Raw genomic sequence first — 72,089 nt, 5'->3', positions numbered from 1 at the left:
CGAATGTATTTCATATCTGTAGTATAAATGTTACTATTAAAGACATCAAATCTTTTGTTGCTCAATTTGATGGCCAAAACCACGAAAATGTCAGTAGTTGGGTCGAAAGTTTTGAAGATGCAGCTACCATTCTTCAGTTAAATGATTTACAAAAACTGATTTTTGCTAAACGTCTGATGACAGGCAAAGAAAAACTATTTGTTCTTAGTGAACCAAAGTTGAACTCATGGCAAATTTTTAAGAATGCTATTCTTGATGAATTCCGGTGCAGCTGCAAGTCGGCCGAACTGCATGAGTTTTTATCAAAACAAAAAATGAAGAGCAATGAATCATTTGATGAGTTTTTTTTAAATATGAAAAGAATTGCTAAAAATGGTCAAATTGAAGATGTTCCTTTAATGCGATATGTTATAGATGGTATACCAGGCTCCGCGTTTAAAAAATCTTGCTTTTATGGGTCACAAACATTAACTGATTTTAAGAACAAATTGAAGCTTTATCAACAGATATGTGATGATGAAGAAAAGTCGCGAACGTCAAAAACAAAATCTGAAAGTAAACAAAAAATTGAATCTAGGCATAAATATGACTCAAAAAATTCTGTTAACCAAACAAAGCGTAACGTAACCGATAGTCGAGGAACAATTCCTGAAATTAAACGCAATACAACCTGTTTCAACTGCGGTGAAAGCGGTCATATTTCCAAACAATGTGTTCATAAAGATAAGGGAGTCAAGTGTTTTAAATGTAAAGAATTTGGGCACCGAAGTTTCGAATGCTCAAATACGAATTCGAAACCAGAAGTATCAACCCTGAATATTGATGTAGTCTCGAAGTTGACCAAAGAAGTAAAAATTAATGATGTATATGTAACCGCGTTAATAGACACAGGAAGTCAAACTACTTTGTTACGTAGATCGACTTTTGATAAACTGAATATCGAAGGCCTCGTGCCCGTAAGTTCAACGCTGAGTGGGTTTGGTAAATGTCAAGTAAAACCTCTAGGTTTCTTTAAAGGTAATATTAAAATTAATGATTTCCAGTTTACTGTAGATACTTGTGTTGTAGACAACAATGTAATGACACATGAAGCCATTTTAGGCTTAAACGTAATATTAAGTGTAGAGAAAGTAAATATTGTATCTGTTTTACCTGTTGACCTAGCTAGTAACGAAGACGAAATAAACATTGCACCTAGTGTTCCAAACTACTTTAAAGAGACTGTTCAACAGTTAGTTTCGAACTATATGCCATGTAAGACCAAATCTACGGACATACAGTTAAAAATTTTCGTTAAAAATAACGAACCAGTATCGCATCAACCGCGTAGATTACCGTTTGCGGAAAAGAAAATTGTTGAAACCCAAATATCCGAGTGGCTAAAGTCAGGAATTTAGAACAGAGTTCTTCGGAATATTCCCGCCCATTGGTCATCGTTAAAAAGAAAGACGGGACACCAAGAGTTTGCGTTGATTATCGTCGTTTAAACAAAGTTGTCGTAAAGGATAGATTTCCCCTTCCCCTGATTGAGGATATCCTAGACCGCCTTCAAGAAGCACGTATTTTCAGCACTATTGATCTCAAAAATGGCTCTTTTCACGTGGACGTCGAAAAGGAAAGTCGGAGTACACATCATTTGTTACGCATGAAGGACAGTACCAGTTTTTTGAAAGTGCCGTTTGGACTCTGTAACTCACCAGCTGTATTCCAGAGATTCATAAATACCATTTTCCGACCGTTAGTTAACGATGGCATCGTTTTGCCGTACATGGACGATATCATCATTTTGTCCGCCTCATACGAAGAGGGAATCGAGAGGCTGAATCAAATTTTAAATCTAGCGTGTGAATACGGATTGGAAATAAATTTTAAAAAATCGCAATTCTTAAAGAAACGAATTGACTTTTTAGGTCATGTCATAGAAGAGGGTAAAATTTTCCCATCCACCTTGAAGACGCAAGCTATTATAAATTTCCCTGAACCATCTAATTTAAAACAGATCCAAAGTTTTCTTGGGCTGACAGGGTATTTCAGAAAATTTATTAATAAATACTCTATAATTGCCAAGCCACTTAGCGACCTGCTAAAAAAGGGTAATAAGTTCGAATTCGGTGAAGAACAAAAGATCGCATTCAATCGTTTGAAATCAGCGCTAGCTGAGAAGCCTGTACTTGCAATTTATAACCCTAATTATGAAACCGAACTACACACAGACGCTAGTATAGAAGAATATGGGGCGATTCTAATGCAGAAACCTCCAGGTGATAGCAGTTTTCACCCCACTTATTTTATGAGTAGGAAAACCTCTGATGCAGAGAAAAAGTACTCAAGTTACGAATTGGAGGTCCTAGCGATTGTGGAAGCACTGAAAATGTCCAATGTTTACCTTTTGGGAATTTCATTTAAGATAGTGACGGACTGTTCAGCATTTCAACGGACAATGGAAAAAAGAGATTTAGCGACGCGTGTTGCTCGTTGGACTCTGTTGTTACAGTGTAAGGATCTTAAGTTTTACTAACGTTTATTTTATTTTATTTCTTTACTACCACTTCTTATTTCCTACTTCCGGCCAGAATTATAAGCGTTGAGGTTTTTATGCAGAGTTTGTCTGGCGAACGCCAAGTATTTAAGTTGTGGCCTTTTGCCAAGCGAGAGAGAGGAAGCAGTGAGTCAACGCAGGCCGCTTACCTTAGAAGTTACGCAGTTGCTGTTTGCCTTCCAGGCCAGAGGTTTTAATCCTCTTGATAAATTAAACGTATTGTAGTGTTGTTCACAGTCTCTGTGCTATATACGCTTCCTGTTATTATAAGGCCAATCTTCCACGTGTATTATTCTAAAGTTAAATTAGAGTTTAGTTTTATTTTTATACTTTTACGTTAAACCCCAAGTGGCGGGTCAGTGTATTCCGAAGTACGGAAGTTATTGTATATAGAGAAAAATAAAGGGTTTTGTATACCCTTCGTCTGTATCCTGTCTACTTACCACAATTAGTGAACATAGCTTTAGTAAGCTCTCTGTTCCAAGTGAGGTCCTTGTATGTTCCCGAAGAAGGTTAGAAGGAACATTGACCCTGATAGTGGCGCCCAACGAAGAAGAATAACCATGGACGAGTTTCAAGAAGAACCTGTGCTGCCTTCAGAAACGGCTCAGAAACCAGAAATGCCAGCTGCCGCCCTGGAAGGATTTGGTTACATCGTCCAGACCATGCGCGCTTCGATGAAACCAGAAGCAACATTTAACGGAAACTCACCGGTAACCAGTTTTTGGAAAAATTGGATGACCACTTCATGCTCTACCCCGTGCACGAGTTTCAAAAAGTTACCTTAGCTACCAGCGATTTGAGGGGCCAAGTGCTTAACTGGTGCAAATGTATAGGCAGAAGTCTCTTGGGTCAAGGAGGAAGTCCCACCTATACTTACGAAAATTTCAAGACTGCCCTACTAAAAGCCTTCCCTGTTGTAAGGGATCGTGCGAAATTAGAAACGGAACTTTTCAGTATATATCAACAAAGAATCGAAAACCTCTCGAGCTTTATTTTAAGAAAATTTCACGTTTTCAAGCTCTTGTATGGAAACCGTCCGGATCCTGAAATAATTCAAGTGATTTTGCCGAGGTTACTGCCCCAAGTGCAAGACTTTATTGAATTAAGAAATCCGACTACACTGGAAAAGTTATTTGAGCTAGCAATCCAGTTTGAAAGTAGAAGAACGGCGGACGTCGAAAGAAGACGCCAATATTAACAGGGAAACCAATTTGGTACGCCAAGACTACAGCAAACTCAAGCATACGGCTACGGAGAAAAAGCGAATCGGTGGGCAAGGAAACCCGAGCATTCAAAAACAGCCGGCGAACGTCGACAGTTCAATAGCAACCCAGTAAAAATTCTCAAGGCCAGGGGAAAAAGAAGGAAAGCACGGAAATGAAAAATAATTTAAACTAAAACGGATTTCTGCTGACGAGAGGGTGCGGAAATCCGAAGGCCAAGAAAACCCCTCTTCCTACAAGTTAAATACAGTAATGGTGAAAAATTTGACTCTTCCGAAGATTGAAGTCTTGGTGAATAATATCCCAGCCACCGCACTCCTGGATACCGGCGCGCAGTGTTCCTGTGTGGCAGAAGAGTTTTTTAGGAAGTATTTTCGCAAATACCGCATATATAAAGCGGATAATACGACAGTGTTAGCGGCGCAAGGAGAAAAATGTAAGTGCGTAGGTATAGTACCTTTGTATATCCGTATCAAGGACGAACAAATAAAGGTGATGTTTTTTATAGTAAAGAATCTGCAAGCACATTTAATTTTAGGAATAGATTTTCTTTCAGAAGCCCAAGATACGCTGGATTTTAATGAAGCGTCCCTTAAGCTGACAATGAAACCAGTTCGTACTGAAAACGCTGAACCGCCGATGTTAAAACTTGACCACCTGCCTAATGACGAGCAAGACAGAATCCGACAAGTGGTAAGTGAATTTGCTTCGTTATTTAGTGATATTCCAGGATTTACTCAGGTTACGAACCATAGTATTCACACCGGACATGCAATGCCAGTTCGCCAAAAACCATACCGGTATGATAAGAATAAGGAAAAAATTATAGAATGGCATATTACCGATATGCTACGTAAAAAGATCATAACGCCCATCTCAAGTAGTTATGCTAGCCCGGTGGTTTTATGTAAGAAAAATAATGACTATCCTTTGGAGCATCCAAAAAGATGGAGATTCGCTATTGATTACCGTAAATTAAACTCCATAACTAAATATCCGGTATATCCGTTACCGATCATAGAAGAAATTTTAAGGAACATAAAATCAACCAAATTTATGACGACTTTAGACTTAACGACTGGTTATTTTCAAATAGGTCTGAGGCCTGAGGACGTGCCTAAGACTGCTTTTATAACCAAGTCTGGCACTTATGCATTTTTGCGTATGCCGTTTGGCCTTTCAGGGGCCCCGGCAACATTTCAGCGATGCATGGACATTGTGTTAAGACCTGTTCTTGGAAAGTCCACATTTATCTATTTAGACGATATCATTATTACTAGTGATAATCTCGACCAACATGTACAGGATTTAAGACAGGTGTTTTCTTTATTAAATGAGGCCGGTCTAAAAGTTAATGTCGAAAAGTGCAAATTTGCAGCCCCTGAATTAAAATATTTAGGTTACAAAATATCTCAAAAAGGGATCGAGACAGATGAATCAAAAATAATCGCTGTACAAAAGTATCCGACTCCAAACACGGCAAAGAAGCTCTCTTCTTTTCTAGGACTTTGTTCATATTATAGGTCCTTTATAAAAGATTTTGCGGCTATCGCTGAGCCATTCTTAAAATTAAAAAGGAAAAAGGCAAGATTCTCGTGGACGGCCGAAGCCAATAGTGCTTTCGAAAAATTAAAACAAGCATTAACGCAAGCCCTTGTGTTGAAATTTCCTGAAAAGGATGAGAAATTTAGAAATTTCAGCGGATGCTTCGGATTATGCGGTAGGAGCGGTACTTTCGCAAAATCAGCAGCCCGTGGCATTTTTTAGCCGAACTTTAAATCAAACACAAAGAAACTATTCCGCGACCGAGAGAGAGGCACTTGCAGTTCTGTTAGCAGTGCAAAAGTTCCGAGTCTATTTTGGAAAGGCGCCGATAACAGTATACTCTGATCATGCGGCGGTAACTAGATTGTACTCAGGGAAAAATTTATCCCCAAGGTTAATAAGATGGGCACTCAAGCTGCAAGAATATAATCTGGTAATCAAGCATACCCCTGGAAAGGAAAATATCGTAGCAGATGCCCTATCAAGGATTAAAATAGACGAACAAGGTAATACCGTAAAGATGGCAATGCTTACAGCATGTACAATAAATTCCCGAGAAACTGTAATAACCGAACTGGGTAAGGATCCTGAGTTTGGAAGCATTTATGAGTATTTAAAGTTTCCTGAAAATTTTAGCCACCAAGATATTGTGGCGATACGAAATAGGGCGACCCATTACGAACTGATAGATGGTCTATTATTTTATACAAAAAGTACGAATTCCAACAACGAATTTCGACCTGTTATCCCAGCTAGTCTTAGATTAAATATCCTGCAGGAGCTCCATGACAGCCCTTTAGCTTCTCATGCTGGTATTCGATGGAAAATTGTTCCCTTAAAACGAGCCTCCGCGAAATTAGTTACTGATTCTATTTTAAATAAATATATTTTAAAATACGGGGCGCCCCTAAAAGTTATATCGGATAATGGTCCTCAATTTGTAAGTAATATATTTGAAGACATGTGCCAAAAACTGGGCATATGTCATTTAAAAATGGTCCCGTATCGGCCGCAATCAAATATAGCGGAACGGGTCAATAGAAATATAGTGAAAATTATCCGTAGTTATGTTAAAAAGTTTCATAAAAGCTGGGATAACTATGTCAATGAATTTGCTTTCGCCCTTAGGACCGCAAAACATGATACAACGGGCAAAACTCCTGCTGAGTTATTTCTAGGCAGAAAGAATATAACACCGTTAGATAAATTATTTTATGTGCAACAAAGAGCCCCAGAATTTAAAATGGGTGATATTGAAAAACTAATAAAAGAAGCAAAAAAGAATACGGAAGTAGCACAAAGAAAACAGAAGCTCTATTATGATTTGAAACGACGGGGAGTAACTTATAAAGTAGGGGATGAAGTTTTAAAAATTCAGCATTCACTGTCTTCAGCACCAGAAGATAAAACTGCCAAATTTTTTCCACGATTTGAAGGACCATATGTTATAGAAAAAATAACTCACGCTGTAGCAGTGTTAAAAGCCAGAAATGGTGAAACCTGTTCCGCAAACATTGATCAAATCAAGCCCTTCTTCGATCGTAATAAAATGCAAATCTTTTCAGATCTTTTGCAGGATCCGGCACGGCAGACACCGCAGGTACAAGCTCCAGAGGTGGAAAAACGACAAGTACAAGGGCAGGCCAATAAGAGACAGAAGCAAGTGAAAAGAAAATTGCCCCGCGGAAAAATTGAAGGTAACAAGAAAAAGAAGCCGTTCCACCGTCCAGAAAAGAGAGTTCACGAACACCCCCAGAATGAAGAAGGGAGAAGGACGACGTATGTGAAGAGAACCAGGAGAAATGACGGCAACTATAACCCGGCTTTAAAACGGAAGATCTACTCATCCGACAGGACTCTCCGCAGCAAAAGTCGCCGAACTGCGGAAGGGCCATCAGCGGCGGAGGAAAAGTTACAAGGAAAATTTGAACGGCCAACAACGAGGTCCAAGCAGGAACACGACAGAAGTTCCCGGTTTCGCCAAGACTAGCTGCCATCAAACGGCCAAGACCACAAGCAGAGGAGAAAAAGAAGGTATTCAAGGGTGGCCGAACTGGTGAAAAAAGGAAGCTTCCAGAGGAAAGCACTGAAGGGCGAGCCCGTACAAGAAGGAGGATAAATCAAACTACTATCTGCAGTACCATTAAAGACTGGGCCCAGAAAAGGATGTCCGAATATTACAAAGATAAGTAAAATTTTATGTTACTTTGCAAACTTAAGTTAATCTTTCATTCTTACTGCAAGTGGCAGATTTCAAGAAGTTTTGCCTCATGCGAGGTCTACCTTTATCGCCAAAAGGGCGAGAAATGAGTTGTTACCGATTTTGGTATTATGTTTTTCAAGTACTCGCGCGTAAAACTAAAGTTGATGTATAATAGCGTTGTGTAAAGACTTAAATATTATAAAAATTTATTGTATAAATTTTATTTAAAACATTCTAGCAAGAGAGAAGTTTTAGTCTGAAAGACTTATAAATGTATTATTTCAATGTAGAAAGAATTGGCACTTGCTTTGAAAAGAATAGAAGTTAACAAGGTACTACTAATGTATGTTTTCAAATGTGTAAAATTAACAGCATGTTGATATGTTCTTATATACAATGTGAACTGTTATTTTAAATGTTAAGAAATACCGTGATATGGTAAAAGTGAAAGTAATGTTAAAAATTTGCTATTCGTGTGACTGTAAAGACTAAATCATGGCGAATATGTGTTAAAGGTTGAATGATGTAGTTAGGCTCTCTGACGCTACACTTTAGAGTTAGCCACTTTTAGAATAGTACCTCAGGGTTTAGAGTTGAAATTAGGGTGTGTTAAGAGGTCTCGTTATGTTGAATTTTAACACGTTAGTGTTTTGATTGTAGGAGGAAGTGTGGCACACGTAGACAGAAACACATTCGTGTTTGGTGTTCTTTTACAACACATGTCAGAGAGCACGGGGAGAGATAATTAAAATAGTCATGAATGAAATAAGAATGTTAAGAGAAGTATAATTGTATATGTTACTTGCCATTTCATTGTGTAACATTTCATTAAACTAGTTTTCCTTCCAGGTATCTGGAAGGAACCAGAATTGAATAAAAGCTCCTGTTTAGATGCAGTACAGATGAAAAAAAAATTTTGTATCCTGGGAGCTGCTATTGTAACAAATTTCTTTCTTTTAAATTTCTAGTTTCTAGCGAAGTATGTTTGTAACAGATTGACCTCGCGTTAGATTCTAGAGCTAAAAGTTTTCAACAAGGTCGTTTTAGACCTCAGTTTCAAACTAATTAACTCTGGCGGGAAGTATGTAAGGATCTTAAGTTTTACTAACGTTTATTTTATTTTAAATCTTTACTATTACTTCTTATTTTCTACTTCCGGCCAGAATTATAAGCGTTAAGGTTTTTATGCAAAGTTTGTCTGGCGAACGCCAAGTATTTAAGTTGTGGCTTTTTGCCAAGAGAGAGAGAGGAAGCAGTGAGTTCGAAGCAGGCCGCTTACCTTAGAAGTTACGCAGTTGCTGTTTGCCTTCCAGGCCAGAGGTTTTAATCCTCTTGATAAATTAAACGCATTGTAGTGTTCACAGTCTCTGTGCTACATACGCTTCCTGTTATTATAAGGCCAATCTTCCACGTGTATTATTCTAAAGTTAAATTAGAGTTTAGTTTTATTTTTATACTTTTACGTTAAACCCCAAGTGGCGGGTCAGTGTATTCCGAAGTACGGAAGTTATTGTATATAGAGAAAAATAAAGGGTTTTGTATATCCTTCGTCTGTATCCTGTCTACTTACCACAATTAGTGAACATAGCTTTAGTAAGCTCTCTGTTCCGAGTCAGGTCCTTGTATGTTCCCGAAGAAGGTTAGAAGGAACATTGACCCTGATAACAGGAATTCGATTATGTTATAGAGCATCGTAAAGGTGTTAGAATGCCACATATAGATGCTCTAAGTAGAGCTCCTGTAAACGTCTTATGTATTTCTGTTGAAAATATCTTACCTAAATTAAAACTTGCTCAAGAAAATGACACTGAAATAAAAACCATTAAGGAATTATTGAAAACCTCAAGTTATGAAAATTATTGTAATAGAAATGGCGTACTATACAAGTTTATTGACGGTAAAGAACTGATAGTCGTACCGGAAAGTATGCAGACTGAAATCATAAATGATGCTCACGAGAAAGGGCACACCGGTATCAAACATACAGAGAAACTCTTGGATGAATACTATTTTATTCCCAAACTTCGGCAGAAGATAGAAAACGTTATCGCGAATTGCGTTCATTGCATCTAAATAAATCGCAAAGCAGGGAAAAAGGAAGGATTTTTACATCCGCGATTCAAGGAGGACATTCCGTTGCATACCCATCATATCGATCACTTGGGTCCTCTGGAAAGTACCCATAAAAACTACAAGCACCTATTAGTAGAGGTCGACGCCTTTACTAAATTTACCTGGATTTATCCAACGATACGACATCAGCCGAGGTGATAGCGAAGTTAGATAATCAGAAGGCCATTTTTGGAAGCCCTTGTAAGATCATTTCTGATAGAGGAACGGCTTTCACATCCAGTGAATTTTCTGACTACTGTGCTAAAGAAGATATTAAACATCATCTAATCACCACAGGCCTGCCGAGAGCAAATGGACAAGTCGAACGAATCAACCAAGTCATTATATCAGTATTAGCGAAACTGTCCTTAAAAAAACCAACCGAATGGTATAAACACACACACGAAGTTCAGAGGACGCTTAACTCAACATATCAAAGAAGCATTAACACCACTCCGTTCGAATTACTCTTCGGTACTAAAATGAACAGTAAGGGCACCGATCAGCTTAAAGAGCTGATAGAAAGTGAGTTTCAATCTCAGTTCGAGTCTCAAAGAGAAGAATTACGAAAGCAAGCCAAGAGGCAAATTTTCCAAGACCAACAGGAAAATAAAAAGACATATAATGCCAAAAGAAGACAAGCACAGCCGTAGAAAGTTGGTGACTTAGTGGCAATCAAAAGGAGTCAATTCGGACCACACTTAAAATTAAGAGCGAAGTATTTCGGACCTCATAAGATCAAGAAAGTTAAGGGTGGTAACACCTATGACGTAATAAAGGAAGGATGCCATGAGGGGCCCATGTGCACTACCACATGTGCCGAATTCCTCAAGAAATGGACGGCACCTTAAAATTTTCCACGAACACTTATTTCTGTTATTGTATATTCTTGCTTGTTGCTTTTTTTTTTGCCGTGTCCTGGAGGGCCAGTCCACCCTCGGATGGCCGAAATGTAGTGCCGATCGCTTGGAGCTGTGATGAAAACCAGATGCCGTGACGTCATTCTCTCTACGAGCTCCGAAGGCGCCAAGCAAAAATTGGGGGAATTACCGTTTTGAGATGATAGACGATTGACGTGGGAGGAGAGAGACGCTGCTTCTGTTCAAAAAGAACTTTGACGAATCATTACTTGTTTAATTCTCTTAAATGTTAAATTTATGTAATAATCGTTTGTCTAATTAAAATGTCTTTCGTTAATTAATTTGTTCATCGTTTAAAATCCCCACACATATATATATATAATAATAAAAGCACAGGAAATGAAAAGCCGGAGCAGTGTCGATGCGTGATTAGACCCATATTGAAGAAGATTTTGATTGCGTAGTATGCGAGTAATCAAACTTGGTAACATCTAAAGAACTTGGCAGTCGAAGCAGTTTTAATTCCATTTTTATTTCCAATTGATATTTGTGGCCACAATCACTTGGCACTCTAGTCGTGCCTTCCACAGAAGATTTACATTTTTGATATTGTTGGGATAGAAAGCAAGCCAGCGAAATCACATCTTAGCACAGTAGCGAGCAAAAGCTGAAGTGCATAGTTATGAAAGATGGAAGCACGCGAAGAGAAATGTTTTGGTTTGCAATTTGGTGATTGGTCGAGAGGGATCTGCATTATGGGTTAAGTAAGATCTCATGATTAATTTGAATGACGCAGTTTAGACTTAAGCGCTATTTTTAGGACAGATAGAGGAAGTTCTCAAATGAAATAGAAAATAATGGAAGTTATAGTGAATTAAGTTTAGAAGTTTGCTTTCATATTTTTTATCTTACATATCCCCCCTTCAAAAAGAAAAAGGCGTAGCGACAGTGAAGCCTTTTTAAAGAGAAAGAGTTAAAGCACTAGCAAATGTAAAGAAAAAAAACAAAACACATAAGTCATCAAATTTTTCTTCTGTAAAGTATAATTTGTAAAGATCAATTTTTTTAAAAATAAATTTTTAATTTTTAGAGTCCTATTGAATTTTTCAGCATTTCGGTCCAAAAGTCTTTTTGTTTGAGAGTTCACATAATCATAATTCTTCAAGGAAGGTTCTGGTTATTACAGAATATCAAAAATAAACTTTTACATAATCATTACGTATAATTAAATGCACATAAATATTTATGATACTTATTTCCATACTGATAAATTATAATTTAACATCATAAATATAATAGGAGTAACATTTTCAGAAATTATGGTTTCACCTTTATTACCTTTCCTTTACAGTTCCTGATTTTACCAAACACAAACATATCCATCAATAGGGCTGTCCTCTTGAGCTAACCAGTGTGTTCTAGGCACTGGTGGCCCAGGGTGCCTAGACAGTTACTTGAAAAGGCCTCCGTTCCTTGCATTAAGGTAACTGGCCTTTGAGAACTGCACTAATACATTCCATAATAAAATAATAATAATAATAATATAAAAAAATTACACACACACTCATAAAATGAGAGCTTCCAACATTATCTTACTTGAAGAGGGTGAAGGGAACAACTGTACAGAGGTAATTACAGACCTCTGTTGAAGGAACCAGTACACCCTCATCATACTATACTTAACACACAACCCATAAATTTTAACATGCATTTACCATAACTTCATATTACATATCTGTAATAATTTCATTTATTTTTAACACCAACTTCATTTTTAGAATAGTTATAAAATTCGTATTCAAAATTCTCAACAAAATTTCAAAAACATAAAAACTAATCTTAATATCCTTCCCTATGAATAATTTAAATAGCTTAAATTTCGTTACTTAATTTGCTCACACATAATTATGAAAAATTAGAAAAATTAATGAACAAGAATTCCAGATTTTCTCAAAACAAATTGCAGAAATTTTAACCAAAGTTGAAATGAAAACTATAGAATTCGCAGCACATTAAATAATTTAGTTCCTGAGCTAGGTTCATACGAATGTAATAATTTTTGAGCTGTTGAAAAAGCGAAAGTGCAAATAATTTTCTGTCGCACATACTTGCAAACACTAACTCGGATCGACCTTGAACCCGCTGTAATGCTGAATTCCTAAACGGTAATTCACTGATGATTTCCTTTTCACTAGGCATTCGAACTTCTCAATTTATCGAGATAGTACTTTCAATCTGTAAACACTACGCGTGATTATTTTTTTGAAGCACTTGCAAAACACCACAGTAGAAGAATGATCTGTTATTTTTTAAACACTGAAAAAACAAACTTAATGATTCACTTCTTTCACATTATCTTGGATTTATCACAAAACGATGATTTGAAGAGCTGAATTAAATTTTCCATTGAGGTTTCAGGCTGCAGGAAACTATCCTGCCGACTTAATTGTCATAATAAAAGCAAAGGAAAGAAGACGGAGCAGTGTCGATGCGTGATTAGACCCATATTGAAGAAGATTTTGATTGCATAGTATGCTAGTAATCAAACTTGGTAACATCTAAAGAACTTGGCAGTCGAAGCAGTTTTAATTCCATTTTTATTTCCAATTGATATTTGTGGCCACAATCACTTGGCACTCTAGTCGTGCCTTCCACAGAAGATTTACATTTTTGATATTGTTGGGTTAGAAAGCAAGCCAGCGAAATCACATCTTAGCACAGTAGCGAGCAAAAGCTGAAGTGCATAGTTATGAAAGATGGAAGCACGCGAAGAGAAAAGTTTTGGTTTGCAATTTGGTGATTGGTCGAGAGGGATCTGCATTATGGGTTAAGTAAGATCGCATGATTAATTTGAATGACGCAGTTTAGACTTAAGCGCTATTTTTAGGACAGATAGAGGAAGTTCTCAAATGAAATAGAAAATAATGGAAGTTATAGTGAATTAAGTTTAGAAGTTTGCTTTCATATTTTTTATCTTACATAAAAGATAGAGGAAGTTTTTTTAAAATTCTCTTTTAAACATTTTCCCGATTATGACCTTTAATACCTGATTTAGACTTAAACCCTAACTATGACAAGTTATTTTCCCGACTATGACAAATTATTCTCCCGATCTTGACCTTTTATATCTTTCACATAATTTGAATTATTTTGTAGCAAAAATTGTCTCCTTATTGTAGGATAATATTTGTTTCTACTTTACAACATTATAAAAAAGACTTTAACTTGATTATACAAGTTATCTGTCTTATAATTTTGATTTTATATGATCTTTTATTTTTCTAAAACCACTTTGAGGTAATGTACAATGCCAAAAACCAGTTACCTTCTATTAGGCAACGGAGGTTTTTCGATATTTGTACCTAGCACCCCCCAACCATCAGCAAGTAATCACGCTGATCTGTTGGCGAGGACATGCCATAGTTTTAAAGTCAAAGTGTTCATTTTCTAGTGTATAATTGTATTATTTATATTGAATTGTTTTTTGAATAAGTATAATATTTTGTATTGAAGTGTAAAACATGTCAATCTTTACGATGAGAGTAAAAAATGTATCATATTTGTGAACTATCAACATGCATCATATTTGTGGACTATCTGGCATTTAGAGATTTTACCAGATATTTTCATTCTATTCGAACTCTTTTTATGAAAAGGACTTTCAAAGAACAAAACGGACATTTTTAACAAAATTGAGGACTTTTGTAATTATAACTTATTTATTTATCAGTATTCCATATTTATCATGTTATAGTCTTAAAATTAGTCATATATTGTATATTTATTTATAACTCATTGTTTTAATGTTCAAAATTTCATATGCTATAAAGTCAAAATTTTATATGAGAAAGTCATGAACTATGATAGGCCATAGTTAAAGCTTGTACGCTATGTTCTGGATGTTTTCATGTCTTTTCTCATACTTTTGCTTCACTCCTGTACTAATGCTTTTCTCACCCCGGCCTCTCTTTTTGACGGGGGGGGGATGTAAAATATTAAAAAAAAATAAATAAAATAAAAAAAAAGAAATAAAAAAAATAATACAATGGCTTTGCTCTTTGCGAAACAGCAACTTTTAATTACTTTTCTGCAATTCAGGATCGTCCCCTAACCCAGTACCTGCTAGAACATTCACGCCTATTACATAACCTCCTCATATAAATGCTGCGTCATAAGTTTTCTACATTTTTCTAGAAGCTACTCTGTTACATAACCATTCATATAAATGCTGCGTCATAAGTTCTCCTAGACAGATGCCTTCTCGCCTTCGTCCTGCTAACGCTTCCGCTATGCTCCTCTTTCTTTGTTAGAACGTTATGACGTATTAAAGTTTAAAGTCAGTCGTATCTAATAGTTTATAACGTTGCGCGCCTCCAACTTGCACGCAACCAAGAGGTGACTGTGAAAGCTTGTATAAAAGATAGAGCCTTGTGAAGGGTTTAAGTCCCTTTTTATTCAACGTAATAAATTACAATTGCGTCCTCTTGACGCTTACAGACTGTGCCAACTTGGCAGTCAAATAAAAATAATAACCTGAAAAGAAAGTAAAGACAAGATTCTAACTACGAAGCTCTCTAAAATAACTAACTCACCGCGTTTTACAATACCGCTGCTAATTCAGCAGACTTGAAGCTCACTGGAACGATTACCACTACTTCCCGCCAAGCACATAGGCCGCAACGCGGGGTTCTTCAATTCTCGCTAACTACCTCCGCGCTCGCTAAGTAAGAATATTACACACCGAACTTGTTTCCTTCCTATTTAAATCAGAATACTTCCGCTGATAATTTGAATCCTTGCGCGTTCTACTCAAATTTACATATTCTGGCATTGGCAGTTCCAGGGGAAAGTAAGGCTTGACAGGAAAGATAGTTTAAACTTAAAATAAATGTTAGTTAAAATAAATATAAACCCTACAAGTTCAATTACTGAATAAGTTATTTGATTAACTTGTAGGGTTTATATTTATTTTAACTAACATTTATTTTAAGTTTAAACTATCTTTCCTGTCAAGCCTTACTTTCCCCTGGAACTGCCAATGCCAGAATATGTAAATTTGAGTAGAACGCGCAAGGATTCAAATTATCAGCGGAAGTAGTATGATTTAAATAGAAGGAAACGAGTTCGGTGAGAGAGTGATTCTTACTTAGCGAGCGCGGAGGTAGTTATCAAGAATTGAAGAACCCCGCGTTGCGGCCTATGTGCTTGGCGGGAAGTAGTGGCAATTGTTCCAGTGAGCTTCAAGTGTGCTGAATTAGCTGCGGTATTTGTAAAACGCGGTGAGTTAGTTATTTTAGAGAGCCTCGTAGTTAGAATATTGTCTTTACTTTCTTTTCAGGTTTTTATTTTTATTTGACTGCCTAGTGGGCACAGTCTGTAAGCGTCAAGAGGACGCCATTGTAATTTATTACGTTGAATAAAAAGGGACTTAAACCCTTTACAAGACTCTGTGGTTTATACAAGCTTTCACAGTCACCTCTTGGTTGCGTGCTAGTTAGAGGCGCGCAACGTTATATTGGTGCCCGAACACTTATCGAACTGAAATGGCCGAAAATTGGATGGAAGCCGCTGGACAACACCAAGAAATGACAACTCAGCTAGAAGGATTTGGATACCTGGTCCAGACTTTGAGAGCATCAATCAAGCCAAACGTCTATTTCGACGGAAAAAATTCGGTGTCCGTATTTTTAGAAGGTATAGAAAACCACTTTCAGCTCTACCCTGTGCCTGAAAGAAAAAAGTTGCTATTGCCACATCAGCACTAAGAGGACAGGCCGCGCTATGGTGGAAAAATATAGGAAAATTTCTACTAGGTGAATTTGGAAGCCCGACGTATACATTTGAAAATTTCAAAAAATCGTTAGTAAAGGCCTTCCCCATAGTGAAAGATCGCGCACGGCTGGAAGCCGAGCTATATAGTTTCTATCATCGGGATACAGCACAATTGACGGACTTTATTTTACGAAAAAATCAAACTAACGGATATGTTGTATGGGAAAAAACCCGATGCGGAGATAATTGAAATAATATTACCAAGATTGTTACCCGCTGTCCAAGACTACTTTGAAATTAGAAACCCAACCACATTGCAGGAACTTTTCGAATTGGCGGTGAAATTTCAAAATCGCAGAATAGCGGAAAGAGCGAGAGGGGAAACATATTCTCAAAGTACCCGAAGGAAGGAGGAAACCAGAAATGGAAATCGCTCGTATGGGGGAAAGAACTATCAAGCTAACGCATCGAAACTTGAAGGTCAAGGCCCAAAAAGAAAATTTGAAAATAAGCATCCGCGTACCCAGAAGACACAGATTGAAAGGAAAGCTTTAAACGACTAGAGGGGCCTGTGAAAGGGAGGGTCCAGACCCCGGAAGTTTTAGAAAAACCCTCAAATAACATCTAAATACAGTCATCGTAAAAAACTCACAGCTACCAATTATACAAGTCCTGGTTGGCGATGTACCAGTAGAAGCCCTCATCGATACAGGGGCAGAAGGAAATTTCATGAGTGAAAAGTTCTTCAAAAAGAATTTTTATAGGATACGACTCTTTAAAACCAGAAATACGGAAATTATAGCGGCGCAAGGAAAAACATGTCACTGCATCGGGAAAGTATCATTAAACGTACAGGTAAAAGAGGAAAATCTCAAAGTATTAATTTTTGTGGTGAAAGACCTCCAACACTCTCTTATTTTAGGTATGGACTTTTTAAGGGCCGCGAGGGCCAAATTAAATTTTCAAGATAGTTCCGTGGTGCTGGAGATGGACCAGAGGGTGGTGGAACCGGTGGAGACACCTGAATTGGACCTTAGCCATTTGAATGACCAGGAAAGTAAAGCAATACAGCAAGTGGTGAGTAATTTTTCTCATTTGTTTTCAGAAAAACCGGGAAACTGTCAGATCGTGACTCACAAGATTCAATTAAATGCCGAAAAACCTTGTAGGACTAAACCGTATCGCTATGATAAACAAAAAGACTTAATCATCGAAGAACATATTCAGGAGATTTTAAAGAATAAAATAATAACGCCCATAAATAGTGAATACGCGAGTCCAGTCGTACTATGTAGGAAAAAGAACGAGTTTCCTCCTTCGGATAAAAGGGCTTGGAGGTTTGCTATCGATTATAGAAAACTAAATAGCATAACTAAATTTCCAGTTTACCCTTTGCCGGTTATAGACGAGATCATTAGACAGATCAAATCGACGAGATATATGTCTACTTTGGACTTAACGTCTGGCTACTATCAAATAGCTATGAGACCCGAAGATATACATAAAACCGCGTTTATAACAAAATCGGGCACTTATGCATTTTTACGCATGCCTTTTGGGTTGTGTGGGGCCCCATCAACATTCCAGAGAGCTATGTACATTGTTCTAAAGCCTGTCCTAGGAAAATCAACTTTAATTTATCTAGATGATATAATTATAACGAGTAATACGTTGGAACAACACATTAATGACCTCGAACAAGTTTTTAAATTATTAAAAGACGCCGGTCTTACAATTAACGCCTCAAAATGCAAGTTCGCAACTAAAGAACTTAAATATCTCGGTTATAAAATTTCGCAAAAGGGTATAGAAACGCAAGATTCAAAAATAAAAGCTATTAAGAATTTCCCACCGCCCAACACCGACAAGAAACTTTCGTCTTTCCTTGGACTATGTTCTTACTATCGATCTTTCATAAAAGATTTCGCTAATATTGTTGAACCACTCTTAGTAATCAAAAGAAAAAAGAGTAAATTTACGTGGACAGCTGAAGCTAACACAGCTTTTGAAAGATTAAAAGAAGCGCTTATTAATGCCCCTGTTTTAAAATTCCCTGAGGGGGACGAAAACCTGGAAATTGCTTCAGATGCATCAGACTATGCGGTGGGTGCGGTTCTTATGCAAAATAACCATCCGCTGGCATTTTTTAGTAAAACATTGAATCAAACACAAAGGAATTATACAGCTACAGAAAGAGAACATTAGCCGTATTAATGGCTGTACACAAATTTCGAGTTTATTTCGGCAAATCGCCAGTAACAGTCTTTTCGGATCATGCGGCTGTTGGTAGACTTTACTCGGGAAAAAACCTAACGCCCAGGTTAATAAGATGGGCTTTAAAACTCCAAGAATATAATATCACAATAAAATATAAACCGGGTAAGGAAAACAATGTAGCTGACGCACTTTCTCGTATAAAACTGGACGATGAAGGTAATGAACTTAAATGCGCTGTGTTGAGTTCAAAAATTTTAGATTCTAGAGATAAGGTTATTACTGAACTGAAAGCTGATCCTGAATTTGGAAATATCTATGCTTATTTGAAAGACCCCGAAAGCTTTGAGCATACAGATATCGATGCGATAAGAAATAGAGCAAAAAACTATGAAATAATAGATAATTTATTATTCTATACGAAAACAACAAACGAAAATCTTGAGTATAAGCCAGTCATCCCAGCCTCGCTTCGATTAAGCATTTTGAAGGAGTTGCACGAAAAAAAAACAGCGGGCCACCTCGGGGTCAGGAAGACTATAAAAAGGGTACGCGAGGCGGTATATTTCCCGCAATTATACAAAATAGTAACGGCGTATGTCAGGTCCTGCAATCAATGTCAGTTAATAAATGATATTAATTACAGCCCGGCCGGGTACTTAAATAGCATTCGCGCTACATTTCCGAATGAAATTTTAGGCATAGATCTCCTTGGTCCCTTCCCCCAGAGCGAGTTAAATAAAAATCGTTTTCTTTTAGTAATAGTAGATCATTTTTCAAAATGGATAGAAATTGTTCCACTTAAACGCGCGTCAGCCAAAACAGTCGCAGATGCATTCTTACACAGATGCATTTTAAAATACGGTGCACCGATAAAAGTCATTAGCGATAACGGAAAACAATTCATTAGTCAAATATTTGAAAACATATGCAATGGACTTGATATACGCCATATCAAAATGGTTCCGTATAGACCACAGGCTAACATAGCAGAAAGAGTTAATAAAAACATTGTAAAAATAATTCGCAGTTACGTTAGCACACATCACAAGCGCTGGGATGGCTACATAAATGAATTAGCTTATGCTTTAAGAACGGCACATCATGATACTACGGGAAAAACTCCAGCAGAATTATTTTTAGGCAGAAAGTTAATTACGCCTTTAGATAAATTATTCTTTGTGCAACAAAGAGAGCAGGAATTTAGACAAAAAGACGTGCAAAAGCTAATTGATCAGGCGCTTAAAACCTCGGATACGGCAAGAAATAGGCAGAAACTTTATTATGATAGAAAACGCCGTGAAGCAGATTTTAAAGTTGGGGATAAAGTATTGAAGCGGAAATTTTCTTTATCAAGTGCCCCAGACAATTTTATGGCAAACCTAGCTCCAAAGTTTGAAGGCCCTATGTAATTCAGGAAATCAAAGGAGTAGTCTTATATCTTAAAAACGAGAGAGGGGAAATCTGTAAAGCAAGTCCCGACCAGGTGAAAAAGTACTATAATCCAAATGATTTTGAAATCCTTAAAAGTTTCTTGCAGGACTCAAGTCTAAACGAAATAGAAGGGCCAGAGACTGCAACAACTATTCCACCACCCAAGAAACGGAGAACTGAAGAGAGACCTAGCACTTCTACAACCCGGACGTCGGTATCAAAAAGAAAAAATGATTTTCAAACTCCGGCGTTTAAGAAAAACAAAAATACAGATGAACCGGGTAAAGAAACCGTGTTAAAGACGAAAACACCACCTACAAAAGATGGCAGGAGAAATTACACATCAAGGAGAACGCGCACACGGCCACAGAGTCAGGTGCCAGCAAGGCCGCCGTTCCGGAAACTGAAACGCCAACAGGAGGCACAAAAATACGACGAACACAAGAAAGTCAAGAAGGACTCCAGACCGGAGGACGTCAAGACCAGCCGTCCCAGGCAGAAGCGGAAAGGTCAACAACCAGACGATTACTCCGTCAAGAGGCCAGCATGTAGAGGACGCAAAAGAAAAAGCAACGGGGACGACACTCGGAGATCAATAAGGAGAAGAAGATTGACATCCATGACACCTCTAACTTGGGATCAATTTTGTCAAAAACGGATGACGGAGTTTCAAGCATCGAAAACTCAAAGATAAGTTAAAACCTTCTATAAATTTTTTTTCTCTTTTGTTCCGAAATGTTATGCATAAGTACGAAGTTCTATGTTTGGACGAAAGTCAATATGTCTCGGTTGAGACTTAATTTTGTTTTACTTTATTTAGCTAAGGCAAAAGTATTATTTTCTTTAAGTGTAAAAGCTAAAAACAAGCATTTTCTGTTGGTCGAAAGACTAATTCTGTTATGTTAAAGCCAAAATTTGGCCGGAGATAAAAATAACTTCGTATTCTTGTACTAATAAGAATTTTAGTTTCAGTGCCGCCAGCTTGGCGAAGAATGAGTAAAGTAAAAATTTATTTTCTCTTATTCATTTTTATGGTAAATTGTAAAAAGCATATGTATTAAACTTTTGTAAATGTATGTAAATACTTGCATGTTATGTAAAAGTAGAATTTAGTCTAGGAGCATAAAATTGTAGATGCTAAAAGTGAATGCTTAAATGCAATGAAGTCAAAATTTAAGTATTAAACTGTAAAGTCATGCTTTAGAGCGAAAGCCTGCATGTTTAAAGATGAATGAGGGGGAAGTTAGAATGAATGTGTTTTGTAGGGTTCTCCACTTACATTTGAATTTTTAAGAATATTAAAGTAGCTCATTGAGTTGTAGAATGTCGAGTAAGGTGTGTCTATTTGGTTGTTGAATTCTAACAAATCATGGTGGTTAGGGGAAGTGTTGTAAGACTAAAACACGAATATTCCCGTTTGACACCACACATGGTGGAGAGCCAGGGTAAAGTTAAATTAATGCTTGAAAAATTGAATGAATGTGAAGTAAACAATAACTAAGAAAAACGAATCGTTAAAAACAAAAATTTATTGTGTCAAGAAAGTGTAAATTATAATGTATGTAGAAAGATACTGATACTTATTCCTGGAAGGAAAGACCAAGATTGATTGATGAAGTCCAGGAAAAGTGGCTGTAAGAAGAAAGCTTTGTAACGAATAACAGAATTTTAATATATAATTGTTACATAAGATTTTTTTTTTGTGTAAACGAGGCTTTCGCCAGTTAATTCAGAATTAGATAAACTTACAACAGGTCGTTTGTAGGACCTGCTTCCAAGTTTTCCAAATTCTGGCAGCGGCAAATGTAGGGTTTATATTTATTTTAACTAACATTTATTTTAAGTTTAAACTATCTTTCCTGTCAAGCCTTACTTTCCCCTGGAACTGCCAATGCCAGAATATGTAAATTTGAGTAGAACGCGCAAGGATTCAAATTATCAGCGGAAGTAGTATGATTTAAATAGAAGGAAACGAGTTCGGTGAGAGAGTGATTCTTACTTAGCGAGCGCGGAGGTAGTTATCGAGAATTGAAGAACCCCGCGTTGCGGCCTATGTGCTTGGCGGGAAGTAGTGGCAATTGTTCCAGTGAGCTTCAAGTGTGCTGAATTAGCTGCGGTATTTGTAAAACGCGGTGAGTTAGTTATTTTAGAGAGCCTCGTAGTTAGAATATTGTCTTTACTTTCTTTTCAGGTTTTTATTTTTATTTGACTGCCTAGTGGGCACAGTCTGTAAGCGTCAAGAGGACGCCATTGTAGTTTATTACGTTGAATAAAAAGGGACTTAAACCCTTTACAAGACTCTGTGGTTTATACAAGCTTTCACAGTCACCTCTTGGTTGCGTGCTAGTTAGAGGCGCGCAACGTTATAAACTTCATCTGGAAAAAGTCATCTGCTATAAATTAAAATAAAGATATGCTTGCTGTTAAAAGTGAAAAGTTCTGAGTCGTCATTTTTCTCCGTACTTCAATCATCCCAGCTTCGTCAACCATCTGCCAGAACATGTAATGGAATAGCTTCACCATTCGCCCACGATGTGTTGGAATAACTGAAAACATTATATATATATATATATATATTTACTTCAGATCAGCACTTTAAGAGCTGGATGTGGAAACATTGACCTTCCAACACTCCTGATTTTATAGTCAGCCACAGCTATTTTTTCCAATCATGATAGTGTAGAGAATGCGTGATTTTAGATTTCGGTTATATTATTTTTTTCTAAGACAAGAGTGCTAACATTAGGTATTTTTCCATTCAACCACGTATTTTTCACCTGCTCTAAATGATTTAACTTCATATTAAATCTTTCAAGTTTGCTAAGGAGTGCCAAAGTGAAATCATCTTTGCTTTCGATCACAGAATCCTACGAACAAGTAGTACAGAGTATCATTCAAACCTGGTAAAAGCTGGTTGTGAGAACTTCAATTTAGAATTTTCGATAGTCAGTCCGTCGATATGTAGGCTATGAAACAAATCGTTCGGTAATACGTCAGTGAATTACAACTGATGGAGGAAGGCTGTGCTCTCATTGTAATCACGTACAATTTTAAAGGCTTTCACTAGATTGCAACTGGAATTGAAATTGGCACATACGACGTGGAGATCTTATGCGATTCTTCTACAATAGCAAGGTTTCATTTCTTCTTGAGAAGGACAATGCATAAGATTGCATGAAATAAAAGCTACGACTAACGTAAAAAGGTAAAATACTCGAATAACCAATAATAACCAATCTTTGAATTTGTTGAACACTTAAAGAGTAAATTTGCTTCTGGACTAAAGTTTGGCAATGATCAGGGTAGCATTTATACCGAGTTCTTATCTGCACATTGCGGAAAGGGCTCGTTTGATAAAGTCAAAATTTTGAAAAATTCCGTTTCCTGTTTTTAATATAACACAATTTATCGCTTGTTTATGGAAATTGATATTCTAAGTGACTATGTCTTAAAGAAAAAAACCTGTTTGAAACTAAATCTATCGTATTATATTTTGAAAGATTTAGAAAAAATGCTATTATTAAAGGAATGGAAATTTTGTCACATTGTTTATGTAATGAAAAAACAAATAGGTTAAATTCACAAAAATTATATAATTTTAACTATTTTGAACAAGAAACTATTTGAAATTAAAAAGACAACTGAATAATAAACATAATATTTTCATTCATTTAACACCAAATGAATATGCAGATCTGTGAAGCTGCTGATGAACGATCACAATCAGACAGGATTACCGAGCTTCGAATACGGGAGAGTTTGGTTTGGTGCGTTTTATGTAATTACGGCAAAGCCTTTTGGGCTATATGCCTAAGTGGAGAGATGCCTTTGTGGAGGACATGTTACACAGGATGTGAGATTAGTTTTATGGGTTAATCAATATTATTATAATATATGTCAGCACTGCGTGCCTAATATGTTGCTTTAAATATTGAAAATATTCTTTTTGGACTACGTATGTGTACTACGTATACGTACTGGATTCAATTATAATATACGCTATACAACCCAAAGAATAATTTATGTTTAAATATTACTATATTACATTTAATATATAACTTCCTTGATATTTGGCAACAGATTGACAATTTCGGTTATCAGATTTTATTTCTTAAGTGGAATGATTACATACATAGAGAAAGAAACACTAATTCTATATGAAGATTTTACATCGCAGATAAATTAAAGGAAACTTAAGGTGCTTCTTGTGGTTAAAACTGTATTTGAATAGTTACTTTAAATCAAATATTAGAGTTCGGAGGAGTATAAAAGTAAAGTGAAAAAAGACAAACTTCAACACTGATATTCTATCATGAATTATTCCTTATTTTATAAGCCTGAAAGATACCAAAATCTTTTGACTGCAGGCTCGCTTACAAATAGCTTTTGATTGACTTTCACGAAAAAAGAGAAAATATTTCTCCTGTCTGGAAGCTCCAATTTCCTCACTGCAGATCATCATACACATTTACTCTGTCTTCTATAAAATATGAGCTTGCTTTCAAGATGTCAAAAATACCTTATTTGAATAAGAGAAAATTCAAAACTTTCGGGAAAGTTCTTTGATTTCCTTCGTTTCTTCCACTCCCTTCACTTTGCTGTCTTTATAAAAATTTTTCGCATTTTTTAAAACCATTTCTCTTTCGCTCTACCTCTGTTGACGGCGGTAGCTGCCTGATAAATGTTTACGCCTAGATTTCAAAAGATTATGAATTCAGTTTTGTTCCAACTGAAATATTTCAGATTTGCCAGGAACAGAACTGGGGTTTGAAAAGAAAAATAGTTCGTTATTACCGATGATTTGTTCTAAGAAAATTCAGCCTCTTTTTGTTGCATTCTTGTAACTTAAAAATTCAGTAAAAAAAAGAATTTCAATTTGAGATACATATATATTATTATTTTTTATAACTCATGATGAAATGGCTTTGTTTCCCCTTCAAACGCAAGCCAGATTTGCATTATTATAGAGTTATAATAGTTTGGGAAATTAAAAAATAATAATAATTTAATCACAAAATATAATTAAGAATCCTGTAGCGAATTGCCATATGGGTAAGTCTCATTTATCATTTAACACAAAGTAGATAGTTTCCAGCTGTTATATATATGGTATGACCACTAACATATTAAATAAGGCGATTAAGAACTGTAGCTCTCACATTTCTGCAAAAATGCTAAGGTGTTATCAGAACTAGCTGGTGATTGCTTGAAAGATTTTAATTGATGTTGAAAAACATTAAGATGCTGTAGAGTCATTAGGTTTTTGATGCTGCAGACGTTTAACATGTGCAGTGCCTTTATCGGGATTCGAATTCATGGCCTCCCGACCGCATCGAATGTACTTCCAGTAACTCCACGAAGTCGTGCGTAAAGGAGGTAGAAAATACCTTATATACTCCACCTTTTAAACGGCTACTGCGGATGAGGGGACCCAGTCACCAGATTTGGGTAGTGACGAGTTATCATCCACCACCTTTTTTCTTCGGCGGCAAGGTAGAGCCATCAAGTTTAGAATGCTGGAGACTTCAAAAAGTGCAATGCTTTCGCCGGAATTCGAACTGCGAACCTCTCGATACGCGTCGCTTGTGCTTCAAGTTACACCACGAAAGCATACCGAAAGGAGGGAGAAAATATCTTGTGATGCAAAGTGAAAGATGCTGCAGATAAATGCGTATTCAAGGTTATTTTTAGGTGTTTGGTATGTAGATCTTTTGGTGCTTTCCCGTATTTCAGGATATGGTAGGCTTGACAAAGACTGCATGCATAAACATAAGTTTAATTATTTGTAGATATAAGATTCTCTCAGGTTTTCTATTTGAAAAACTGGATTGAAGTTTAGTGCTTCAATCCAGTTTATATATTCATAAGCTCTTTATTCCGTTCCCAAAGGAGAAGTGGGATCTTTTGCTTAGGCGTTATGATTGAAAAAAATAAACTTTTCATTCAATAAAATATCAAGATATGTTAATTGAATAATATTGTGAATTGTGATTATGCTATTATGTTCATATTACTAACTACATCTGTAAGCTATAGCCCTGAAAATAGTAAAACATTTGTTTTAATATTCATTAAACCAGGACTTGTTAGCTAATTGAATTTAGTAGTTCAGATTAAACTGTTTAAACAATTAAAATCCGCAAATCATTCTCATGCAGCCGTTAATTCATCAGTAATGATGTAATGGTGTACAGTTATAGGCATTATTATTTCTTAAAAACGGCTTGTTCCCATAATGTTAAAACTCAAATAGTGAGTTTACATACAGATAATGTACTTAGAACTGCCTCGTCTTGCAAAGTAAGTTTTTGAAAGTTTAATTACAGCTAATTAAAATGCAGCAATGAGTAATTATATATTATTTATCGATATGATAATATCGATAATATATGAAAGCGTTAAGCAATTTGTATGATTCTATGATAGCGATATTCCGATAAGTTGCAAATAAATGAGGTAAAAGTGTTTATTTGCACAAGTGTACGTTGAATCTTGTAGAGACATTGGGTTATTTTGAAGCAGGGAGACGTGGAAAACAAGCAACGCCCTCTCCAGGACTCGAACCAAGAACCTCTCGAACACGCGCTGAGAGTGCTGACTATTACACCACGAAGGCATGATAAGAACGCGGGAGAAATATCTTATAACCTGACTATTGGGTCTATTTGGGTCGTATTAGTTCGCTGGCAAGGAATATGCGTTTATTTCAGTCAGTCACTAACTATAATTGGCCGCATATATCGTTCGGTAATTAACTTCACCGTAACCTTTATAAAAGGGTGTGAAACGTTTTGCGTTGCCCGAAGCACAGCATGTATGTGCGGCTTTAGGATGAAACAACAGATTTCCCGATGGATATGTCACAATGGATTTCCAAGAGGCTACACCTTCATTTTAAATTTCTTTAGATCCAAAGAGTCTATTTATCCAGAAAGAACTATTTGAGATTTTTATTTTGATTTGATTAATGTATTTTGCAATCCGTTGGGGGGGGCGCAGGCAGTTCCTTCATCCGACGAAACACGTACATCAGGAAATGCTATCAATAAAATTAAACACGAGGAACGCTAAATGCAAATTGATCTTATGTAGTCTATCTGGCGTTACTGTTATGCAAAAAACTTATCATATTTCTGTAAAAACATTGTATTCCATGACTGGGATCAAGTGGGGGCACTTATATGGCTGTGGAATATATATGGCACATGTGGCTGTGGTAGTTTTGTATAACCTCCCCCCCCCCCAAGAAGAAATGCCACACTGAGAGATCCAGCGATCTTAGACGCGAGTGATTTTAACTGAATCATCAGGTCCCGAATGGCTAATCCATCGTTGAGTAAGGACTGTTAACAAATTCTCGAACGTGGTATGAGTTAAGCTTCAGTGAGGTAATGCCCATTTGCTGGAAAACGAAGTTCGCTGAATCAGTTTCTATTTGTGGTAAAAGCTAGTTTTCAAGTATATCGAGACATGTGATTCCTATAATTGTGTCCCCTTTGAAAAAGAAGGGGCCTTACTTCTTTTCCAAGAAACGTCGGAAAAAAAAAAAAAAAAAAAAAAAAAAAAAAAAAAAAAAAACATTAACTTTTGTCGAGTCTTTCTCCTGCTGTAGAAACTGATGTGCTGCCTAGTCAGTATAGTGCTTAGGAGAGCCTACTGCGATACCGAAGAGCACAGGTTAGAATCCCGAAGAAGACATGGATGTTTGTAAGTGTATAGTGTCTGCTGTGCGACACGGGAGCACTCTAAATATGCGGCGAGCTGAAAGTCCTCTCGAAATTCTGCGGTAAAGGAATAGGGGCTGGGAGAGCCTCAGGGTGCTCTCCTTCAAAACTGGGGGCGTAACTGAGAAGCCGAACCCTGCATGGTGCTCAAGTTCTTGGCAACGAAATGTGCAATCTTCCTCTCCTTACCACGATGAATTACGTTGGCTCGTGCTGATGTCTCTGTCAGGCAAGTGAGATAAGTCACAACAACAACAACAACAGAAATTGCTGAAGCTGCTTCATACTTCCTTACTGCTTGGATAAATGAGGCAATTCTAGAGCTAATACATGCAACAGAGCTCCGATCCTCTTCGGACGAGGGCTTTTATTGGACCAAAACCAATCGGACTACGTGTCCGTATCATGTGGTGACTCTATATAACTTTCGGTTCGTTCCAGCGACGTATCTTTCAAGTGTCTGCCTTATCAACTGTCGATGGTAGGTTACGCGCCTACCAGGGTCGTAACGGGTGACGGGGAATCAGGATTCGATTCCGTAGAGGGAGCCTGAGAATCGGCTACCACATCCAAGGAAGGCAGCAGGCTCTCAAATTAACCACTGCCGCCAGAACGGGGAGATAGTGACGAAAAATAACAAACGGGACTCTTTTGAAACCCCGTAACTGGAATGAGTACACTCTAAATCCTTTAACGAGGATCAATTGGAGGGCAGGTCTTGTGCCAGCAGCCGCGGTAATTCCAGCTCAAATAGCGTATATTAAAGTTGTTGCGGTTAAAACGCTTGTAGTTGGATCTCAGTTCCAGATGGGTGGTCCGCCTACCGGTAGTTACTACCTGTTCTGAACAGCAAGCAGGTTTCTTTAGACAATCTTCACCGGTTGTCTTGGATGACTGGCAAGTTTACTTAAAAAAAATTAGAGTGCTCAAAGCAGGCGCGAAGCCTGAATAATATTTTAACTTTGCACCCGTTGACCTTGCGACTTAATGATAATTAGGCTCGTCACTTTAACGAAACGTGTTTAAAAGATTTCCATCTTGTAACGCATTCTTAAAGATTAAGTTATGTAACTCCACATGTCGTTCTTTGTCACCTGCATGAAGAGTTTGCAAAAGTTGAATGCTCTGAGAGGTAGGTTGTTGATCATCAATGTATTATCAACAAAAATCACGCTGAAAGGTTGCTACAGACTCAACTTCTCAAGACGAAGAACTGAAAAACGATTTCTATTACGCATTTTCCATCTATACAAACACTCAAGTAGCGGCCGAAGGAAGAGGTTTAGCGCTATTTGTCGCCAACTGTATGAAATTCGAGATTTCCCTCTTTCTACCTATATATTTTCGAATTAGGTGGTGTGGTGTATTTAATTATAGCAAAGCACACTAGGGCTATCTGCCTAAGGAGAAGGATACCTTCGTGGAGGACTTTCTAAGGGAAACTGGCTCGTATACACGTTACACATGGGGAAAACCACGAAAACGCCCATGCAGCCAGCCCGTTCGCGGGATTAGAACCTCGGACCGAACTACCAGTGTTCAGCGACGTTACCGCTCGGCCGCTGGTGGGCTTATTCGAATTATAAAATTCGGATTAGAAACTGAATAGTTATGATTTTTTTTAATCGGATGATTCATTTTAAACATACTATACTTTAATGGACACGTCGGTGCCATTAAAATACATTAAAGTACCGTCGATGTCATTAAAGAATTCGGAATTTTCAGATTTCAGAATTTCAGATTTCTATGTTACGAAATTATAAAGACTAATCTGAACATAAACTGCAAGCTGTATATTACAATAATAGCAACTCATTCATACCTAAAAATTGTCATAGTTCTGTAATGCTCTTGGGTCGTTGATATTGCAAAATAGGTGTCACTCTTCGAGGAAGAGGCTAGACACTTCTTTCATTAAATAATTGAGTTAAAAATGAAAGTTCCTATACGTAACACACATTTTTCAACATTGATACAGTGCATTGAAAAACCATCTATAAATGTTCGAAATATTTCAATACTTCACAGGTTTCTGTTTAAATATCATCTAATTAGACAAAAGCAAAATCGGGCTCATGTAAAATTTCGTTGGTGAAGTGCTGAAATGTTTCAGCACCGTATGAGGGGCCAGAGGGGGTACAAAAATTCTAAGAGCTAAAAATTTGCCTGTAATGCCGATTTAGGCACGTCGCTCAAGCGGATGGGTATTTCAAGATAACACCAGGTTAAATAAATTTTAGGAAAATATTTTTAACGCAAGTTTTGTATCAATGTCATGCAGATGGTACAAAGGTATTTACCATTTTGTGCTTGTGTATTGCACGTATGATGTATGACAAAAGTAAGACGAAATTCGCTCTTTGCTTTGGGCACCACATGCGATTTACTCTTTCTCTAGAGCTTTTCATAAATTGAAAATCATTTTTGAATGATAAATTGGTTTGGATTAAGCCACCTTGACCTTGAAAGAAAGCGAGTTAAGGAAGCGAGGAACAAAAGCGAGTTATTCCGAGGAAAGCGAGTTATTTCTTAGCAAGGAATAGGAAAGCGAGGAAGGAAAGCGAGTTATTCCTGAGCAAGGAATCTATTTAGAGTATTATGCTTAGGCTTAGAGAAAGATCATAAAAAGGAATTTTAAGGTATAATTTTACTCTATGAAAATACATTTGTTCACTCGAGGATTCCATCTAGGTAACTTGAAACAGGTATAATTTTTTTATCCTAGCTGTAGATAATATTACTTCGAAGACTGTAGCTATTTCTTATCTTTTCAAAATAATTTAAATATTTCAACATACATGTTATTAAATTTTTATGTACAATTCTTATTATTATTGTAACGTACTATCTCTAAATAGAAGACATGATAACTAATTTTATAAAAATGGAATCAAATTTACTGGTGGTTGATATCAGTTGATGACGTCATCTTCAGATTTATGGCATAGGTTGGAAGTTACTTAATTCCTATTTTATATCCTTATTTACAAGCTTATTATTGCCTAAACTCATATCAGTCTGCTTTCCCCTATTCCTTCTTCTAATCATTGAGATTACGAAACCTCAAACTTTGGTAGTTGTACTTCACAGTTTACAGAGAAAACAGAAGAAGTCATTCTACGAATTAAATCGAGTGTAATTTAAAATACTCTGTATACAATAAGTAATGTTTCGGGGAGGATGAGGAGAAATTCTTCTTATTTTTAATTATAACTAATTCTTTTGGCTTTGAATTCGGGCAAACTGTTTGGCTTATTTCGGGGTTTCATGGTATTTTGTATTAAGTAAAGCGAATAGAAAGTAGTTTCCCTTAAAACCTCCTCCACGAAGATATATCTCCATTCGTGTTTTGCCTGTTTTCTTCTAAACGACCAAGCAAACATTTATGCTTTAACCTCTATACTTCGGTTAAGTTCGAATTAAAATTTAATTGGATAAAAATTAATATGTTTATGTAAATATAACATGTTGCCAATAAATATTTTCAAACTAAAATAAATTGTGATAAAACTTTCAAATTCAATCCGGAATTTTGAAATATTGTGTGGAGTAATTAAAGCTGTAGTAAGCCTAGTATATATCAGCAAACTGATGGGAAGTCCTTATATTTCGAATCATCGAAGGTCAAAAGGACAGATTATTTGTTATGGGAGTTATTTACTTAAATATTTGCTTTTCAGCTCTGATCTTATAATATTAGAGATAAGAAACTGATAACATCTTAAAACTGCGTTCATCCTTTTTTTTTGAAGACACGTGTATAAAGCTAAAGTACATGGGACCTCAGAAATGGGAAAAATAATTAATATACATTAAACCTAATCTTCAGTAGTTGTGCAAATATTAAAAAAACTAACTATTCTCTCTAGATTTATAATAAATGCGAAAAATATGAAAATATGATATCTTAAATATGCATCCGCGATTTCTTTAAATATAACTAATAAATAAATAAATTTTAAATATAATTAATTTTTAATAACAGTTTAAATCAAATAACAAATAAAATATTTTAATGAATCAATATTCTAATTACACTGCAGAAGTTAGACTATATTTGGTTTTTATTAGGAAAGAAATAACGGAAACAAACTATCATATATTATTAATTCTGTAATTAAAATTTGTAAACAACTTAAAAGAATGGATAACCCAGAAATTAGTTTTAATCTTGATTAAAAGTGTTAATTTGAAGTAATTTTAAGTCGGATTAAATAATTAAAGTCATACTAATTTCAAATTAGATTGAATAATTAAAGTGATACAGTTAAAAACATATCTGAATTTGATAACAGTATAAAGATATTAAAGTGTAGGCCATAGGGCTACTTTTTGTTCTTCAAGTTTTTCATCAGGAATGGGTGAAAGCTTTCTTAATGTAAAGTAATTTACGAAGGTAAAAGCCTTCTGGAATGCTTTGTTTTGTAAAGGATGTCATGTCAAAGTATATTTTAAAGCTAGTAAGTAAATTATTATTGACCCTTCTTCCTCTTACACATGGAAAATTTTGCTGATGATCTAATTTATGTCTGAAACTGAGGATGAGAAACCTAAAAATGATTTTTTTCAGCCAAATTCTGATGTTTACTTTGCAGATAAAAAGCTTCGGGGCCATAAATTATCAAAACAAAAAATAAGAAGATTTAGCATTGCTCCTCTAATTGTGCTGATTTTATTAATTATTGTGTAGAGACATTAGGTATTTTTTTGAAAGCAAGAAAGATGGAAACTGAGCAAACGTCTTTGCCGGGAATCGAACCACGTACCTCTCAATTACGCGCTGAGTGGGCTGACCACTACACCACGAAGGCTGCTAAGAAGGCGGGAGAAATACCTTGTAACTGGTATGCTTATTTTACAAGGAAATTCATCATGCATTTAAAAGCAAAGAAAAAACACAATTCTTTTGAATATAACCATTTTCACTCAAATATTGAAGGTGTAAATTCATGTGCTCTTATATTAGTCCACATTATATTCGAGATTCGCCTAATGTGGTTTGAATCCTAAGCCATAAATATCTATCTATTCTACCTGTTGGTTCGTTGAGAATATAGAGTACCGAAATAAAGAAAATCTGACTGAATACTAGCTCACCGGGGTCTTTCTATATATGTTATTGAACAACAGAAAGTACAGATATACCTTATACAATATAGAACATACAGTCAAGCGGAAGTACCTAAGAAATATAGTATTAAGGGATAGATACCATGAGATTAATTATTATTTAACTACTGGGAGTGTTGACAACATTTGCTATGGACATAACGAAAAACAGAAGCCTTGTAGCCTTGTTCCATCATCTGGAGAAAATGGCATTACACGCCGAGGAAGCATGGCAGATTAGGTTCATTTCATTGCATAATATATATGTCGACAGTCTGCTCAAATGTGCGGATAGAAATGTAGTCGAAAATATTATCTGATCTTTTTAATTCGATGAAATAAAATGTAAAAAGGAAAAATATGCATGAATGTCGACTATTATCATGACCCGTTCAGACGAGATACTTTGCAGTACCGAAGGGTCTGGGCTCCAACCCCGGAGAGGGCATGGAGGTTTGTAGGCGTATAGCGTCTGTACAGCAAGGACTGATTCACAATACATGCAAGCCGAATCCAGGCTTTCGGTAGGGAAAAGGGATGGGTGACCTCTTGCACTGCATTTGTCCCTTGGAAGTACATCCGAGGCGGAAACCTAGCAGTTAGCAAAGACTGACGATACCTAATATTCTTTCTTAGACGCACAAGTGCTACCCTTCCTTCAGCCCGTGCTTAGACTTTTATTGTTGAGGTTAAATACTTTTTTGGAGAATGTTTAATTTACAACGCATAATAATGGAACTCGTGTGAAAATGTGGTCACTATTTAATTGGCATCATTGGAACGTAAAGAAGAAAGTATTTAGGAGATTTCAGCTTTTTTACTTGTCTGCATGTATATACGAGTATATGGAATTAACATGCTTAGAATTTTAAAAGCTGTATGGTATGTAATCTTGACTAGCATCCAACAAATCATAATCTTCAGATACCGTGACAAACCACATAACTGAGAAATATCTTCGTTATCATGAACAAGTGTATACAGTCTAAATGTCTCTGAAAATTTATTATGGCACATTATATAGGAAACATGTGATGAAATAAGTTATAATTTTAATGCACAGCGGTTTTGTTTCTTTCCTGTCCTCCTAATTTCCTCTTTTATAATTTCTTAGCGCATGAAATTGTTATATTGTTTTATACCAATGTAAGAAACATAATAAATTTTGATCAAAGCTCGCACTGATTCACATTAATGTATGGAATGGAGGAGCAAATAAGAAGTATCTCCCACAGAACTGAGACTATATTTTAATTAATAAGGGTACATAACAGCATAACAGGCGATATCTCTTACTGTTATAGCCTTTTCTTCTCGACAATGTTGCAGCGACTGGGGCTTTATTAAAATATTGTGCTTATTCGTTAGATGGTCTAAGGCAACTAACACAATTTAAAATATTAAATAAATCATTAAGATCAATTAAGAGTTTTGATTTTGGTTTCTACTTGAAAACAATTTTTCATCTCGGATTACGCCCTTGAGCATTTAACTGAAAAATTTCTACAAAGACTTTGAAAACAGCACAAGACTTTTATGTGATTCATTTTATTCCTTTATGTGCTATACGTGCATAAAGGAATGGAAAGCTATACATACTACTATATATAAAAGTATATATATATGAATATCCCGAAAAAAGGAATAATACATATTTATGTACACTCATGCCAATATACATCTTTATGTGCATAGGGGTTTGAAAAAATAGGGTTTTGAAGATTTTAAAAGAAACAAATGAAATGAGTAAAAGAATACTTTAGTTTAAGGTAACATTAAATTACTTATTATTAATGCATGCTAAATGTTCCTTGCAAGTATAATAATGTAAAATTTAAATAAATCACGGAGATAAAAATTATTATTGAATTATTATTTAATAATTTAAATATTTATTATCTTACATTTATTAATTTTATTCATAAAATGTAGCATTTAGAAAATTAGATCAGTCTTGTAATGCTAGAAACTTACACGTAGGTCTGTTTTACTTGTAGAAAAAGTATTATTGAAATGATTATTAAACATACCACAAAAACATAATAAAGATATTTTATTTATAAAAGTATGTACACCGATGCAATGCTATCGACACTTTTTGAAACGTCGTGTAACTCAATCCACATGTTATTTAAATATATAAATGAATGTCAGCACTTTCTCATTGATTCTCACACATTTGTATCCTATTTAGCATAAAAACTTTACATAAAAATAACTACAACACTGTAAAAAGAATAAAATAAAAACAACGTGAAATAAAATGGAGCAGTAGAACAAAAATATGATAGTTATCGAACACAATAATTAGAAATGATGTTTCGAAGAACATTATATACAAATAATTACATTCAGTCTGACAAGATGAGGTATGGAATGAGAAGATGAAAATGATCCATTCTATACACTGTCAGTCTACCTGTTGTAATACACATCCTTAATAGCTCTGCCGTCCTGTTCTTTCGGAGCAACACAATCACCTTCCAGCTGATGCACCTGACGATACCTCTTCAACCAATCCAGTTCTTTGTCACACACTATTTTGTTATCTGCGAAGAAAAATTAATTTCATATTCTGTGTATATATTTGAACAGAGTACAGTTTCATCATTTGAAAATGAGTGCTACTACAGCTGAAATAAATCTCACATAAAACGTTATTTTGGAAGTTGAAATATAGCCAGCTCCAAATATATAGTTTTCTTTTACAAATTCGTGTTCATCCTTAGAACTTCCAGCTATGGTTTTAGAAATGTATGATCATATCTGTTAAAATGAAACTGACAGTGTTCTGTAGATTCAAAATACTTGCAACTCTTCTTAAGGTAAATTGAGGAAATTATTATTCCTCTATCGAAAACAATGGTGATGGGCGAAACAATGAAATACATGGAATTAAAGCATTCCGTATTTAATACAGAAAGACGCAGGATTTACGTATTAATGTGAGGATCAATGTGAGCGAAACAAAATGCGACAGTTATAAAAATGTTTAGCTTAATTCTAATTAAGTATTTCCGAAGGAAACAACGAAGAACACACGATTTCCATAATTTCCATGATTCGGCTGTGATTTCGGCTTTCACATGTAGATGCGTCTTCTACGATATCGTCACTTGGTAAGGATCTGCTTCCTATTTTTTGTTAAGTTCAGAATGCTGCAATTTACAATGGCAAAAAACTGCTTTGGAATAATTCCTGCTGAATGGACGCAAATTTTAAGATATATTACTTTATAGCTATATATGATATTTAAAAATATATTACAAGAAATATTTTTAAACGAATGGTTATAGACCCATTGTTTTAATTGAAGAAATAAAGAGTATAAAGTATGTTTTTGGACGTGATAATTTTGTCAAGTGACTGATTTTGGCTCAAATACACGAAAAATTAATTTGTCTTTTGTATATATATATATCAGTTAGAAAAATATTTTCGTAGCCGAAATGAATGCTGTTTCTCCTTCCCAAATTAATTAATTTTCATATGATCAAAACTGCCTAAAATATTAAGTACTTTTTTGAGGAAACTGGCTTAATATTTCGGGAAAACAGCTGCGTACAGCTGTGCAATTTGTAGAAGATAATTTTGCGCTGAGAACTGCGCGTATAAGTTTGAATTCCAAATATTCCATTTGAATATTTATTCCAAATATTTGAATGTGAAATGCTAAAATTCGAAAAACATCGTCTTCCAGAGGTCATGTTAAAGTGTGTTTTTCATTGAGCAGAGGTCCGTAGTAGTTTTCTAATGATATAACGGAACTAAGGCGAAATTTAAAACAGGGAGAGCACAATATAAAAAAATATGAATAACGTTAATCAATTAACAACTTTGTTAGTATTAAACTTTTTAAATAGTTATGCATATTAAAAAATTCAAAAGGATAAAATGTAAGCATATGGTATTATGTTTTAGACCTCGTCACAGTTAGTGCTATAAATTCGAAACTTTTGTCCGATAGGCAAGAATGAAAGCTTTGTAATACAATACCACATGAAAACATTAAATTTAATTGATATGTATTTCAATATTTTTAAAATTTTATTCAGTTTTAAAACTATTTATATTATGACATTTTGCTTCTAATCTTAGAAATTTAGGTTAAAGGAGTTTCATGTTTTTTACAAACTTCATTTTCTATGGATTTTTTTCTTACATTCTACACAGTTTAACTATTTATGAGAAGTTTAATATGTACATACTCATGTCCAAAATTTAAGCAACAAAATATATTTTATACTGTAGTCCGCCCATAAAATTTATTTAAGGTTTTTATTCCTGTGAAATATTTTATTTGAGCCCAGGGAATGCATGCACATCTGATTATCAGATTATTAAATTACTGAAGAGAGAGAAAATTTAAAGAATTTGTTACAATTTTCAGCAGTATTTGTATATTTTTCGCTTTTTATACATTCTGTGCATTTTTGTGCATTTTATACTTCTTCTAAATATGTACGGACTCACATACAAAATATATATTTCTGGCATCAAAACAGGAGGACACAAATAAAGAACACTTTTATTTTAAAAATAAAAAGAAGGAAAATGTAAATATTTAAAAGATGAAAATGAAGTAATAACAGAAAACAAAGTAAATTAAATAAAAAAATCCTAAAGAGTTCAGATTTTAGCGGTCGACCAAAAGGGTTTGTTAAGGTTTTTTTACACTGTCGCTGAGCTCGCAGTCTGCTGGTGGACTTACTTCTACTAACCCATTTCATTTTTTTTTGTCCTTTTAGCTTTATTATTAAGCCTAATTTTCTTCGCATTTACGCCATATATAATTCAACAGCAAAATTACAAAAAGTTAAAATCAGTATAGCAGAATATGTTTAGAATTCCCAATGCAGTGTTGGCATATATTTTCTTTTTTTTTTCAGTCTGTTCTCAGTGTATCATACGAATCTTCTGTTTTAGAAAGACGGCTTGCGAAACGTATTTTTGTCTTTTTATTATTAACCTTTTTCATTTTGTGTGTTAAATTTATTAATTAAATATCGTGTTCCTCGCACTCTCGCCAGTTCAAAACAGCAGAATCACAGAATATTTAAAAACAGGGTGTCTATAGAAATTCTGATAAATTATCTCGCGCGCTAGAGATAAAAATATTTTATATCGTACAGTATTGCCAATGCTCGCTTTCACATTTTTGAGTTTGTTAACCAAAAATTCATTACAGTTTTACAAAATATGAAACAAATAATAAAACAAATTCGAAATCCAAAATTCGGAATTCCAGGTGCATATGTTTGGTGGAGGACTACGTTATTCAAAGTCTGATGGATCAAGGTACCGTCGTTTCTTCACAAAGCGAAGAACATGTAGATTCTTCATTATTTACATTATTTTAAAAATAACACAGGTCGATAATATTTTGTGGCATCACTTTGAAAAGTGTTACACGGCTTATAGTAATTCAACGCAAAATGTCGTTTCAAGATTAATATCCCATTCAGAAGTGACGACCCTTATAGGTTAATAATGTTAGATTTTATATAGCTCGATTTTAAAGGGCACCCTGAAAATTTGTTATTTAAATAAATGACAACAAACTGTAATACTGAACCAATGCATGCTTGTATTGGTTCAGTATATGCATACTGAAGCAATACAAGGAAAATCCTATTTCTATACTAATACTTTTGGGTTAAAAATAATACGTTTATGATGGTAAACTAGTGACAGGTAAGAATGAAAATATGTCAGTAGTGTAAGAATTTCTGCATCTGATATCATTTTCTTATCAAAAAAGTTTCACGTTTTTAAATTTTTTCACTTTAGAAAAGAATAAAGATCGTGAGAAACGTCATCCGTTAGCAGTCAGCTGTAATTTAGGCACAGAGAAAAGTAAAAGAAAGAAGTAGAGAAAATGTTGTTTCAGTCTGTGACGATACTTTTTATCTTTTACGACCTTTAAGTACTCGTAACAGATACATACTTCTGAACACGTGTCTCTCAGTTACACATTCGCTCTAGATCTCACGCAATATTATCGATTACATGTAATGCCGTTCGTTGATTATGTGAGAAAGCGAATGTTCCAGAAAAAAAAAATGTCCAGATATTCAGCTGCTTTTTTAAATTAATATTCTCATGCAGTTTAATTAGTTTGGGGGATACTATATGAGAAGGAAAACTGGCTTGGAGAAACCAAATAAACTCTGTTTCGCAAAAAGGTTATAAAGAATGCTGTAAAATTAATCTAGCTGTGCTGCAGACTTTTAAAATATATAACAGAAATTAGATCTTTTCCCTTTCGCTTCTTTTGCTTGCAGTAAAAAAGGAAAATATTTCATATTTTTATTTCTTATATAAAACGAAACTTTTTACTTTCTCTGCAATATTCAATACAACATTGACTATACCGACATGCAGATATAGTAAGAAAATTAAATTGTAAAAATTAGGAAATTTAATACAAGAACTCGGATAAACCAGTTTAAGAATTCTATTGAATTTGTAATCTAATATTATTTTCTTTAGTTCTGTATAAATCTGAATTACGAAACTGCGGAAAGCAAGAAATTTTTAGTTGCCTTTCCACAAGGATTATTTCTAATTTTCTAGCGACCTCTGAGAATATGAAACTGATTTTCTTGTTATGGGAAAGAAATGTAATGGAAGTTTTACAAACTATGAAATAAATAAATAAAAAACAAATTTGATATTCAAAACTCGAGTTCCAGCGCAAATGTTTGAATGGAGGATTACGTTATTAAAAATTTGATGCTCTGGTTGCCACTATTCTTTCACAATGCAAGGAACATACATTCATACATATATGCAGTTTCTTCATTATTTAATTGCTTTAAAATTATTACAGGGCTATATTATTTTAAAAATAATTTGTAATTGATAGTTTGAAAATAATTGGAAAAGTGATACGACGTTTATAGTGAACCAACGTAAAATTACATTTCGAGACTAATAGCTGTTTTTGGCTAAAAGAAAAGGAGAAATATTTTTGTTGCAAAATCTCCAGCACCCTTTTCAGTTTTATTTTAAAAGCTTGTAGGAATAGCTCTTTTTAGTAACTAGTTATTTATAATGCCAGCTTTACTATCACTTCTCCTTTCTGTATCCTTACCAGAATACAAATAAATTAGAAAGTATTTAAGGGGACTCATACACCTTAAACCCCTCATGATCTTCGAATATGTGAGAGTTGCAAGAATTGGAATATTTTATTTATTTTAAAAGCAACTACTTCCAACTTTTTACAGCTGACTACATAATGTAGCTGCTTTGGAAACTAGTAACCAGAAAGTTTGTGTTGCCACAAATATTTTTGTAATTTAATCTTCTTTGTAACAAAATATTTCGCCATGCTTCCACATTGCGCGCATGATATTTTAAAAATGGCCAATGGTACGTACTTGAAATTTTATGGAATGCTTTATATGGGCACTATTTTCTAACTGAACCAACAATCCGATGAATATTTTAATATTGAAAAATTTTATGGACGAAAACATTAAAATTTTTTTTAATAAAATACGTTTTATAAACTCAACTCAACATAAAATAAAAATTTAACATGAAATTTTTAGAATTTTAGGTTTTCAGTAGTTTCCAAATGTTATAAAAGCTATATATTAAATATGGAATTAAATTATGAAACAAAATGTTTTAAACTGTGCGCGCAAGTTGGAAACATGACGAAAAATGTTGTCACAAAGCGGATTAAATTATAAAAATATTTGTGGCAACACGAAATTTCTGATTACTATTTCAGAAAGCAGCTATATTATGCATTCAGCTGTAAAAAGTTGGTAGTAATTGCTTTTCAAATAAATAAGTTATTCCAATTCTTGAAACAGTCACCTATTCGAACATCTTATGGGTTTTAAGGTGTACGAGTCCCCTTAAGGTAATGATTTTGAATTGTAAGCGTTTGTCTGCCTATCGAGGCCACATTCCTAAGTTCGGCAGCTCTGATAAGATTGTAATTCTTCGACTTTGCGTTATTGCTGCCAACATTTAAATTGTTATGCCAGTGAGAAATTTTGAGACAATTTCGCTTTAAATCAATTACGTAGTCATTGACTACCAGGTTTAATTTTAAATTTGAATGGGATTGTTACTGCTACATAAGATAAAAATCTATATTTTTCCACAACAAATCTATATATTCTGATAGTATAGTACTTTTTGTAGAAATAAAAATATTCATGAATAAAATTGTCTTTTATTTTTATTTTGTATGTGCCCTGTAAACAGGACAACAGTCCGATTTCCACATTTGTTTTCTCTCGTCACTCAACCCGATTCATAGATGACATTCCTTTAAACCAATTTTAAAAAATAACTATTCATACATTAGTGTGACATATGGAAGGATTAGGGAATAGAATATTCTGAAATTTTCTGTTTCCTTTGTATTACTTTACAACCGTGGCAATAGTAGAAGCAGGTGTTACTTTTGTATAAAACAAATAAACATTCTAAATAGAAATTAGCCTGGAAAGTTTCGTTTTGACTTCGGATCCTAGTGATTCCCTTGTGAGCATTCAAAGCTGTGATGTCAGAGAAACCTTTCTACGGAACTGAATATGCGCTCGTTCTTTTAGGATAAATAATCTCTAGTACTTTTTTCTAAAGTAGATCAGTTACTTCCCTGTTTATTACTTGAGTGAAAATTTTAGTTGTCTTTGAGAGATCAATATCTAAAATATGGAATGAAAATTTTTAACAGCTCAAGAGGTTATTGACTATGTAAATTCTCTCTATGATAAAAAAATTGATGAGCCTGAAATAATTATTATTGTCTCTGAGCTTTATTCAGCAAGGTAGCCGAGGTGTTTAGTGTTTCAAGAGGTACTGTATCGAAGATTTATTCCGCATATTTGAAAAGCGGAAAAACATCATCTGCTAAATCACAGCGCGGACGAAAGTGTGTCCTGAGTGATCGTGACAGACGATCATTAAGGGCAATTGTGACGAAAAATAAGAAGACCACAGCTGCAAAAGTTACTGCTGAAATGAATGTTGTGTTACCGAACCCTGTGAGTACCAAAACAATTAGAAGGGAGCTTCATAAACAGGGAATTGCTGGCCGTGCTGCAATTGAGAAGCCACTCATCAGTGATGCTAATGCCCGTAACAGGAAAAGGTGGTGTTTAAGTCATAAAGTTTGGACTATAGAGCAGTGGAAGCGAGTAATATGGTCTGACGAGTCTTCTTTCACATTGTTTCCCCCTTCTGGCCGAGTTTACGTCTGGAGAACGCCATCTCAAGCCTATAATACAGACTGCTTGTTGCCAAGAGTGAAACATGGCGGGGGTTCTGTTATGGTTTGGGCAGCCATATCGTGGTTCTCTGCTAGACCCATGAAAACTGTGTCAGGGCACATGACTGCCAAGACTTATGTGAACATTTTGGCCGTTCAAGTTCATCCCATGGTACAAACTTTGTTCCCCGATGGCGATGGTGTCTTCCAAGACGACAAAGCCCCTGTTCACACAGCTCACATTGTCCAGGACTGATTTTCTGAGCACGAGGATGAGTTGTCCCATCTCCCCTGGCCACCACAGTCACCAGACCTGAATATTATCCAACCTTTGTGGTCTACATTGGAACGGAAAGTGCGTTCTCGTTATCCACCGCCAACATCGTTATCTGAACTTGCCACCGTTTTGCAGGAAGAATGGTATAATATTCCCTTGGCAAACATACAGGAACTGTATTTATCCATTCCGAGAAGATTGCAAGCTGTTTTGGATGCCAACGGGTTTCCTACACCATATTAAGCAAAGAAACATGTTTTTTTAAAGGTGTTTCCATATTTTTGTCCAACCCCTGTAGCTTCTTTCCTTGAATTATTTGAAACAACTGTCATCGCACCATGGAAAATTTACAAATTGGTTTGCCCGGAGAAAACATAGGACATTTTTAACATTTCGAAAATCCATAAGTTTTTTAGGGGATGTGGTACCTAGGAACAACATCAGGCAACGCAGTTCGCTGCAAAATAATAAAGAGCTCCTCCGTCTTGGCAGCGAACACTTCTAAAAAATCCCAAGGACCGACAGAGAAGATTTCAGTTAAAAACATGCAAGAAAAAAACCAATAACTATTTGCAAATTATGTAGCTAATTGCCTCTTCAGTAAGTAAGCAAGATTTTGTAAAATTTAATAGTTTATTGGAACGTTGTCCTATTACTAGGGCAGCCTATAACATGGTTAGTCCTTCCGTTTACCCGTGCTTGCATGAATTTCCTCACTTTGACATTAACAGCACTGAGCTTGTAACGTAATAAAATCAAAATAATATCTGAAAAGTTTTTTTACATATCTGACTTCCTCTTATTGACCTCTGTAAAGGGTTATATTTTTCCTGCGAAACGTTTTGAGAGCGGTCCAATATGGGTTAATAAAAACGCTTCTTTAAACCTTTTGAAGACTCTGCTATTACATGATTACTAATATTACTATTAAGCGACAATTCGTTACAGGAGTTTGATGCTAGTTTAAAAGACTAAAATCAAACTCTATAAGCTATTTTCTACGTTACTAATTAATTTTACTAGTGGTCAAGTTCTTAAATTCCTTATCAGTGACCAATGGCACCGTTAATTCTGGCAAACTTCAAGGATTTCTAATGGAACTAAACAGTCTGACTGCAAGGAGTTTTACCCATGCACAAAACGAATGAGGGAATTTCTACAGAAGCGTTTCCTGGAAGTCAATTTCATTTAAGGTGGATCCTTTCGCATAACTGTCAACATAAATTTATTTGGAAGAAACTGTAGTCACCTTTCATTCGTTATCCGAAACGTTTCGATGAAAACTGATTGAACTAAGATTTAGATCTTAATTATAAACAACTGATATGTTATGTACATGTCTCTCATATTATGGTTTGCATTTCAAATGCTTTAATACCTAAGAATGTCAATTATAAAAAAAGTGAAGGATATTTATAACCCACTTGCTTAAAAGGTTTGAGGGGAGAAGAACGTAATATGCTACCGCAAAATTTTAAAACTCCTTTAATTTTGGAAAGTTAATATTTATGTATAAATCTTTGCTTATATTTCTTAAATCAAAATTCAGATAATTTATTTTTATGGCTCAAAATGAATTTCTGTCGTAATAAAGCAGCTAGAAATCGAGGGAAAGAGAATACTGGAATTACGTCTGATATTTTTCTAGACCTGTTACCAATAAATCAAATAGCCTAACAGTTGTTTCGAAACCTTTGACATCATAAGCTAAAACTTCCGACCTCTCATGAATTATGCCGCTGTAAATCAATCTGGATTTACATTTACAGCTCTGATTTAGTTTATCTCCGAGCAAAAAAAGACCTGTATGTCTGTCGAGTGTTCTAAGTTCTTTGAAAACCTCCGCAAACCATCTATGTCATTCGCATTAAATATAACTGGAAACTATCATAACTTAATAAAAGCGAAAACTATTTTCAGAAATATTTCCTTAGTAATGCTGTCCTTTGCTATTACCTCAACATTATGTAGATCTGCATAAGCTTTGAAGCATTAAAAGCATTTTTAGGTAATTAATTTCATTTCCATTAAGTTTTGTCTTAATGCCCCCCCGAACTGTAATGAAACTTTATTTTGAAATAATACTTAAATTTTATTTAAGGGCTGTTGGAACCCAAAAATCTTCAAAAAATTTTGATTTCGGATTTTTGCATTTTCAAATTCTCTACAATTTTATCTTTCTAAAAATACCATTCTTTAATCTCTATGAAAATTAGCACTGTAAAAATCTAATTTTAATAATTAATCCAATACTTTTTTAAATGAGGATTTTTACATAAAAACGCGTTTTATGTAAACGCGTTTATTTATTTATTTATTTATTTTTTTTTTTTGTATTCTCCAAACGTGATTTTTTTTATACTCGATGTATCTTTTCTCAGGAACTACCGCTCACATTTTTGTCTAACATTTTTACGGCTTATTTATTAGCTTTCCTAATATTTACTGAAATGAGCGTTTTATGATAAACTTATGATAATGAAACTTATGACTTTGTGATAACTGATAAAAATGTTTTTAATTTTGTTTGTGTGAAAAAAGTGCTAAATTTCACTATGCCTAACAAAATATTCTGTAAATTACTCTAAAATTCAAAATGTTTCAAAAGCTCATTTCAGTATAATAATATAGGTATACCTTAAGTACACAAAAAAATTTCAAGCATGTATGTACAGCAGATTTTGAGAAAAGGTACATCGAAAATGGCCAATTTAACATTGTCGGTATAGGGGTTGCTTATACCTCTTAAATGCAAGACTGTTTTATGAGGCACATGATACACCCCCATAATAAAACATTCCACGGCACTTCGCCTGTTATAAAATATTTATTGACAATCGAGTATTCATAATCATTAATTCTGCATATTGTTCAAATATATTTAAAGAAAGAAATTTGATATTCAGAGAGTTTACTTACACATAACGATAAACGTTTGAATTTTAAAATTTACTTTTTAAGAATATATTTATGTGCCTGAATTAACTGCTTATTAATTACTATTAACGAAATGTAATAATGTATAACAGGGCTTTCACGATATGTTTAGTTACCAGGTAATATTAAAATATTGCGCATAACACACACATATATATCAGTGTTTATTTTACACAAATCCTATATTTACTTAGATGCATATAATATGAAATGAATTGAATCATTTGCTTAAAACATTTGATGGAGGAAGAACATGATATGCTATCACAAAATATTTTAATTCTTTAAATTTTGGAAATTTACTCTTTCAACAAAAGAAAAACATTCAATTACAAATCCCGCTATTATATCATGAAAAAAATGTTAGGAAAAATAAAGAATTATGTGACTAGAGAGAGATATTTTCATAGAAAGAAGCTCGCTAATACTTACATTCTCCATATATGCACACAAAATAATGCATAAGGCTATCGCTGTATTCAAAACATTTTGCCAGTAAGGAGGTAAAGTAATATATATATATATACATATATAGAATCAAATTTTCACTGCGTTCTGAGCTATGAAAGTGAACCGAAATGCATCTCGTTAAGATTATCTTTTTATAGTTTACAATATAAATTTGCTAAAAGGATATTTTAATATTTAAAGATAGTAAGTTTAACTCACATTATGATATATCAATAAATTATAAGTCTGCAATCAGTGCAATTTTCTTTCGAAACCTGTTGTAAAGTAATTTTTAATTTGCCGTTTAAGTATAACTATTAAATAGATTTATATTTTCATATACACATTGAAAGGTATTAGAAAAATACACTTGAAATAATCCGGCATTCTTTAAAATATTAAAATGATTTCTAATGAAAGCTATAACAATGTTGTTAAAAATCTGCTAAGAAAAGACAGATTACTTTAAAGACCAAAGAAATGAGTTTCATTCTTATTCTGAGGCACCTAAATCTAGCGAACTAAAGTGCTTTTAAGCAGCTTTCAAAGTAACTTGATTTAGAATTGTTTATATATAAGATTTCATATATTTTTCACAAAATGTTACATAAATGTGAAATACAAATTTTCGGCGTTTGCATGCTCGTTGTGTAACACTAGTAACGCATACATTTGGAAAGAGAAAAAAAATATTACTTCTGATCATGTATTTTATAAATTCTGAACTAATTAGTAAAAAAATTCAAACCTTCATAAAATAACTTCGGAATTAAGGAATATAATATGAAATTCAGTTTCACGTAGATGTTATAATCTAAATGCAAAATAAATATTTTCTTAAATCAGCTACAATACTTACTATACAGGAATACTTGATTCAGGTTTTCCCACACCGGCGTCCAAGTAGCTTGTGGCAATGTTTGTAATTCGTTTCCAGAAAATATCACTTCAGTCAACGAAGGCATTTCAAAGAAAAAGTCGGGTGGCAATTCTTCAATTATATTATGACTGAAATGAAAGAAGCTCTATTTTGGAATGATATTCATCTTAATTTAAAATACATTTATGTCAGGAAAATGTCTACAGGCTTGCACTCATAACTTTTTTTATAATTTCCGTAGTTGATATTTCTATTTGAATATTTTAGTTTTCCTTTGAGAAATATCGTTAAATTTATTTTAATATACGTTTATGCAAATGAGGTGTATTTAGCTTTAATACGATTTCTATAATTAATCTTTACAGGGGCTGTATTTTAGTAAGATCAATAAAGGGGATTTATTCTTCGGAAGATAAATGCTTCAAAAGTTTCTTTAACAATTAATTGCTTTGAGAAAAAAAGGGTTTTTTAATGGCAATTTGCTTTATAAATATTGAATGAAATATTATGTATAGCTTCATATTACATTACAGAGCTAACATATATTTGTGCTGTTAATGTAACTGTAATTACATGTGAATGCAGCTTGTGTAAAGAAAAAGTGTTTTGCTACAGTAAATTGTGACTCTTCACCTAATTAATTTTTTTTGCCGAAAAAATACAATTAAAATATTATATAATTAGAAGCATCTTCAGTAACAATATTAAATTTTCCTTCCTACAGTTTGCAATGACAAGTGAATTTGACATTAAAGATTTATTATTCCTTGAAAACAATACACATTTTTCCTCTACAAAGATTTCATTTTAGAAGTCTTAAACATGAAGAATTTTAAAACTGTCATTTAATTTCTAAAGGTTTACAAGAAGTACAACGCAGCCTTAGATAATTAAAAATGAAATTTGTTTTTACCTTAGATCCATCCTAAAAAGAAATTGTGCAGGGCGTGGGAACATCGACCTTTTAACAGTCTTAATTCGGTTGTCAGCCATAGATATTGTCTTCAATTGTGGGAGCTTGGAAAAGGCAAAACTTTCGACTTCCGTAATATCATTGTCGTCTAAAATAATCGTATTAACATTAGGAGTTTTTTCGTTCAACCATGTGTCTCTGATCTTCACCAAGTGATTCGACTGGACATTCAATTCCGCGAGTTTTGTAAGGCGGGCCAAAGAGAAACCTTCTTTGCTTTTTATCATGGAATGCTGCGCAACGTTCAAGACATTCAGAGAATCGTCTAAACCTGTGAAGGCCAGCTGTGAAAATTTCAACTTGGATTTCTCCACTCTCAGTTGTTTGATTTGCAGGCCCTCAAATAAATTACTCGGTAGCACGTCAGTGATGTACAAGCCATGGAGTAGGACGTTATTGACTCGATAGTCGCGTAAGATTCTAAAGACTTTCAAAAGAGTAGAGCTAGAATTAAAATTGGCGCAAATGACGTGGAGACCATATGCTACTCGTTTACAAGAACACGGATTTAAGTCTTCCATAGTCGGGCAAGTTATGGGAGCGCATGACGCAAAAGCGAAGAACAACGATAAAAGGGAAATTACCCAAACTGAGGCCATCGTTCTGAAATATTCTAAATGTTTAGTACTCTGCCTTCACGTTTGGAAATGAAGTTGAAAATGAGTTGGCGCTGGAAGTCCGCCTGCTCTTTATCTACGTATCTTGTGCAGGGCGTGTCTGATAACGTCAAAATTTCGAGGACTTCTGTGTCAACTTAATATTATAGCATCTGTATCGCTCATAGCGTGTTCAAGATAACTGATAAGCTACCTGACTAGTAATTCTGAAAAAAAGCGAACGATAAGCGAAGCCAAGGGTTTTTTTCCCTCAATGTTTGATAAGCGTTTGAAGTGAAACCTACTGTATTGTGTTTCGCAATACTTTCCGTACAGAGACACTTTTGAACAAAAGGAAAATCAGTGACACTATTCCCACTTATCATAAGCCCAGTGAAAATAATGAAACTGCATGCTAAAAATTCTTTGTAGAGCTATTTTTATAATGTAAAAAAGGATAAATACTTCTTAAATGACATATAAGGTGCTTCAAACTAACGTATGGAATTCCTGTGGCTAATATATAAAAACCACAGTTTTTCTTCTAAACAATGTATCATAATATTTTACTATACAAATAACACTGAAAGGCTGTATTTGCTTTAGTGATATCGGTGTAGCTGACTATCTGTTGCTGTGTACATTGCAACATATAATCAGTTGCAACTAGTGCATCTCGTAATATTTTCTAAATCATACGTTTGATGGTTCGATGAGAAGCAGAAGTAGATTTTCAAGGTATTTCATTTATTACAGAAGCTCCGAATATACTATAAGATATTTCTTTCCCCTTCTTGGCGTACCTTCGGGGTGTGGTGGTGTGCACCTGGGCCGGTACTCCAGAGGTCCGAGGTTCAATTCCCAGAGAAGGCTTTATTAATTTTTCATCTTTCCTGCTTTCAAAAATTACTTAATGTCTCTACAATACAAAGTGTATTCAACACTTTGTATTGTATGTTTCATAAGCTAGAAGAAAGATATCTAAGGCTATGAAGTCATGGAATATGAGATCAAGCGATCGACTCTTTCTATTAATTTAATAGGTAAAAACGTCTAGTCCAGAATTTGAAGAATATCGTCCTTTTAATGCAGGATGCAATGCTTTTTTAAATAGTCTGCTGAATTTTATAATGCCTGTTCTAAGTCTGCTCTACAAGTGTCTATAGATTTTTACATGCAGCCTTCATGTTTATAGGTTTTCCTTTCTTAAGGTAATTCATTATTGATGAGATTTAAAAGGCTGTCTTGGAGGAGAAGAAAGCTATCAACAAAATATTTGAAATTGGCAGTTTAATGCTTCAGAAAATGATTAACAAACTGCAATTTACCAACATTATAATTAGGTATTAACACTTCATTCTCTGCACTTTCAGTACCTTGTAATGTTAACCGGAGTTAAAATCTAAGATGCACTGCCATCTGCGGAATTTTTGTGTAAGTCATTTAGGTATAGAAGTTTTGCTGAACATTTCTTGAAACTCAATTATCTGTTGCCAAAAATTAGGTACTCAACCACGTTTCTTTAACAGATTTCTAGTGGTTGAAATTATTCCATGCTTTTGGCACATAATAACAATTTGGTTCATCCTGTTTAAATATATGCCAGAATATCCATGTAATCGATTTCAATAGACCTATGTAAATTTATCTTTTCCAATGTATGACTGTCTAAGACTCTTTCACTTCGTCACTCACTGAAGGAAATCGCAGCATTTCTTATTCCTTTCAAAATTATTTTTTATAAATATGAATAGCTTTCTTTCCTTATAACCTGAACCATTAACTCTTATCATTAAGGAGTAAAATCATATCGTTGTTAATCTATGTATATCATCGGCAGTAAGCTAAAATAATATCAGAAATGTGATATTTTGAAGAATCGTTTAGTTAGAAACAGAAAACATTAAAAATTAACTAGGACTGTCACTAGGATTCGAACTCAGGATCTTCCGAGGCTAGCAAGACGTGCTTTCAATTACAACGCAGAAGCACGCAGGAAGGGAGGTGGAATTTTCTTACATTCTTCTCCCATCTAAAGGGAAACATAGGAGAAGAGGCATCCGTCCCCCAAATCAAGATAATGACGAATTATTATTCATTATATTTTAGTTTAGCCCCCACTTCTGCAAGGGTTGTCGAAAGGAATTTAATGCATAAATAACCAACGATGTCCTCACCGGATCGAAACTCCAGAGTTTCCAAATGCTAGTCATATATGCCTCAAATTGCACCACTAAGGTATGCAGCAAAGAAGGAGAAAATTCGTTAGAAGTTAAGTGTTAAGCTTCTTCCCTAGATCTTATAGTTGGGTAACTGCAAGAGAGGCAGCTGTAGCAAGGGTGATCAGTCTGGGTCAAGCGTCAACACTCTGGGGTCATAGTTATACCCACTTGGACTACGAGGAGCAAAACATCTACAAAAACTTTCAGCCAGCTGCTTTTAACATCTCCGAAATCATCAACATAAACGAAGGTATAAATCCAAAATAGAAATACGAGTAACATACGGCATTCTACAGATGGCTCTAAAATGGAGATCGTCACGGGATGCGCCTTCTGTAGACTGAAAACTGTAATATTTGAATTTGATAGAGGAAACTAGGACTGAAGAACTTGGTATATTAAGTAGAGCTTCTAGCTATCAATGCTGCAATTAAGCAAACTAACACATATCACCAGCAAAAATTCTCCATACTCAGTGATTCAGAGTCAAGTCTGACGGCTATCTCAGGACAAAATAGCAGGAGTCTCTTGGTATACCGAATTCAAAAACAGATTCTGGTTATGCCTATATTAAAATGGCCCACTCTAAAATAGGTTCTCGCTCATACAGAGATCCAGGGCACTGAAGTCGAGGATCTTCTGGCCAAGCAGGCAGGTAATGGCGCAGAATTGCTAGGACAACCTATACGGTATTTCTCCCGCCTTCTTAACATGCCTTCGTGGTGTAGTGGTCAGTACGCTCGACGCGTATTCGAGAGGTCCGTGGTGTCATTTAGTCCCAGCGAGGGCACTGCTCATTTTTCACGTCTCCAGTTTCCAAAATACCTAATGTCTCAACAACCCTACTAAACTTCCATAGTCTCAAAAGAGAAACTTTGATAAGCTTGTCACAAAACTGGCAAATCAAATGGTCACGCGCAGAGGTAAAACGAAGGATATTTAGCTTATTTCCAAAAGTAAACATGGACACCGAAATCGAAACCAGAATCTAACTGCTTATAAGGATGTTCTAGTATCAAAAAAAGACATGTGGGAAGACTGCCTGTAATTCCTAATAAACGTTTAGTCATTTACTGGTTTATTGGACTTGAATATTTTAATATCACGTTTTAGCTGTATGGTTGTCAAGTGTTTTACTTGTTTCTTTGGAAAAGAACCATAAAATGTTGGATCGAGTAATATATTGGGGGATTCCTTTTTTGTTTGCTTGTAAGTGATACGAAATTACTAAAACATTCCAGATTAAATTTTAAGAACAGCTATTATGAAAAGAGTTCACCGAAAAATTTTCATTTTTGAGATTTTCCTATCAAATAGTTATTTTTATATTTAAATTTCTCTTGATAAATGAAAAAAAAATGTATACGTCCTGCATAAAGAAAGTAATTTTTACAGTGAATAGCTTTCCCTACGAATTATTTTCGCAATTTTTTAATCATAAATTAAGTCGAATTATTTATGAATTATATTTTTAACAATTGATTAGTCAATATATATACAACCTTACAAGTTTTACTTTTTTTATGGTAAACTCAATAAATTCTTAAATTTTTCGCCAAGTAAGACACTAATGTAATAATATATTTCAGACAACAAAATATTTAGCGTAATATATCTTTATGTGATACAATTCGCAGTTATCTAACAGTTATCACAGAATTACCTAAGTAAATACGCATTTAAACGCAAGTGTGTTATTCTATTTTAGCAGCAAGAGATCGATATATTAGCAATAAATTTGAAATTTTTCCTTTTACGTAAATTTTTAAAATTTGTGAGCCTATACGTTAAGGTGCCTAAGATTTTTCTTCTTCATTACTGTTTTTAAAATCAAATCTTTGTTTATAGACGTAAATAAATTTTTATTCTTGTGCGAAAGAATAATGAAAAATATCTCCTGTTAACTCATTGTTTTGTTATGCTATCATTTAATTTTTATTTGTAGCTTCTTTTGTGCAAAAGAATGTTGGAAAAATATCTTCTTAATTAATAGTTATTTTTCATATTACTATTTAGTTTATATTTATTACTTCAACTTAGTGTGGTTAAGATAGATAGTTATTTAGCTTGGACGCACATTATACAAAATATCCATTTATACAGAACCATATTTTAAAAATGGAATTTCAAAAAGAAGATTTGTTTACAGTTCATACTACATATTCCATCCTATTTTCGACTAAATCTCCAAATGTGATAACATATATCAACAAGGGTGATTAAAATGGAATATCAGCGAAATTTGGGGAATGTAGTGTGAAATTAATCGAAATGATTGTCGAAGGCAAAGTTCATGTATTGATTTCAAATGATAGCATTGAAAGTCATTTATATACTATTATCATATCAAGTAGATTTTAGTTCTGCATGAATCACCAAGTCGTTAAAGAAAATACTTGATGAAATTATTTAACATTTTAAAATAAACGTAAAAATGAAAGAGGAATTTTCGCTATTTTGATTTTTGAAGTTTCTTTACTCTCAGGCTTTTTCTGCAGACACATTTATGACCGTAAATATTTTCCAATCATTTTTCTCTTAAAATATGCAACCGATGTCTATCAGCAACTTGGACATAAGTAATATGAATATCCTTCCAGCACGCACGCTTGACAATTTTTACATGAGCACGCGCGCGTCGTATGTTGTACGACATCCGTTATTTTACCGTTTGGGGCACGAAAAACGACAGAAATGCGTGAATATTGATATTAAATTTCTTAAGAAATAAAATATTAATCTTATTATTGCAAAATACAAATGATATCACATTCAAATATAAGTAAATTATTTTTAAGTTCTTATGTTAGTGAGATGGAAATGCAATGATGTATTTCATTATAGAAAATGTTAAATTTATTATTTAATAATTATATTTTAAAATCGAAGCTAATTTTAATATTCACTAAAGACAAGTATAGACAATAAAAAAGGAAAACACCTTGGTAGTAAAAAAAGTAAGTTTAGCATTACTTACTTTGCAAGGAAATTTAGTTCTTGCTGGTTACAAAAACGCACTTAAACGTTAAACTAACTTTAATGTTTTTATTTATTTCTAAAACATAGAAATAAAACTAAATAAGAAATGAAAATCGCTATTGTTCTCCCATCCAAAGGTTTCCTTGTCTTCTTTTTCATCATCAGATAATTCTTGAAGAATGCGAGCAAAATCAGCTGGTTGCACATACTTTTTTTGCCATGAAAACCGATGTAAAATTTACAGAGCGAAATGTATTCAAATTAAAATTATACACAGCAATTAATAACACAAAATTGCAAAATATTTGAGAAAAAAATATTTTCTAAATTTTAAAACACGACAACACGCGTGTCGTAACTTTTACGAAAAAGCTCCCACGTAGCACAAAAGCCCAGTTAAAAAAAAGTCAAATGACTTCCTGTTGGCCCATTCCATGATGTGGGGAAAGGTAGAGAGGAGGAATAGAAATGACCTTCAGACGTCTCAGCTTCGATATGCGAAAAATGTGCATTAAAAACTGAATTTCTCGTAAATTTTGCGCATACGCGCGTGCTGGTAAGATAACATAGGGTAGATTTAAGGAAAAAAATGTTCATGAATGTACTCCCATAAGGGATGACCTGCATTGTACTCTCTAGTTCTGTATAAGTGTTGTTAGATATATTTATGAAATGTCATAGTTTTGAACAAGATCTAACTTCATATAGTTACCTAGTACAATTTCTTCACAAGGCTGCTGTATAAATGCTTTATTATGAATTTTAATTTAATTTTAATTTAAGTCAAATACTGAAAACGTAATAGCATAATGAATGAGTTATAATAAACTAAGAAATGTTTTATTATCATTGCAAGTAAATAAGGCGAAGCGGTCGACTCTTAACGTAATTTCTTTGTCTAAAAATTTTTTACTGTTGTTATGACTTATCTCACTTTTCTGACAGTAAAAAGACCACGAAATTCGTTGTGGCAAGGAGTGGAAGACAGCGCCTGTCGTTGGCAAGAAGCTTGAGCATCATACAGGTAACAACAGTACGACTTTGCTCAGTTCCGCCCCCAATTGTTGATGCACAGCACCCCGGGCGGACGGATCTGTTGAAATCTACTTGTACTGCGCTTTGGCGCCGATTTGTTTTTGCCAAGTATTTAATGTAACCCTATATATTTTTTCTTTATTAGATTAGACTAGATAAGGATTGGAAGCGAGACTCCAAACCTGTATCCGTGTTTGAACCGAGATTAAATCCTCGGTAATAATAATGATGATGATTTAGAAATTTGTTAACTAAATTTAGTTAGTTTAATAAAAGACTCTTTATTTTTACCCTGAAAGAAAATTATGAAAACTTTCGCATCTTCATTTATTGGCGTCCCGCGATAGGATTGGATTGTTTCCATTTTCAGGTAAGCTGTTTTATCAGTTCTGTGATAGAAGTTAAATTGTTAATTTAAAATGACGACGGAAATTGATACTCTAATTAAGCGGCGTACTGGGGTGAGAACCCAGACAACGCAATTGTGTAATAAAATAAATAACACTCTTGAAAATTAATCAATACACTTAGAAGAAAAATTTGATCTTTTGAATATTTGCAAAGATTAGTTGAATGAGAAATATGAAATTTTAAATATCTTTAATAAATCTTTAAATAAATCTCTAAATATTTCCATTCAGAATTTTCCGACCCCAAACCAAAGCTTTTGATGTTTTTTCATCGAGACTATCCCACAAAAAAGATAAATCTCACTTCATTTTTATGGAAGCATTAGTCACCGACATTATTTCGAATGCAGTAATTTATTCCCTATTATTTATTTCAGACTAAACAAGAATATAAAGATCAGGTGGGCGCCGTTCTATCTGTCTGACGAAAAAGCTGACGATTCAACCATTAATTTTTTGATAGGAGTAGACTACTTTCACAAATTTATTATAAGAGAGAGGCAATGGAACTAACGAATTCTCTCTTATTCTGTGACTCATTATTCGGCAACTCGCTTTGGCTATTTTGAAGAAGAAAAAAAAATGGATTGAGTACAGCTTCAGATATGAATCTTTCCATAACTAACTCCGAACATGAAAACTTGAAATTCATGTGGGAATTAGAGGTTCTTGGGATCGGATAATCACAGGATGGTAATATATCAGAATTAGTTTGTGAAATAATCAATAGACTTAATGAATATAATCTTAAATTTGTAAATAATTGATATGAAACAAGTTTAATATGGAAGGATGAAAAAATTAAAGCGAGTATCAATTATAGAATAGCTAGAAGGTGTTTTGATGAATTAAATATTAAATTCGACAAAGATGATGAGTTATTTAAAAATTATAAAGCAATTGCATCGGAACAAGAAAATAGTGGATTTGTTGAAAAATGTCCTGATAAAAGAATTGAGAATAGTTATTTTATGCCTCATAGACCAGTTTTAGGAGAAGACTAATGTACTACAAATGTTAGGATGGTATTCGATGCGTCTTCCAAAGAAAAGTATTTAAACTCATTGAACGACTGTTTATATCCAGGACCAAATCTTAATCTAAACGTACTTGATGTAATAATGAATTTCAAAACATTCAATGTTGCATTTTGCGCCGACATTGAGAAGGCGTTTTTGCAAATTGCGATTACTGAAGATGATCGGGATTATTTAAACTTCTTATGGTTTAGTGATGAAAAGGACAATGTGAAATTTTTTAGATTTACGTGTGCACCCTTTGGTGTAGCTTGCAGTCCTTTCATATTAGCAGCTACAATTAAATATCTATTCGGAAATATAATGAACATCCCGAAGTTATTAAGATTTTGGATTCTTCCTTGTTCGTAGATGATTTAATAAGGGGTTCGAAATCTGATGCTGAAGCTTTCTATTTGATCTCAACTGCCTCGTATTTTTAAACATTTTCGACGCTTCGACATTGCATCGGTAAAAACAGAAAGAATTCACGTCTAACAAGATCTAATTATTTTCTAAAAACTGAACTGCAAACCGAAATACCCAACGCTTTAGCGCAAATAAAACTTCTCTTCTTAAATAAACAACTATCACGTGCGAATAAAGTGCGATTTAAAAAGACGTCATAAATCATGCCACTCGGAAACATTTATTTCCCCTTTTGTTTATATAATCAAAAACACGTGTATGTGAGTCATGCTTCTCTCATTTCGAGTAGAAGGTCTAATGTACATGTATCTGAAACCATATGGACATACAGTGCCATCTTGTGGCAGAAATTATAGTTTGAAAAACGTTCCAGGACACTGGCACAAATACGTGACAGTCGACAGTGAACGGGAAAATGCTCTGGCACGCCTGCGTGTCGGCCGGGAAGTGAGTGTGTTCGTTGCTGGCACGTAGACGTAACAGTCGGCGCGAAGGGGTTAAAGACACAAGAATGAATTTGCGAAAATTTAACACTAATTCTGTTCATCTTTAAAAAAATGTACGAGAAAACTAAATTATGTGATTCAGAAGAAAATTCAAATAATAGACTAAATGATTACTTTGGGATACCGATGCGGATACTTTGCATATTGAGATGCAATCCCTTAACGATAGTTGGAAATTTAATCCAACTAAGCGCGTTGCTCTCAAGACTATGCTGAAAATATTTGACCCAATAAGAATTTTTTGCCCCTTTTTTTGTTCGAATGAAACATCTATTAGAAGAAACATGGCAATAGGGTTTGGAGTGTGATACTGTTTTGCCCAATGATTTGAAAGATGAATTTGAAGGTTGGATCTCGAAATATGAACATTTTTATAATTTTGAAATACATCGAAAATATTTCCCTCAAGGTTATGAGTTTTCCATTCATATTTTTACAGATGTCAGCTTATGGGGCTGTCGCCTATCTCCGTGACATCTCTAATGATAATGAAGTTAAATCCAGTCTAATTTGGGCCAAATGTATAGTCTCACCCATTAAAAGTCTAACAATTCCTCGCCTTAAACTTATGGGGGCATTAATCGCGGCAAGAATGAGCAAATATCTAAAAAAATTTTTTCTCAGAATTTATACTTTTACATGTGGTCGGATTCAACCATAACACTACATTGGGTAAAGGAATCTCCCTTTGAATTGGAAACCCTTTTTAGCGAATAGAGTTATGGAAATTCAGTCGCCCCAAAAACATTTAGAATCATATACCGGGAAGAGATAATCCAAGTTATATTTCAACCAATTATGAAAATCTGGACAATCTCATCGAAAACAAGTAATGGTTTTATGGTTCTGAATGATTATCAATGCCAAGTGACATGTGGCTCAAACCCGAAAATATCGTTATTAATAATGAATGATGCTAAAGATGTTAAAGAGGAAAAGAGATCTAATTTGAATTCCGCACAATTGTCTTGTACTGTTGACGCATGTCCAGGTTCATTGCTAAAATTAGAGAATTTTAGCCCTTTAAACAAGGTGCACAATATTATGGCATGAGACTTAAGATTTAACAAGTAACAACATTGACAAGAGGAAATCTAAAATTTCAAGCAAACTCTCATGTTCAGAAATTGAAAAGGCAGAATTATATTGGATAAAACAGACACAACAATTGCATTTAATCGTGAAGTTATGTCACTAAAACATGAAAAGCCTATTGATAAAGATTCATTGTTATACAATCTGAATCCAAAATTTGATGAAAACGGTTTATTAGTCATTTCTGGAAGACTTTAGTTTTCTGAGTTTTCTTAAAATGAAAAACAGCCTTGGATTCTGCCAGGTGGAAATTTTACTAATTTGTTAACTTAGAATGCTTGTGAAAAGGTTTTCCATTTTGGTATTACATGCACCTTATCTCATCTGAGAAAAATATATTTTATAATTAAAGGTAGAAAACATGTAAAATCAGTGTTGTATGATTTGCATAAAAATTATTGATTTGTAAAAGGTTCAATGCATCTCCTGGAAAACAAGATATTGCTCCATTACCGAGAGATAGAATTCCCTTAATTTCTGACCTGTGCAGTCGACTTCGCATCATTTACATCAAAGTAAAAACAGGCTCATAAAATGTATATATCGTATTATTCACTTGTTTGTCACTAGAAATATCCACCTTGAGGTAGCAAGTAATTTGAGCAATGAAACGTTTATATTAGCCCTTAAAAGATTCATTTCTAGAAGAGGACTATGAAAGGTTTTTCAAAGAAGTTTGGAATTGAACATCTTAACCTGACGTTCAGCAATATTTCATAGAAAATAGTATCACGTGGAAATGTATTATTCCTAGAGATAGTTGGTGAGGCGGATTTTGGGAACGCGTGGTGCGTTCTGTAAAAACCCCTTTGAAGAAATTCCTCCGTAGATCATGCCTCACCTATGAACAAATTAAAGTCACGCCAACCAAAATTGAAGCCATCATCAACAGTTGTCCTCTGACTTATGTTTATGAAGATAACAGCGAACCTCTTCCGATTATCCCATCTCATTTTTTTGATTGAAGCGTTTAAATTTCTTGCCAGATGTCAACTATTGAATTGATCCAAAATCAAACAAAATTCTTCTCACGAAAATGTTACGAAATACATACAACAAGTCATCTTTCATTTGTGGAAACGTTGGCGAAAAGAATATTTATTTGAACTCGCTCTGTCAATTTATCTCCTTGCACTAACTCTCCATCTATATTCAAAATTGGTGATGGAGTGTTGATTCAAGAAGACAGAAGGCCAAAACACTTATGGAAATTTGGAGTGATCAAGGAACTGTTTCTCGGTAGAGAAGGTAAAGTACGTTCTTGTGTCCTTCAGATGTCTTTTGGTGTAATTAAAAGACCATTTCAGTTACTACTTTACAAACTAGAACTTGATCGTGATTGACATTTTATTATTTAGCAATGAACAATTCTTTTTGATTATGTGTTTTAATTCAGTTTACTATAGTATTTTATAGACTTCAATTTATTCTTCAAATGTTTCTGAGAAAGTAAGCAATTTCAGTTTCACGTTGTAAGTGTGCTTTTATAATATTTGTATTTGTTAATCTATTTTGAAATAATTAGATACTAAACAACTGACATTGTTTATCCGGGGGCAGTGTGTTGCAACCCCCTTATATTGCGCTGTGGTATCGATTTATTCTCCCCAAGTATTTAGTATTTAATAACACTATACATTTTTTCTTTACGTAGTATTAGATTAAGTTAGGTAAGAATTGGAAGTGAGTCTCCGGTGCTATAACCGGATTTGAACCGACATTAAATCCTCGGTAATAATAATAAAAATAATGATAATTTAGAAATTTGTTAACTAAATTTGGTTAGTTTAATGAAAAACCTCTTTGTTCGAGAAGTTAATATCATAATATCACTAAATCACAATAAGTTTTCCCTTTTATATTTTTAACTATCAAATTACAAGATGGAAGAGTAGACACTTTTATGATCATACTACGCGTCGTTTATGTTGAATCACTTGTTGGACAATCAGTCTCGGACCGAAGAAGTTCGCAGTACGACACGAAGATGCCTCATTTTTTAATGCCGCCTGCAAATGAACAGCAACGTGTCACTTTTTGCGAAGCTAACTTGAAAACTATGGTTGATATTCATAAAAGTTTTAAGGAGTTGTCATATTTCCCTGTGCGAGTTCTGTGGTGGTAACTATTACCACACCCCACTAGCATCTGGAAGATCTGTATTTCGAATCACGGCGAGGGTATCCCCTGATATATTACATAACTCACTCCAATAATTCGTAATGACGTTACATGTGGTGCCTGAATTAAAATGGAGTGTATGTCAATTCGTCACCACCAAAATTTAGTGGACTGGGTTTCTTCCTCTACTATTTAGTGAACTGGGTCTTAGGAGGAAGAGAATATGAGAAATTATCTCGTTTCCTTGTGCGTGGCTCTCGTGACGTACCTGATAGCATATTCGGCTAGTAATTAGAGAACAGTGGTTCATGTTCAAGCAACGACATAGCTGATTTTCCGTTGACTCTAATCTAGCTCTACCGTCGAATAACCTAGCTCTACAAACTGATGGAAGTGTTTAGAGGTTGCTATCTAAACTGCTGCACTATCGCTGAATAATGAGAGTTCTTTGAAAATGGTAGCGTAGCTCTTTAACGACTGATACGTTCTGATTGACCTTAAGTTTTTCGTCATCAGCCAGTCTTAGAAGCACTAAGGAAGCTGTTAGAAAAATCTGTTAAGTTCAACTGGCAAAAATATGCAACATTTCATCCTGATTAGTGTACATTAATGTGAGCGAAAATTTGTAAACTTGCTTAGTCAGAGCAGTATGGAGATAAAAGGAATTGACACGTGATAAAATGGCAGGACAGTAATTTCATTAGGTTACACACTGAAGGGATTATTGAAGAAGGGCAATACATGGGTTCCTTGATGTGATGTGCAGGACATAACTAAACAAATAAGGAAAGTATTGTATTTGTAGATTACTTCGTTAAAAATTCCAATGAATTCATTCACAGTCGAGCCCAGAGCATAGACTTTTAGGAAGAAAGAATGCAAAGTAACTGATGTAGAGCATCATGCGTTTTATTATTGAAAACTCTACCACAAACTAAATTCTGCCTTTGGTCGAATAAATCTAGTATGTATTTTATCTTCATTATTGGAATTAATGTTTAGGTTTTTAAAATTGTATTCATTAGAAGAAAAGTACGAACTATTAAATTTCACGCATTACAGCAAAGTAAATAATCAATTGTTTTTTGTTTGTTTCTTAGCTTTAAATAACTATCGAAAGTGTATTTTATTCAAGGTCTATTTATCTATAGTCTTTAACAGAAACAGGGAACTTTCTCTATGTAAATAAGGTTTCATAATTAGATTAATTCCCCGTTAAAATAATTTTTCACGCAGCTTAAACAAGACGCCATTTTCCTCTCACATACGCAGTTTAATAGGTCGTCATTTTTTGCTCTTAATCTGTTTAATCAAAGTTAAAAAAAAATGAAGAGAAGTCTGGCGACATTTGACCTCAACAATGTTTGCGTTTCTGATTGCATGCTGATTAAGTAAATAATATTATTGATTTTATCATTTGATGGTATTGTTAAGAGACAAATTATCGTTCACCCCATTTATTTTGTCAAGTGGGAAGTGCTGTGAATGCAAATAAAATATACACCTTATCTCGTTATTCTTTTTCAAGAAGGGTACTTCAGTTTTTAAGAATGAAGCTGAAAACAATTCTCTGAAGTATATCTTAATAATATTAGAAAAAATATGAATACATTTTACTAATGAATTTAGGCTATGTTATCAAGTCAACGAAATTAGGACAATTTTACTGAAAAACATTTTATTTGTATATCTAAGATAAAAAAATATAAATCAAAATAATTTAAAATGCCTCTTATTTGCTCACTTTTAATTTGGGTACTTTAGTAATAACTTTCTCTAAACTGCGTCCTATTTGAAAACTTATTCCACATTATGTTATCTTGAAACTTCTGCATTGCCTATAAGTTTCAGCCAATCAGATTAACGAAAAATTTTACTATAAATATTTTTGCAATCTTACCCCACCCTCTTCCTCTGCTTGTGCTTGCTGGCCGAAGGATGTCTTCTGCTTTGGTTAAAAAATGTAATGCGCCATCATCAAAATTGTGAGGTGCGCCACAAGTAATAAAGGCATATTTGAAATATCAAGTGATTTTTGTGATTCTTCAAAAGTTCCCGACTGTTAAACTAAATTTTATCATCACATATATGTATAATGAATGCATCTGCAAAGATTTAAACTGAATTCATAAAATACCAATATCAGATTTTATCACTGTTTAGCCATCTTTCTGATGCCATATATGTCTTGACATGTTGATTATAACTCCCAGTTTCCTTCGTAGAAACCAAACCTATAAATGGTCATTACGGGTCATCTGTCATTACGGTTTTCTGAATTTTTGAAATACTCTCCAAACGAAATTCTTTAATACGAGATTTTTCTTCAACGGAAATAATTCGTTGGTGTTAAATGTTTATTATAGAAATGGATGATTAAAAATAGATACTTTTATACTTTTATGTTTAGTAAACTGTCGGATGACAGATGCATTGTCCGAAGAAAACGTTACTTCAATTTACTGTTCAGCTGCAGAATCTATAACTGCAAAGCGTCGGACGTATGAAACTAAGTTAAGAATTTCTTTCAAACTTCTTTAACTTTAAAAACTCGAACTACTACTTAATGCTATTTTAATTGAAACAAGCCAGCAACTTCGCAGAGTTTGGATCACTCAAATTCAACCCTAAACATTTGAAATAGCATTACCAATTCCATAGAATATAGCTGAGTTAGCCCATGGGTTCTCATTATTAAAATCTTTAATAACGAAGATTTTTTCTAAAATAATGGCATAATATTTTTAAGTATATAGTAATCTCTTACGAAAACATGATTTATTTTAATTTGAAGCAGAAGCAAACAAAATGTACGGTCTGCTGACTAATTCGATGCATTATTTCCTTATTTTAATATTTTTGATTTTGCTACCTTTTTGATTTGCTACCTTTGATTTTGCTACTAAAACAGCTACCGTTTTATGCACCAAAGTCGAAGGCACTGCTATAAATTAATTTCAAAATGGAAACGGTTTGGATCTTTAAATTAAAGAAGGATGAATGATATGTTTCAGTGATGAGTCTTTCATTTCACCTAAAATGAGAATGATAGAGTCCAGTGGTGGGAAATAACTTCTAGAAGCATGGCCGAAGAAGTAAGTAAAACAGAAAAAGGTGTGGACGAACTCGAAAAGAGGTGTGAGATTTTTGTTGCTGAAGAGGAAGAATGAAGGCTATATGCATTAGCTTGAAATAAAAAATTTCGATAGGTCTGTATTAGTTTAAAAGCAAAATTTATCGTGTGTACTCCTATACTGATTCGAATATAATAAATGTCTCGTCGTAAGACAGGGATTTTGTAGGCTGTAATTTCTAAATACAAATGTACTGTAATTATTTCTTTACGCTGTACTGAGAAAATAAAATAAAAATATTTTAAAGAATAGTGATTTCTGGAGTTAGAGGTTACGTTTGCTTCGCGTTTTTGGTTTAGAGGTATTTCAGTCAAAGAATTTTAGGTTAAGTGATGTCTTACTGCATAAACCCTTCAAAATATGGAATTTAAATAAACTTCTGAATTAACATCTGTGGTAATTTTAACAAAATATTTATCAGAGTAATTGAAACTAGGAAACACTGTTTTTTTATTAGCTGTCGAAAGTATTATTTACTGCATATAGGTGAAACAAAAGCAGCCAAAATTAATAAAATGTAAATTTCTGCAAAATTTTGCATTAATTTCATTCAAAAATACTTATCAATTTTAGGACATTTACACAATTTGTAATAACCTTTGCTCCATAGATGGTGCTAAACATTTCTGCAACTGATACAGAGGAGAAATCACTCCAAAGTAAAACAAAACTAGGCAAAGCATTAACCTTGTGTTTGGCATAGATTTTAGTCAAGACTCTATAGATTTCGAGGGTAAACAGAAACACACATCAGGGCGAACAGGAATAAGCACCAAGGAACTAATATTATATCTGAAAAAGCGAAATTAAAAAGTAAAACAAAACTAGGCAAAGCATTAACCTTGTGTTTGGCATAGATTTTAGTCAAGACTCTATAGATTTCGAGGGTAAACAGAAACACACATCAGGGCGAACAGGAATAAGCACCAAGGAACTAATATTATATCTGAAAAAGCGAAATTAAAAAGTAAAACAAAACTAGGCAAAGCATTAACCTTGTGTTTGGCATAGATTTTAGTCAAGACTCTATAGATTTCGAGGGTAAACAGAAACACACATCAGGGCGAACAGGAATAAGCACCAAGGAACTAATATTATATCTGAAAAAGCGAAATTAAAAAGTAAAACAAAACTAGGCAAAGCATTAACCTTGTGTTTGGCATAGATTTTAGTCAAGACTCTATAGATTTCGAGGGTAAACAGAAACACACATCAGGGCGAACAGGAATAAGCACCAAGGAACTAATATTATATCTGAAAAAGCGAAATTAAAAAGTAAAACAAAACTAGGCAAAGCATTAACCTTGTGTTTGGCATAGATTTTAGTCAAGACTCTATAGATTTCGAGGGTAAACAGAAACACACATCAGGGCGAACAGGAATAAGCACCAAGGAACTAATATTATATCTGAAAAAGCGAAATTAAAAAGTAAAACAAAACTAGGCAAAGCATTAACCTTGTGTTTGGCATAGATTTTAGTCAAGACTCTATAGATTTCGAGGGTAAACAGAAACACACATCAGGGCGAACAGGAATAAGCACCAAGGAACTAATATTATATCTGAAAAAGCGAAATTAAAAAGTAAAACAAAACTAGGCAAAGCATTAACCTTGTGTTTGGCATAGATTTTAGTCAAGACTCTATAGATTTCGAGGGTAAACAGAAACACACATCAGGGCGAACAGGAATAAGCACCAAGGAACTAATATTATATCTGAAAAAGCGAAATTAAAAAGTAAAACAAAACTAGGCAAAGCATTAACCTTGTGTTTGGCATAGATTTTAGTCAAGACTCTATAGATTTCGAGGGTAAACAGAAACACACATCAGGGCGAACAGGAATAAGCACCAAGGAACTAATATTATATCTGAAAAAGCGAAATTAAAAAGTAAAACAAAACTAGGCAAAGCATTAACCTTGTGTTTGGCATAGATTTTAGTCAAGACTCTATAGATTTCGAGGGTAAACAGAAACACACATCAGGGCGAACAGGAATAAGCACCAAGGAACTAATATTATATCTGAAAAAGCGAAATTAAAAAGTAAAACAAAACTAGGCAAAGCATTAACCTTGTGTTTGGCATAGATTTTAGTCAAGACTCTATAGATTTCGAGGGTAAACAGAAACACACATCAGGGCGAACAGGAATAAGCACCAAGGAACTAATATTATATCTGAAAAAGCGAAATTAAAAAGTCTTCGATAGCTCGAAGACTTTTTAATTTCACTTTTTAGACTTTTTAATTGCTGGAAAATTAATCATAGTTTTGACTTTGTGTTTGTAAAAATTATCTAAGAAGCTTCTTCCATTGGCGAGTTGGATTTTCTTGAAAGCTTTTCACACTCACAAAGTTTTATCTTGTTTATATAATTCCAGTGCAGTCCTTCGTAATGCTTTTAAAATTATATTAACTTAAATTTTTCAATTTTCGTTATTGTTTATAATGACAGATGACACTACTTTCTCATTCGTGTGTTTCTTTTGGGTATAAATACAACGTAGCTTTCACTTTATTGCAGATTTCTTTGCTCCTGATGAAGAAGGACCTACACCTGTTTGCCTTTGAAATGGATAGAGTTGTAAGGTTCTGTTTAGTTCCACTAACAGTTATTTTAATTTTTAAACCGTTTTTGAATTCTATTATTTCCCCTCGCATTTCCTCGCCATGATGCAAATTAAGTAGGTGAATGGGAGTATTTAAAACGGTTCAAACGGAAAGGTTAGACAGAGCGTGGTTTCGCTGGTGAAGCGCACGTTTGCTATTTTGTTCTCCAGCTGTAAATCTTATTATTCTGTCCGTCCCTTTAGTATATCGCTGGTGTAAGTTTCTGAGTCAGCCTGTTAGGTTTAAACTTGAATTGTGTAGACTAGCCGTACTCTTATCTTTAAATTTATTGTTAATAAATTATCTTCAAGTTCTCACCGCAGGTAGTCGGTGCTGTTGTATGCATGTAAGTCCGTGCCTTTCTGTCAAAGAGCTGTGATTAATAAAAGAGTCTTTTGCACCCTTTACCTACTGTGTTCATCTACACGCCTGTGCAAGAATTTGCAAAGTTTTAACATTTAAGTAGACCTAGTCATATTGTATGATAGCAAGAAGATTAGATCTTACAGAATCCTGACTACTATCTGCTCCAAACACAAATTTCTTGTTCTGCCTTATTTTATCTCACCAATTTTAAGGCATTCAGAGCACAAGGCGTTTCGAAAGTACGCTTTGTTTCTGCTTGCTGAAGGAAACCTGCGTTCTCAAACAAAAGGAAGTGACTGAAATTGACTCTAAAAGATTCTATTGAATTTTGCAGTTCATTAAACTTTCTTCAAACCATTAATAGTGTGTTCAGTTCAAAACGTATCCAAACGTTTAGATAAGGTTTCCTTTAGATTCCATTTTTTGACCTCATTAGAAGCAAATTTTATTTTGCAAACTTTAATGTGTTTTCCTACACCATTAAAAACAGTCATTTTGTTAATATTATGGCTATCGTAATGACTTTAACGAATAAAGAGCCTTTTTGAAACTTTGTTTATCATGTTAAAGAAATTTAATTGGTTTAAAAAGGCTCAAAATCACATTTTTAATGTATAAGATATTTTCTCTCTCCTTTCTGCATGCCTTCATGGTGTAATTGGAAGCACACTACACACGTATTGAGGGGGTTCGGAGTTCGAATCCAGCATTCCTCAATTTTCACCTCTTCAGCATCAAAACTCTAATGACTCTACAGTAGAACCCAAACTAAAAGGTGGAGGACGATAATTTGTCACCATCACGATTTGGCTATTGGGTCCCCTTATCTCTACTCGTTCTTTAAAAGGGGGAGTATATAAAGTATCTCCCTTGCCTCATGCCTTCGTGGTGTAACTAGAAGCAAACTCGACGCGCGTTCGAGAGGCATGGAGCTCGAATCCTGGAGAAGGAAGTACTCATTTTTCATGTCTCTAGCATCAAAAACGCCTAATGAATCTACAAATGATTATAATTTAATAATAATATCGAATTTACCAAAAAGTGTTTTAGTACATGTTTCTCAACATACAAGAAAACGTTTAAACTAAATCGAAAAATTGCGTTTTAGGATGTCTAACATCTAAAGAGAGAAATTTGATTTTTTAAATATTTCATAGTAGAAACTGCTTTTAAGTATGCCATTAAAAACATTAAACATGTTGTTGTCGTTAATGATAAAGTAAGAAAAAAAACAAAAACAAAAAAAAAAAAAAAAAAAAAAAAAAAAAAAAAAAAAACGAAAATTTGAGTTTCAAATAACACATTACAATAAAGCAAGCTAAGAAGCATTTTATTAACATATCACTCTTGCATGTATTTACATTGGCGTCTTGCAATAGTATCAGAAACAGTAAAAGAATTTATTAAGGCTTCACAAACAACATTTGTATGGAATATTAGGTCTTGCTTGACTCTTAAGCATCCAAATAAAATGCATATAAGAATTTGCGCAATGCTTGTACTTAACAATTGATTTCATATATAAAATTTCTGACTCTATTAACAATTTTAGATAAATTTTACAGTGCTAAAAGTTCTTTAGTGCATCAACAGCTCTTTTGCGTCAATGAAGTTTTGCTAAAGTTTGAATAAAGAATCATTAAAATATCATAAATCTCTTTTTTTCCTGTAAAAATGTAAAGCACTGTTTCGTTGGCTTTATATTTCTATTAACTTCTAGAGATAACTGAAAAGTGTATTCTACGCAGAAATGGACAAACACTTGGTGCACTGTAAGAAAAAAATTCAGCTACCGATTTTTAGAAGTGCAATTTCGATGTGTCAGAAATTTTTACTATCATTTGCTCACTAGACTCTCATTAAAAGGCATACAAGACTTTCAACAGATCTGACTGTTACAACTCTAATGGCTTTTATGTTTTTGCTGTTAATAGAAAAGAAAAACACTTTTTCTCTTAAACTGAATATTAATTTTAAAAAATGAAAGTTACTCTTTAATTAAATTTCCGTTGCTATTACTTTGTATATAATCATACTGACGTTAGAAATGTCTTCCTAACGCTTGCGAAATTTCTCTAGCGTTACATTCACTATCTTTGCATTTATTCATCCACACGATATGACACTAGCATGTGCGAAACATAGATCATTAATTAAGTTTCAATAACACGCCGAACAAGTATTAATTTTTCTAAATTAATACTTGTTCAAAGTCAAACAACAACAATTAGTGTTTATATTTTCAAATTTTCACAGGACTAGTTTCGATGGTTTTACCGAACCATCATCTTCAGCTGCAAAAGGGCAAATGAACAAGATAATATATAGTGATTAGATAAGATAAGAAAAGAAAGACTGAACAGGAGTTAGGCTACTGGCGCCATCTGTTGATGAAACGAGAATTAAGCATGATTCCTTTAAAGGCTAAAGGCAAAGATGGATTGGAATTAGGGTCGTTAACTATAACAGAAAGACTTTTTAAATGTGAAATGCCTCTAGAAAATCTAATTCACCAATGAAAGATGTTTTTAGAATAGTTTTGGCTGAAGAAAAATTGGAAGTTTGAATTTCAGATCAACAATGCTGGGCAACAGAAGACTTCTGTGTTTCCTTTTTTTTAACATATTTAACATGATTTTTGTTGTTTGACTTCTAAATTAATACATAGATCATTAATTTAACATGCGACCTCGTAAGAGCGCTTCTATTCGGCAAAGCATGACCAAAATTATTTTAATCATCAAAAGATATTTCTAACGCCGTATGTTACACAGCTCAGTACAGAATAATTCACCATTCTTTTTATCTAATATCATGAAAAATATACATAATAAGTATTTATGTTGGTGTTAATTCGTATATTCTTAAAAACGTATATACTGTCAATTTAAATAAATATTGGATATTGCTTTCACAGAATAAGATTTTTGCAATTGTACAATACAATGCTTGTAATAATTTTAAAAGCGTGGACTCAAATTATTAATTGTACCATATTATACAGAAAGTAAGAAATGAAATATACAATTATTACTTAATACAAATTATTCACCATAGCGGATGCACAAGGAAACATAAAATTGAATATTTCATAAACGTCAATTATTAAATCAATGTACTCGTATGATTCTGATTTTTCTCCTTCAGTTACAAGAAAAGTATTTCGTAAGTAAAATAACTATATTCTGCTTAAAGAAGTAATTAGTGAAAATATTCTTATATTATTTTTGTTTGCATGAGAGCAGTTAATCTCAAGTTAGAGAGCATAACTCGAGTTTGTTTTAAGAGGGAAAAAACTATTTAAAAATATAAATATGTAAAAAGTGTCCTCTGAAACACTTTTCTTCTGCAAGAACGGAAAATATTCTGAAAACTAATATATATAAATGATTAAAATGATAAAATGATTAATATAAATAAATGATGGGATTAAAAGGCCAAATTGGAATTCTATCGACAACATGGTTCAATAGAAAAAGAATAGAAATTAAATAGAACTTTACAATAGATCTATACTTAAAGTATTTCATATTACATTACAAACAAATTGGTATCGTCAGAAATTAATCTGCAGACAGTTTTTCAGATCACACAAAAATAATTCCCAACGTTTATCATAGTCATAATGAAACTGGAAGTAACATATTTGAGAAGACTGCACATTTGACATAAGCTGTTGATTTCTTCAACTGCGTATGTCTTAAAACTACCGCACCGGTCAGAACTTAAAACGATATTTCTTTCCTTAAAATGTCTTTTGAAATTTGCGCTATCTTATGCACTTAAATTTACATTTAAATGCAACACAAGGAAAATTTATCACTTATCTCTTTACTTTGAGACTGAAATAAAATTTTGGTACGAATTTCGTACATAGATAGATAATTTTAGTGCAATTATACGTGAAATTGTTATATTTTTCTGCGTAATGAAACATGAAAAATCTAGAGATAAAAGCAATACCGAAAAACTAATACTGCGGCAATATCCATTTAACATTCAGTAAATGGGTATCTCAGTAACTTTTGGCGAGAATTCGCCAAAACGTCGCCAAACCTGGCGACCATTTCGGTCCGGTTCTTGTGTCACCGTAATAGGTATTGCAGTTGAATAAATGTAATTGATCACTCTATTAGCTGCAACCGTAATTCCAGCTTCATGTTGCTTTCCAGTAATTTCGAGAAGCAGAAAGTACTAGAAATATCTCAGCGGCCGGTTGAAACTATATAAGGCCGGAGAGAGCATCTGCTCTTCAGTTGTTTAGTTTTTGTTGTTGCGAGTTGTTAGTTCAGCGTGAACTGAGATACCTCCTCTTTAGGTGCGCTTTACATTGCGTTGTGTTTAACATTCTTAGTAGTTTGAAGCGTAACTACTGATTGTGCTCTGTGACACTGTGAAAACCTGTACGAAAATTATGTTGAAAATTCCAGAACTTTGAATTGTTTCATTTGATAAAAATAAATTTTATCAACCTATTATTGGACCTGTGTGCTTTCAATCTGTTACGGACCCTTACGCACGCAAAAATATGCGTATTTAGTTTTACTTTAAGATTGCACTTTAGACCATTTAATTATTTTGGTTTTCTGAAAAATTCACCTTTTTTCATAGGAGACCATCATATGCAAACCCATTTTATTTCTTTTAAATCGCTTTTGAAAATGCGGGTTCGTCACATATAGGAAGTAGTTTTATATTCTGACCAATACGGAATATTATTAGCCTCAAAATAGGCATATATTAAAACCGTTAATATGTAATTATAGAAACTCGAAAATTACTATTTTTATTCTGGTTTTCAAATGGAGTTACAGATTTCATTGCATTAAAATACTATTACAAATAAAAAATGAAGTGAATTTTTAAAGTAAATGCCTCTTGTAAGTGAAATGAAGTAAATATATATAAGTGTACTTATATAGGAAGAGAGGAGTTTGATGCCTCGAAAGTATTATTTAACTTCTGTATCACCATATGAAATCTGCACGAAAAATCAAAATTTTAACCGTAATCTCAATTATATTTTATGCACTTAATCATTAAATGAGTTGAAGTTTCAAAACAATATGTAAAAAAGGTTAAAAACATAACAATTTTGAATGTCGAAAATCAAAATATTTGGATAGTTCTATAAATAAATGTTGAGATAATCGCTAAAAATATCCGACGGTATTTTCCTTAACCTTAAAGTCTCAAATATTCATGTGAAAAGACTTTCGAAGGCATTTTTTGCAGCTGCTATTAAAAATGATACCATCACTGATATTACATATTTTCCATTACAGGTCTGTATAGTATTTTGATAGTATAATATATACGCTCAAAGTACTACTATAAATATTATCATTATTCAATGTTCGTTCTCAGTTCAACTTTCATTATTTAATTATGCGTATCATAGAAATTGGATACTTTTAACATTATATTTCAAAATTAAGAGATTAAAAATACTTAATGCATGATAAACTATGATTTGACTACGATGCAATATGTGTATTTTAATCATCAAACTGCTTATCACATGGACACAAATTAAAAATTGCGTTTTGATTTTTCTATCACACTATCAAATGGGCAGTCGTTATGCATACTTTCATTAAACTAATAAATTCTTATACAGAATGAGTAAGTAGCACTAAAAGACATTTTCAACGAAAATACGACATTTAAGCACACTTAACATTTACAATTTCACAAATAATATTAATCGGTAATTATTACAACACATTTTAAATACACATTTGAGAAGTAATAAAATTATTCACCATTAGTTACATGAGAAATAATTCGATTAATTATTTTAACCCTTAACCTTCGTAATTAAAGTATATCCCACATTCGAAGTACCGCGGTCTTACAAAATGCACTGATATATATTACAATAAAAGTAATTTATTTTAAAATTTTAATTTAGCTTATAATTTATTTGTTACTTATGCATACTGTGAAATGCTAACAGCTTAAAATTTTAAAATATCCATCGAATATTATTTTAAAATATAAAATATACAGGAATAAATTAATTGCATTACTTACATGAAATTTCAAGCAATAGAAAAACATATCAATTTGTG

General features: G+C 33.9%; 1 protein-coding gene across 1 annotated transcript; it reads right to left on the bottom strand.

Annotated features, from left to right (window-relative positions):
- Window positions 1-34,777: 34,777 nt before the first annotated feature.
- On the bottom strand, window positions 34,778-48,190 carry LOC118201338 (uncharacterized). Its single transcript, XM_035373432.2, has 3 exons — window positions 47,437-48,190; window positions 46,503-46,651; window positions 34,778-35,290 (listed from the first exon to the last, which is right to left on the bottom strand). Exons 1-3 carry the CDS (start codon window positions 48,093-48,095, stop codon window positions 35,157-35,159), a joined length of 942 nt encoding a protein of 313 aa, XP_035229323.1. The 5' UTR covers window positions 48,096-48,190; the 3' UTR covers window positions 34,778-35,156.
- Between the last annotated feature and the right edge of the window lie 23,899 nt (window positions 48,191-72,089).

The sequence above is a fragment of the Stegodyphus dumicola genome, chromosome 1 (assembly GCF_044657685.1).
Source record: "Stegodyphus dumicola isolate Sdum_Otavi_A_Nest chromosome 1, ASM4465768v1".
NCBI lineage: Eukaryota > Metazoa > Arthropoda > Arachnida > Araneae > Eresidae > Stegodyphus > Stegodyphus dumicola.
The sequence above is the reverse complement of the archived record's forward strand: the minus strand, read 5'-3'. Positions and strand labels throughout refer to the sequence as shown.

Excerpts from the sequence above, each read along its gene's own strand:
- LOC118201338 (XM_035373432.2), bottom strand. The coding sequence starts at position 48,095 with ATGGCCTCAGTTTGGGTAATTTCCCTTTTATCGTTGTTCTTCGCTTTT. Across the intron at positions 46,652-47,436 it reads CTTTTTAGGATGGATCTAAG|TCATAATATAATTGAAGAAT; the intron begins GTAAAAACAAAT and ends CTTTCATTTCAG. Across the intron at positions 35,291-46,502 it reads GAATCAAGTATTCCTGTATA|ATAACAAAATAGTGTGTGAC; the intron begins GTAAGTATTGTA and ends TTTTCTTCGCAG.